Source organism: Rhinichthys klamathensis, unplaced genomic scaffold (assembly GCF_029890125.1).
Source record: "Rhinichthys klamathensis goyatoka isolate OS25496 unplaced genomic scaffold, OSU_Roscu_1.1 h1tg000223l_1, whole genome shotgun sequence".
NCBI lineage: Eukaryota > Metazoa > Chordata > Actinopteri > Cypriniformes > Leuciscidae > Rhinichthys > Rhinichthys klamathensis.
The window spans coordinates 4,688,613-4,760,701 of NW_026606747.1; the positions used below are offsets into that span (position 1 = coordinate 4,688,613).

The following is a 72,089-nucleotide window of genomic DNA, read 5'->3' on the forward strand; positions in this document are numbered from 1 at the left end:
TGCAAAAGACCAAAAATGTCCCTAATGCAGCACAAGGGTTAATGATTACATTACCAGATGGGTGAATGCTGCACATATTTAGTTAACCATGCACATTGTAAATTGCTATGAATAGTACAGTATGAATGCAGTTAATTTGTTATTTCTCATCCACTCAATAATAAAATGTTTGATTATTATATTGCACCTGTAATTCTGTCATAATGCATGCCTGTATTTGTTATGAACTCAAGAATTCCTGAGTATAAATGATGTTTGCTGTGTGTTCAAATTTTGCTCTGGTAGATAATTTAGGTCTGTGATGTATTACTGTGAATAAGTGATCACTTAAGGGAATCACTTATTCACAGAAAAAAATAAAAATACAAATCACAATTACATCTGCCTTCTAAAATTGATAGTTAAATTGTACTTTTAAATTAGTTCTGATGACACAGGGTCATTGAAAAAAATTATTCAACTTTATCTATATTTGCAAAAAATAATGTCTTTCTGACCTTGCACTAGCATGCTCACTTAATGGTACCACTGAATGTACTTCCTAGATAATATGGACAGTGTAATGTCATGTATGAAATTGTACGTACCATGATATTGGCTTCATCCTTGATGGATGCCATGTTGTGGTTTTTCTTGTGACCAATCACCCATTCCTCTCGCTTCTCATCAAACCTCTGAAGCTTTTTCTTGAGGCGCTGTTTCAGAGGCTGCTCCTTTTTATAATGTGAACATATTTTTTTAGCGCAAAATAAAATGCCCTGGCAAAAGGGGCAGATCTTTTTTGTAGACCCCCCTGGCATTATAACAGTCAGATATGGACAGACAGACAGACAAAGATGAATAAGACAGACAAAGACAGACAGAGAGAAAAGAACAAGCAACAAATAAAGACTGAGATAGACAGATATAGATTAGAGAGATGGAAATAAATATAGATATTGAGAACAGAGAGGATGTGAGATATAGAAAAAAAAAGAGATAGAGGTTGGCTCTTAAAAGTGCCTTTGTGTTTTAAGAATCAGGTTCAGGATAAGTTCGGACAGGTGGTGTGTTTAACAGGATCTGCAGGGAGAACAGAAAATGTTAATTATCTAACTTAGTGTTATGTTGATCTAAGATTTAAAAAGTGTACAATAATAGTGAGTGATTCCCATTTTCTTATAAATACAGATTCACGTTGTTCCTATTTCCTGTGCGACTGTTAAAAGGCGCGTAACATGTGCCAGGTGTTCGTCATCCCAGATTTAACCCTTGTGTGGTGTTCATATTTTTGTTATTCAGCCAGTGTTCGTGGGTCTGGTGGACCCGCTGCATTTTTGGGTTTTTAATTCAACATAATCAAACAATTTATGTTAAAATACTCAACAGATGTTTACTTCATCCCAATTACAAGCAATATAAACAGCATATATGGTTAATACTTTCCCTTTACCTTTGTTAGATCACATTTAAGAATTGCAACCTTGTGCGGGAACGGCAGGGGTAGAAACAAAACTCACTTTTGCACTCACACTCTCTCACACTTACACACAATCTCTCACATGCATGAACTCACACTACACTACACTACACTACACACACACACACACACAGGATGTTCGGGCTAATAAAAGTGTGGAAATGTTAGGTCCTATGTACCTTTACTCTGTCCTCCTCCTGTCAAGGCTTGCTGTTAGTGTGTGTGTGTGTTATTGTATATGGTTTTTGAGGACACAAATGTGTATAAATGACATGGGTATTACAACGTAAACATGGTTTATGAGGACGTCTGTGTCCTCATAAACCAAACGGCTTAAAAAAACATACTAAATGGTGTTTTTTGAAATTCAAAAAGGGCCAAAAGTTTTCTTTGATTGGTAGGTTTAGGGGTAGGATTAGTGTAGGGGATAGATTATACAGTTTGTACATTTGTAAAACCATTACACCTATGGAGAGTCCCCATAAACCACATATCCAAGTGTGTGTGTGTAGGGGGGGTGTACAGTGTGTAGTCTTTGAAAATGTGTTCGGATATATGTTCTTCACAGACAATGAGCCAAGGCCAATGAGTCTGAGGTTGAAAAAATTATTAATTGTATAATTTTTATTTTGATAAAAAATGAAAACGGGTCTGTAACACCATACAGGGTTAAAGGCAGCGTACAGTAGGCTATAACGTTAGATAAAGTGATAATATTTTTATTACTGACACATTACAGTGACCTTATGGGTGTACGATGATCGAGAGAAAATGACATCATCTAGATAAATAGAGTTAGCTGATGTTGAAGTTGGCTAACGTTAGCCATTTAGCAAGCCTAATTTCACAGTTTGTTTTTTCTTTCTGATATTGAGGATACCTTTAATTCGTCGGGTTTTAATTTGTTGCCCTACCCTGTAAACCATGTGAATAATACATTTTCATCAAAAGAAGTCATCGATTTTTATAGCATTTAAGCAAAACGTGATCGTTACGTATGACTCTATGAGCCTGCAACTTACCTGGAAAGTGGTTTGAGCGCAATGAGAAATCAAGCGGGCTGGCTCCGTCTCCATAGCAACGGAAGCTGATGATCATGGGTAATGCTGGAAACAAATAAAACTGATGGCCATAACATACTATTGTTGAATTATCAAGCACACTTTCGCGTTTGTGTTGAAAAAAGATGAGGATATAATTAAAAGACAATCGGTGGTGGAGGGTCCTCAGTTTTTTCTGTCGTCTTCACCATAACGGCCGATAAGGCTCGTGGGAAATGTAGTTACTGTTAGATTTAACACACCAAACCGATGGAAAACCGGTATTTCTCCGAAAAGAAAGGGCAACATTTAGCCGTAACTCTGCAGTCCCGTTCAGGAAGAATATATTTACGTTACTATATGTATTATAGGCCTATATTTGGGCTATTATAGCACTGACCATTGTTGACAATATTTGAGTAGCCTACCGATTATAAAGCAATAAAACAATGATTAAACTCTCCTGATTAAATTTTGAGTAATGCAACCCTTAAAGTTGGCAAAATAATTAAGTGAGGAAAAAACAATAGCCTACTGTGCTCTCGAAAGAAAAACGTGGTACAGACACGAAAAGTGTGTCCCATTGAAATACATTGGATTGAAAGTCGTGCTGAGTGACACGAAAAAAAGAAGGAAATTCGTTCATTTGATTCATGTTGCGTAGCCTACCGAATATAAAGCAATAAAAACAAGGATTAAAATATTCTTATTAATTGTTGGTAGGCGAGTGTATACCTTAAAGTTTGCAAAATTAATAAAAATTGAGGGGGGAAAATCCTCTCGAAAGAAAAACGTGGCACAGACACGAAAAGTATGTCCCATTGAAATACATTGGATTGAAAGTCGTGCTGAGTGACACGAAAAAAAAAAAGAAGGAAATTCGTGCCCCTAGACACGAATAATCATTTGATTCATGTTGCGTAGCCCACCGAATATAAAGCAATAAAAACAAGGATTAAAATCTTCTTATTAATTGTTGGTAGGGCTTAGTGTAGGCTACCCTTGAAGTTTGCAAAATGAATAAGAATTGAGAAAAAAAATACTGTGCTCTCGAAAGAAAAACGTGGTGTAGGCACGAAAAATATGTCCCATTGAAATACATAGGATTGAAAGTCGTGCTGAGTGACACGAAAAAAAGAAAGAAATTCGTGCCCATGGACACGAATCTTCATTTGATTAATGTTGCGTCGCCTACCGAATAAAGCAATAAAAACAAGGATTCAAATCTCCTGATTAAATGTTGGTAGTGTAGGGCTACCCATAAAGTTCGCAAAATTGAGAAAAAACAATACTCTGCTCTCGAGAAAAACATGGTAGCCTACAGGCACGAAAAATATGTCCCATATTGAAATACATTGGATTGAAAGTCGTGCTGAGTGACACGAACAAAAAGAAGAAAATTCGCGCTCATGGACACGAATCATCATTCATGTTGCGTAACTTAGCCTAGCGAAAATAAAGCAATAAAAACAAAGGATTAAAACCTCCTGAATAAATGTTGGTAGTGTACCCTTAAAGTTTGCAAAATGAATAAGAATTGAGAAAAAACAATACTGTGCTCTCGAAAGAAAAACGTGTTGCAGGCACGAAAATATATCCCATTGAAATACATTGGCTTGAAAGTCGTGCTGAGTGACACGAAAAAAAAGGGAAATTCGTGTCTATGAACACGAATCAATAGATTAAATTTCGTGACTATATCACGAACTGCCGTGAGACTGGGTTGCAATTTGACGTAAATTTACAGCAATTTTTAACAGTGCATGGTGTTCCTTAACCATGTATGAAGACGGCGCAAGGCACTGAAGGAGCGTTCACAGCTGCAGCTGCTTACTGGAATCGTCAGGGCAACTTGGAAGAGAGCCTTCAGGGTGGGAAACATGTCTTCATCAAGCAGTTGGAACACAGTGAAGGTGTCAGGGACTGTCTCTTTCTCCATCCTTCTATTGATGAAACTTTTAGCCACTAGGAGTTCTTCTGGCTTCAATTGAATCTTATAATGGGAAGCAAGGCTTTTGAGGGCTTTTTCAGAGAGAAAAGGTCTCAGTGGTTGGGTTGCAAGCATTAATACCTGACATAAGTGATTCTCCCAGACCTGAAAACCGATGGGTGAGTTCCTCTACCATCCTGTCCAGGCATGGATAAAAAAGCTGTTGTCTGAATTCATCTGAGGTGGTCAGATTGGAGGTTGACCCACAGGCTGACTCCACCACAAAACCATCATATCTTTTTTGTTTTTGCCTGGGACCAACAGGGAGCTGGATGTCATTTGCCTCACATAAGGCCATGGCCCTCCTGAACACATCTTCACCACCAGAGTATGTGCGGAGCTCTGTCAAAGTTTGAAGGACTGCCGTCTAGTACTGAACTGCTTTGCCCAAGTCCAAACTTTCCCCCTGCAGGTACCGGTGTAGACCTTTAGTTATGCCAAAGAGTTTGGAAAACATCACAATCATGTGATTGTCTTGAGTGTCTTTGTCTTGCAGAGCTTTGACCGGATCCCCAGGGCCATGGATGTGTTCATGTTGCTGAGACACGCTAAAATGGCAGAAAGGTTGTTCAAGACAGCATTGACAGACCTCACCTGGCATGCCCATCTTGTTGTGGAGAGCTGCACAAGTTCAGATGGCCTCAATCCAAGTTGTTTCTATGAACTTCTTGTGGTTCACAAGTGAGTTGCTGAAAAATGTGTACACATTCTCCAGCAGTTTAAAGAATGCGGTAGCTTCAGGTATAGCTTTACATGTGTAGCACAGAACAAGGTTGAGTTTGTGTGCATAGCAGTGCATATACACTGCTTCAGGGTGTCGGACTTGGACACCGCCCACTGCTCCACTCATGACAGATGCCCCATCATAGGCTTGTGCAACACACAGTAGGTCACACAAATTGTGCGACTGTAACATTGCCTCTATCTCATCTGCAGTGGACTTTGCATCAAAGCCCTGTAACTTCCAAAGCCCAAGAAAACACTCTCGCACTACGTCCGTTTGCGTAACAAAACGCACACAGACTGCAAGCTACTCTGTGCATCTGTCTCTGGCCTCGTCTGCCATCACAGAGTACATCTTTGCAATCTTCATTTGCTTGATGATGCTTTCTGTGATTTCTTGTGAAATGCTGGTTATCATTAACCTGGCTAACGTCAGACCACGTCTCATTGACATTGAGACGTGGTCTGGGAACCACATGTTCATTTTCTCGTATTTGAGGTGTGGTTTACGAATGCCCAGAGCCGTTTATTGGGTGCTACGAATGTCTATCAAATGCGCCTGTACGTAGTTCATAGCCAATCGTTTCAATTATACCAGATGACGTATGTAGAGAGCGAAAGAAATTAGACGAGGAAGAAGACGATGGGTCAGAGATTTATTTGCGTTCTAAACTACTTAGAACTATATCGCGTTTGCTGCCATGTTTGATCCATAGGTATAAACAAACTGCTACGGTGTGTCGCATAGACGTCATCATCGTCTTGCTGCTCCCTCCCCGTTCTGTGATTGGTCCCCTCGCTGAGGTGAAAATTTGGTCCATGGTATCCAGACTGCCTAGCAGCGTGAATAAAATAGTACTGCGCAAAGGCAGTATGGGGAAACCCAGGCTAGTTTATCATTTCATTTTGGGAAAAATGAGAGAGGTAAGTGGTATGAGAAGGGGGAGTATATTCTTGTAGAAATGGGTCAATTTGTTTAAGGAGCTTCATACATTCAATAAAGTTGCCTTGATTCTGGCTAGATTCCTGCTCATCATGCCCCCGGAATGGGATGGCTTGTTTTCCTAAAAAGGTGGTTACTGCCACAATACGGTGAAGGTACTGGCGCCTCCCTGAGATTTCTGCTGCACTAGCAGTTTTCACTTTAAGTGCGTGTAAAACTTATAACAGCCCTTTTAGACTGGGGCCAAAACACCACCATAACTCACTGATAATAATTTAAGTCTCACGTGTGCAATAAAAGTTCCAAAGACCTGTTTCTTATTATTAAATATGTATACTTTTTGTTCAGAATTGCTGCATTAAATATAGATTATATTGTGTAATATGTTACAGTAAAATAATGATGCGTTGTCCAAAAAGCTTACATATAAAATTGTGGACAGTGATATTCATTTAATTAGCAATACTCTGCTGCTACTATTTATTCATTATTACTGTTCACCATAACAATTCCTTTAATTTATGTAAATACTAATACGTTTATTACATTATCACAGGCGCATCTCAAAAATTTTGAATATTGTGGAAAGGGTTATTGTGCTGCACCACCAAAACAAGAATGACCTTTGCAGGTGTTTTGAGTTGATTAGCTGATTAGAGATCTTGTCAGGTCGTAAAAAAAAGTATTTGTTCTAAAATTCGAATACATTTTGAGATGGGCGTACTGGAGTTTTGATTTCCATGAGCTGTAAGCCCTTATCAAGATTAAAACAATAAAAGGCTTACTTTTATGTAATGAGAATATATTAGAGATTTATTTTTTAAATTAAAGTATGGGGGGGGGGATTCTTTTCCACGATATTGATGCATCTGTACTTGGAATTGTTGTCATCAGGAGGAAATATACTTTCTCATGTCTTTCCAATCTTCTTTATCACTATATTTCTCAATTAGTCTCTCTTCTTATCCCACTAATCTGCCGAGATTAAATATAGTGACTTTGTTATATTAAATATAAGCTCTCCGCAGATCTGGTTTGCGCTGAAAGTGGGGGGTGGGGTACATTCTGAGTTTGATGGCGACGTTGGGGGAGAGGAGGCGGAGTAAAGTGAAAAGTCACCGGTTGGCGGGGTGCAGGTTGTGCAGTTGTTCTCAGATGCAATCAGAGAAGATGTATTGGTGGTGCCAATGGGTACAGAAGCACAAACAGCAGAAGTACAAACTTGGCTATCAAAGCATCCCCACGGATGCAAGTGTAACAGATACGAGAGTACATTTCCTTTATTATTACAGTATATTAAGTACAATCAAAACATCATGCCCCTCTCATATATAGATCATTACATTTCAGGGACCCCATTACAACTAACAAGCAAGTGTCCATTAAGTCCCTGCTTGTCAGACCCAATGCCCGAATCCCTCTACCAGATGGGCCATACAGAAGACCTCTGCTTGATAATATAACTGGAAAATGTTGTATTGACCTGGATGAGGTAGTCCATTTTAGCAGAGCCGATGTATTAGTTGGAGAACCATATTTATCCACTTTCAGTCTCCACGACTCTTGCAATCTATTTCCATCCACCACTGATACATCCATAACAGTTAGTTTCCATCCGTCATTAATGACAATATCAGGCTTGATGAAGGATGTCACTGTCGGGATCATTGGCTCAATCCACACCCTCGATGTTCCTCTCCTTAACTTTTTCTCCTGGAATATCATTACACGATTTAGACGTGCACACCGTGCATCATGAGTGACTTCACACCTCTGTAATATGTGGTTGATTGTTTCCGGTGACTTACAAGCCCCTCTACAGGTCGTATCTGTTGTGTGGTCATGTATTCCCCTCGCTTTCCTTGTCTTTGTAGGGAGGCCCTCTCCACACAACTGAATCGGGAGGAGGGAAGGCCCGCGGCCCCGGGGAGTGTGGCAAATTCGGAGTGGGAGGGCGCTGTAAAGCTCGGGACCCGAGCCACCTTCACCCCCTGACCCTTCCTGGCCAAACCGGAACCGGTCGCGGTGCTCCACCGCGGAGGAAGTGTGCCCGACGGAGGGATCTGATCCCTTTTGAGGGATCCAATTGCGCCAGCCGGGCCGACCTGCCCGCCGGGTTGAATCCTCCAGGCGGCCTGTGTGGACCCCACCCGTTTACCACTTAATGGTTTCACGCCCTGTTGAACTCTCTCTTCAAAGTTCTTTTCAACTTTCCCTCACGGTACTTGTCCGCCATCTCGTGACGGTATTTAGCCTTGGATGGAGTTTACCACCAGCTTTGGGCTGCATTCCCAAGCAACCCAACTCCGAGAAGAACCGTACCCCGGCGGGGCGGGGGCCTTTACCGGCCTCACACCGTCCACAGGCTAAGCCTCCATCAGAAGGACTTAGACCCCCCGGTCCGTGCCAGGAGAGCGGTCTTCCATACACCACAATTCCCTCGCCCCGGCCTCGCCTCGCCTCGCTAGGCTCTTCCCTCTTCGTTCGCAGCTACTGAGGGAATCCTTGTTTGTTTTTTTCCCTCCGCTTAGTAATATGCTTAAATTCAGCGGGTCGTCTCGCCTGATCTGAGGTCGAAGCTGGGGTTTGGAAGCGGTCTAGGGGCGTCCCACGCCTGCCTGCATGGGCATCGTGAAACTGAAGAGGCACTGAATAAAGGCAACTTCTTAGAATTATTTCAACTGATCTCCAGCTATCACCCAGAAATAAAAAGACGACTGGACGAATTGCCTAGAAATGCAAAACTCACTAGCCCTGATATTCAAAATAAAATACAGATAATCGCTGAATCATTAGGATTTGCACGATGAGACATATACATATTATGCAATGTAAAGACTTATCAAAGAAAGAGATTGTGGCTCTCTGCATCCGATAGGGCTGTGGGGTTTTTAGAAACAGGGAACATGAGCGCAAGTGTTATATATCAGCACAAATCCTGGAAGAATTGGAGCCATTGCAGCTGGATCCAATTTTGTGCGTTGGGTTCGATGGGTACATGTGATTTTAAAGAAAACCTTTCCTCACGCAGTATATGTGCATTTTAATTTCCACTGCCTTAACCTCGTCCTGTGCACAGCATCAAAGGTGTCCCCTAGCATATCAACATTTTTTTGATGTCACTAACAAGATAAAAATTGAGGCAGACTCACTACTGCAACAAATGCAAACAAATTTATGTTTCAAGTTCAAGTTACTTTATTTGTACCTGAAGATAGATTTTGTTTGCAGTAGAGTCCTCATACAAACATATGGAAAAACAAAAGAGAACACACATCACACCTCATTCAAACTTAAGACAGCAAAAATTCGGAAATGGCAAAAATTTAAATCTAAACTAAAATTAAAATAAAAAGTTCTTATCGGTCCAGAATAGACCTAAACACACACAAAAGCAATAACAAAACAAACAAAACAAATAAAACACCTAAGCAAAGTATAGTTATGACTTATTCCTCAGTGTAATGGCTGCAAGGAAAAAACTGTTTTTGTGTATTTTTGTTCTACACCTAGGGATTATGAACCTATGCCCAGAGGGTAGAAGCTGAAACTCTGTGTGCAATGGATGGGAACTGTCATTTAAGATTAAACCAGTTATGCGCTGTAACTGTTTTCTGTACAAGGTCTCCACATTGAGCTGTGGCTCACCAATCAGCCTGCTAGACCACTTTACTATTTGGTTGAGTGAGTTTTTATTTTTCAAAGAGAGGTTCCCAAACCATGCTGCTAGCGCAAATGATAAAACTGATTCAATAAAAGCGTGGTAAAAGAGAGTCATGATGGATTTGTCAATATGAAAGCGACTTTTCTCAAACAGAACAGGCGCAGATGCCCTTTTTTGCACACAACTTCACAGTTAGTTTCAAATGTGAATTTTGAGTCTATTATTGTCCCCAGGTATTTATACGATTGCACAGATTTAACAGTTTGACCTTTGATTGATGTAATTTCTTGTGTTTGGATTTTTTTCCTAAAATCAATGACCATGTCCTTTGTTTTGGCTATATTTAGTTGAAGGTGAGATGCCTTCACACCATTCAACAAAGTAATTTATGACTGGACCATGGCCTGTTTCACTGTCTTGGAGCAGGCTAACGATTACTGAGTCATCTGCGTATTTAATTATGGTCCTGTTTTTCCACCTGCTCTGGCACATATTTGTGTACAGGATGTAAAGAAGAGCTGAGAGTACGCATCCTTGTGGGGAGCCGGTTGATGAACCGACTTTGTCGGAGAGACTGCCATTCACTCTCACTCTTTGCGTCCTGTTTGTTAAAAAGTTAAGGATCCGGCCTACCAGGTTATTGCTTAGGTCAAACTGTTCTAGCAGCCTTGTGATTAAAATATGGGGTTGAATTGTGTTAAAAGCAGAGGAAAAGTCAACAAATAAAAGTCTGGCATGGGAGCCACTGTTATCCAAATTCTTAAAAAGAAAATTAAGTAAAGTGACTGTGGCATCTTCTACCCCCCTGCGGGGTCTATAAGCAAACTGCAGAGGGTCAAGTGAATGCTCTGTTTTCCTTAAAATTTCAGACCTCACCAACTTTTCAAATACTTTCATTACAATTGATGTGAGTGCCACGGGTCTAAAATCATTAAGGATTTTTGGGGTGTTGGATTTTGGAACAGGGACAACCACAGCATCCTTCCAGACCTCAGGTACTAATTGTGCCTCTAAAGATTTGTTAAAAATAAGCCGCGTTTCCACCGCAATTGCCCGGAACAATTTGTCCCAGGAACTTTTTTCCCAGGAACTTTTTTTGCCCCAGACAAGTAGCTTTCTGCGTTTACATCGCGGTCTAAAGTACCGGGTAAACTGCGCGCGACTGCTCATTGCTTGCTTGTGACGGACAGTAGACTGTAAAAGACAGTAATCAGTTTTGAGCGCCACATTTATAATAAATATGGAAGAGATTCACACTGTGCTGCAGTTGTTTGAGATGTATTGGTTTACTAACCAGGTAATTAACAAAACGGCAGAAAAGAGACGAGCACTGATACTAAAGCGTGTTCAGAAAGCTCGTAATGCTAACGTTAGATCTAAAATTAGACAGCGTATGTTATCAGCTATTGCGGACATTGACCGTGAGAAGGCTGGGACGAACGCGCAGAAAATTTCTCTTCCGCAAATACGCTTAATAAAGCCTGAATCTCGTCGTCGGTCCAGCTGCCTTTTTTATTTTTATTAAATTCCATATTTGCAGACAGACAACTCTTACTGCATGGAACTTCATTACTGCATGAAGCCACGAACTGCAATAGATTCTAAAAATTCCGGTTAAAATAAAATGCTGCGCGGAGTTATCCAATCATAATGCGGCGTGAACACAACCAATCAGCATGTTCAGCGCACAAGCCCCACCCGCGAAAGTTCCTGAACTTTGAAAAAGTACTACCTCGCGAGCAGGGACTTTCAGAGGGGGAAATATCTACCCGGAACTTCATTTAGACCCTGGTTCCTGCGGTGTAAACACACCGAGTACCAGGCCAAAGTTCCTAGTTCCTGGGTAAAGTTCCTGCGGTGGAAACGCGGCTATAGAATGGAAAGGAGTACTCAATTGCTTTGCACAGGTTTTGAGTATGCGCCCACAGATGTTATCTGGACCATGGCTTTTGTTAACTCTTATAGAGAGGAAGGCTTCGTGCTCTTCTTTTTGTCTTATATGAAAGTGATGAACATCAATGAGCTGGTTACTCAAATTGTAGATCTCATTGCTAAAGTCAAAAGTATTAAAACGATTGTAAAATTGGTTAAGAGCACTTGCCAGCTCAGTGTCTGAGCTGAAACCATCCATGGTGACTGGGCTGCTGCTCTTTAGATTCTGGAGGCCTGCTATGGTTTTTATACTGTCCCAGGCTGATCCAAGATTATTTGTTGCCACCTTGTGCTGCAATTTATGTTTATAGTCTCGTTTTGCTTTGAAAGTTACTACTTTTAGATCCTTTTTTGCTATTTGTAGATCAGCACTATAACCCCCCTTAAAACATGACTTTTTTTCTGTAAGCTATCCTTAACAGTTTTAGTTATCCATGGTTTGTTGTTGGGATAGATTTTCACCAGTTTGCATGAAACAATCATGTCTCTACAAAAAGCAATATATGAGCATGTCACATCAGTCCACTCATGTAGGTCATCCCCACAAGACTGTTTAAACATTTCCCAGTCTGTGCAATCAAAGCAGTTGTAGCAAGGTGGAATAACTCCACCTATTGGGAGATCGTGCGCATGCGTGTGGCTTATTGGCTGCCCTTGTATGGAGTATAAAAGAAGTGGGCTTTGGCGACCGGATATGCGTCTTGGTATTGCCGTGATGTCACGTCATCTGTTGCCGCCGACGGTTCAAACTGTTCGTGTCTGCGGTGCGCTCGCTGCCTACTTGTCACATGTATGTTCAGCCGTGTCATAAATGAGTGTTGACCCTGTTTAGCTGCTATCCGTTTTATTCACAGTGAAATATTTATAGCATGTCATTTACAGTGATTGTTTCTAATGGAGTGGGTGCATTCCCGCATTGGTGTGCGACCATGAATGGTTTGGTTACATTGACCATCCCGCGGTATGTATAATTATAGCTTTGTTGATTTTAGTAATGTTACTCTCTTTAACATATTGCTATGCTCTGCAGGTTTATCTGCAGATCGGAGGGTTCTCCCTGCCTACTTAATGGGATTGAGCGTCAATATTAACTCGTGAAGTGGCTAAGTGTGACTATGTTGCTGTTTTGCCTCTTGTCTAGTTTTTATAGTAACGTTAAACTGTGTGGACGTTGGTGCGGTATCGTCATGCGCCTCGGTCGAGGCTGGTGCGGCATTGGTTGGCTGGTCTGTCTTCACCAGCTGCCGCCTGCTTGATCTTCTGATTGTGCATCAGTACATGGAGTTTCTTTATGAATGTTTGTTATTTTGTTATGGTGCATAATTCACTCTGGGCATGGTAATGTGTAACGGCTGAGTGAAATGTTTTTTTTTTTTTTTTTACTGTTCTCCCTTACGAGAACAGTTATTTGTATGTTTCTTTTTGTGGTTTCTTGTTACTGTTGTACATTTATATTGTGTTATTTTCTTTGCAGGAGCTGGAGGTTTCCGGAGAGGGAGGGCTAGCTGCTATCGTGTGTGGTGATTTACACCTAGGCCGTGTTTTCTTGCATCCAATCTTCACGTGTGTGTGTGGGGGCGCGTGTATGCGGCTCCTGTTAATTTGGCAGCTAGCCTGTACCTCCAGGTACCTCCACTGCTGGTTAACTAGCTAAACTCAAATATGGGTTTGTTGTTGTGTCTGATGCAGATTGTGCACGGTACTGTAAAATTGATCTTCAGAATCTTGTTGTGACTTTTTAACTATTTATTATGCGATGCTGAGAGAAATAAAAAGTCTATTTTTCTATATGTTGCCCCACGTCTCTTTACCCACGTCCTAGATGACGAACCTGTGCGCCCTAAGGGCGGTTAGCCCCCAGTATTCTGGGGTGGCGTAGTCGACCGTTGTTGCCATTATTGGAGCTTTTATTTTGCTCTTAAAGGAGACTGTGGCTCCCTCCACTCCCGCTTTGCCACACAGTCTTGCAAGCATAGTACAGATTCATCACTCCAGTCTTGAATTACTCTAGTTTGAGCTTTCTGTCTTTTTAGGACAGTTTTGAATGTTGGCAGCAAATGCACACAGTTATGGTCTGCTGAACCCAGCGGTGGTAATGGCAGTGATTTGTAGGCGTCCTTTATAGATCCAAAACAGAGGTCCAGGGTTTTATCACGTCTGGTAGGGCAGGAGACATACTGGGAAAAGTTTGTCAGTGTTTTCTTGAGACATGCATGGTTAAAATCACCCAGTATGAAGTTTGGCGCCTCGGGTGAGAATGATTGCATTTTGCAGCGTTCGCCCTTGGGTGAATGTAGACTGTTGTTATAAAAAGTTGTGGAAATTCACGGGGTAGGTAAAAAGGTCGTAGCAATACTGATAAGTGTACAGATACGTTCTCTTACAGTCACAGAAGTGCAGTATCGTTTATTGAAATATAAACATACCCCGCCACCTTGAGATTTCCCCGTTACCTCTCTCTCTCTCTCGGTCGAGTTGGTAAGGTGCCCCGAATCCATCAATTGACAAGTCGGTGTTCTGATCATTCTCCGTCAGCCAGGTCTCTGTGAAAGCCAGGACACAACAATCCCTGAAGTCCTTCAGAAAGCTGACATTTTCCTGGAGCTCATCCATTTTGTTCCTCAGGGACTGGACGTTCCCGAGGATCATGGAGGGTAGAGGAATACGAGAAGGCCGCTGTTTTCAGAAGCGTTGCCTGACGCCTCCCCGCTTGCCTCGCTTCCTCTTCGTTGCTGCTGTTTTCCCCCCTGGGTCTTTTAGGATAAAATCAGGCAGTTGTGGCTTGATGTCTGTCAGGCACGTTATCCCACAGTTCAGTTGCAGCAGTGTAGTTCTGGTGTACCGTAGCCTTCCATGGCTAACAGCTCCGTTGACAAAGTCGGAGATAATTAATCCATAACAGAGCGCCCAGACGGCAGAAAAGGTTATAATGTCCATTGTGTATATTAAGCGCATACATAAACGTCGCTATAAAAAAACGAGTGGACCCGTAAGAACTTTACCAAAATAAATAAGAAAGAAAAACACAAACACGAGGACTCTAAAACTTCCACTCACTCTCACTGCCGGTCGCAGCGTACACATGCGCCCAAAACTACTTGTACTTTCTACTTGTAATGTTCAACAAGTTGTTTGAAACGAGTGACTATGCCACTAAGGGCTTGCAGTCTGCCACTATATCAGTGTGGCGGGGCTGGTGCACAGGGGAGTCAAAAGTTAGTTACACTTCACATACGAAATTAAGAAATTAGAGAGCAGACTACGCCACCCCGTTACGTGAACGGGGAAATGTCCTAAGACACACAGGTTCGCTACCACAGAGGACAAGAGACGTGGATCTGAATACAAAATACTTTATTTTCGCAACAATAATTATCTTAAATATCTAAAAACACTGTTGACTCAGAGGGCACAGGTTTACACCACTTCGGTGTGCACCAGATAAAAAAAAAAAAAAAAAAAAAAACACTTTCAGGCTGAGGCTTACCAGTAGGGCAGCTAGCTGGGCAGTGAGTATCCTAAGACCACACCACTCACCAAATTCTACTCACACAAACACTCTCACTCTCATACTTGCTAAGTGAAGGAACGCAGGTGCCAACGGCAAAACACTCGGTGAAGGAAACACCACCACCAAAAATGGCAAATACAGCTAGCTTCCCTACACCGGGGGCCTTCAGCTCCTGAAAGAAACAAAAAAACACAATAATATACAGTATTTCACAATTAGCCACAGACACATGTATCACGTTATAGAAGAACAATTCAACCTATACAAGGAAGGTCAAAAACGGCCAATTACTGGTCACAGAAGTTAACCAAGCCGCGTAACCCAACGAGTTTAACGCTACATTACATTGTCATTCAAGCCTGGACACACAGTGGAGCAGCCAACTGCTATAAACAAAAACAGAACAAAACACATTTTGCAAATCAAACAATACAAACGGAAAACTACTGTTTTGACAGAGTAAACAGATGAAATCACAGGAAACAAAATAAAAAAGAACAGTTAACAGACTGCTGGTGGCAATATTACACAGGGTGGGGCTAATGTACATAATTACTGGCACGTCAAACTTTAAGTGACGACTCTGAGACTAGCCGCTCTTCACCTAAGTCACCAGCATTAACATGGAGCTACAAATATAAAAAACAGGAAACGGTCACATCGTAGGTTAAAATGGCAGCAGAACAAACAGTGCAGTCTAACAGCATTGTCTAGGGCGCATTTGCCCCGCAGTCCACAGAGACGAACCGCTCACGAGCGGATTGACGCACCAGTAGTGGATTGCTAGACCCACAAAATATTCAGTGACTCACAGCTTCGTTCACCATAGGCAAACCACAAATGCACAGGTGTTCCATCGGATCACACACCTCAGCTGTAGTAAAAGACAGCCTGCACCCAAATGCAAGGTCGCACTGATCCCAGCCATAACCTGGCTCCCGCAGAGCTGCGCGCACCCACACAGAAGCGATCGTGACGATGACGCCTACCCAGGTGGCCTGAACTCCACCTTAAATAGGCCAGGTACGGCTGCCAATAGGCTGTCACATACATCACTCACGTGACAACCACAAATAATAGGGCGGGGTCAAACCTACCCTGCCACATCTGCCCCTAGCTCTTGCATCGTCGCCGCGACGATGGACCGACTCCCACTACAGCCAGGAAATTACCTAGTGCCGGGGCCTAAAGAGGGCAGGGACAGAATTAGTCACAGGATCCACCGTAGCGACACCGTCACTCAAATAATCTATAGGGAACGATGGATATGCTTCACCGTACTTAAAATCTACAGAGAACAATGGATAGGCATCATCGCGCTCAAATCTACAGAGAAAAATGGATACAGAGAACAATGGATAGGCATCATCGTACTCAAATCTACAGAGAACAATGGATAGGCATCATCGCACTCAAATCTACAGAGAACGTACTTAAAATCTACAGAGAACAATGGATAGGCATCATCGTACTCAAATCTACAGAGAACAATGGATAGGCATCATCGTACTCAAATCTACAGAGAACAATGGATAGGCATCATCGCACTCAAATCTACAGAGAACAATGGATAGGCATCATCGTACTCAAATCTACACAGAACCTCATGCCTGTATAACGAAACTAGTGGTTTCACAGGTAAATGACAGACCGAAAAGAACAGACCCATATTGTCCAATCCCAAATAACCATTATAAGGAATTAAATGCCCATAAGCAGCCGGCAGCTACAACCACTAGCACGACTGAAATCTGTCCAGGCCCCATAGTAAAACAAATTATTTACAAATACAACTCTCAGTAACAATAGATACCATAGAGCCAGTGTCGACCACACCTGGTACTTGAAATCCACTCATCTATATGACAAGATGGGGACGTGACATCACTAAACGGGACATACTTAAAATACCCGAACCAATCACCTCCTAACCGCGCATTGGCTCGACTGGATTTGAAGACAATGCCAATGGGCCAGGCTGCACTACACAAAACGTGCACTGCTGTTCTGCTGCCACTCCTCACCAAAGAAAAGTCAATCCTACAACACTAAAAAACAAATAAGAAAAAAAACACAACAACCTGTATATACACCCACGTCTCTGTCTTAAATGTGGATACCCTGCCGACTACGCCAGAATGTGGCGGGGCTGGTGCACAGGGGGGTCAAAAGTTAGTTACACTTCACGTACGAAATGAAGAAATTGGAGAGCAGACTACGCCACCCCGTTACGTGAACGGGGAAATGTCCTAAGACACACAGGTTCGCTACCACAGAGGACAAGAGACGTGGATCTGAATGCAAAATACTTTATTTTCGCAACAATAATTATCTTAAATATCTAAAAACACTGTTGACTCAGGGGGCACAGGTTTACACCACTTCAGTGTGCACCAGATCAAAAATAAAGAAAAACAAAACAAAAAAACTTTCAGGCTGAGGCTTACCAGTAGGGCAGCTAGCTGGGCAGTGAGTATCCTAAGACCACACCACTCACCAAATTCTACTCACACAAACACTCTCACTCTCATACTTGCTAAGTGAAGGAACGCAGGTGCCAACGGCAAAACACTCTGTGAAGGAAACACCACCACCAAAAAGGGCAAATACAGCTAGCTTCCCTACACCGGGGGCCTTCAGCTCCTGAAAGAAACAAAAAAACACAATAATATACAGTATTTCACAATTAGCCACAGACACATTTACATTTAGTCATTTAGCAGACGCTTTTATCCAAAGCGACTTACAACTGAGGACTAAACCAAGCGAGTCATCGTGAAGAGGCAAAAGCAACGCAAGAAGTGCTCAAAATACAAAGTTCAGACATAGCTCAGAGTAGCATAAGCCAGGCAAGCGAGGATTTAGAGGAAAGGATTTTTTTTTATTTTATTTTTTTTATGTTAAGTGCTCCCGGAAGAGATGAGTTTTCAGTTGTCTTTTGAATGTTGTCAGGGATTCTGCATTCCGGATGAGGGTGGGGAGATCATTCCACCAGCATGGAACCGTGAATGAGAATGTTCTGGAGAGTGATTTTGTGCCCCGCTGTGATGGTACCACGAGCCGTCGCTCATTGACCGATCATAGGCTTCTGGTAGGGATGTAGACTTGTAGTAGTGAGTGGAAGTATGAGGGAGCTGAACCTGTGGTCAATCTGTAAGCAAGCGTCAAAGCCTTGAACTTGATGCGAGCAGCGAGTGGTAGCCAGTGCAGAGAGATGAACAGAGGAGTGACGTGGGCCCTTTTGGGCTCGTTGAAGACCAGACGAGCTGCAGCATTCTGGATCATTTGTAGAGGTTTAGTTCCACATGATGGAAGTCCAGCCAGAAGAGCATTGCAGTAATCAAGCCTAGAAATGACCAGGGCCTGGACGAGAAGTTGTGTTGAATGCTCAGTTAGGAAAGGCCTGATCTTCCTGATGTTGTGCATAGCAAACCTGCATGATCGAGCTGTCTTTGTAATGTGGTCTGTGAAGGTCAGCTGATCATCAAAGATTACTCCGAGATTTCTGACCGACCTTGATGGGGTGATTGAGGATGAATCTAGCTGGATAGTGAGGTCGTGCTGTAGAGACGGATTGGCAGGGAGGACGAGAAGCTCAGTCTTTGCCAGGTTGAGCTCCAGGTGATGTTCCTTCATCCATGCCGAGATGTCCGCCAGACAGCTTGAGATCCGTACAGCTACTGTGGGATCATCTGGTTGAAATGAGAGGTAGAGCTGGGTGTCATCAGCATAGCAATGGTAAGAGAAACCATGTGCCTGTATGATAGGTCCCAGTGATGTGGTGTAAATGGAGAAGAGGAGCGGTCCGAGAACTGAACCCTGAGGAACGCCTGTGGTCAGTTGATGTGCTTTGGATACCTCACCTCTCCATGTGACCTTGAAGGACCTACCTGTGAGATGAGATAGGACTCAAACCAGTTGAGGGAGGTTCCAGTGATGCCCAGTGATGAGAGGGCGGACAAGAGGATCTGATGATTCACAGTGTCGAAGGCAGCAGACAGGTCCAGTAGAATGAGAACTGATGATTTGGAAGCAGCTTTTGCGATCCGCAGGGCTTCCGTGACTGGCAGCAATGCAGTCTCAGTTGAATGTCCTTTCTTGAAGCCAGATTGGTTGACATCCAGCTGGTTGTTCAGAGACAGGAAGGATGATACTTGGTTAAAAGCAACTCGTTCAAGTGTTTTCGCAATGAATGGTAGGAGAGAGACAGGTCTGTAGTTCTCTAGAAGTGATGTGTTTAATGTTGATTTTTTAAGCAGAGGGGTTACCCGAGCCTGCTTAAATGCTGTAGGGAAAATGCCAGTGTGGAGGGATGAGTTGATAATGTGTGTGAGAGCTGGTAGAAGTGTGGGAGAGATGGCTTGTAGAAGGTGTGAGGGGATGGGGTCTAGAGGGCAGGTGGTAGGATGACTGGAGAGGAGAAGTTTAGATACTTCTTCCTCGGTTAGTGGAGTGAAGGAGGAGAGAAGGTTATTGGCTGTGGGAGAGGTTAGTCTGGGTTCCTGTGCTGAGAACTGAGAACTGACTGCTGATAGTGGTAGTTTTGTTAGTGAAGAAGTTAGCAACATCATCAGCAGTTAAAGAGGAGGTGGGTGGTGGTGGAGGTGGACAGAGGAGAGAATTGAATGTCTTGAACAGAGAACGTGTGTTAGAGGCGCTGTTGATCTTGTTGTGGAAATATGAAGATTTTGCGGCGTGAACATCAACAGAGAAGGCAGAGAGCAGAGATTGATACCTACTGAGGTCAGATGTGTCTTTTGATTTGCGCCATTTCCTCTCCGCTGCCCTGAGCTTGGTCCGGTGTTCACGAAGAACCTCAGATAACCAGGGGTTAGAGGGAGTGGTGCGTGCTGGCCTAGAGGAGAGAGGGCAGATATTGTCTAAAGAAGAGGTTAGGATGGAGCATAAAGTATCCGTTGCAGTATTCACATCCAGAGATGAGAAATGTGAGGGTGAGGGAAGAGAAGATGACACAGCAGAGGAAAGATGGGATGGAGAAAGTGAGCGCAGGTTTCGTCTGAAAGTAAATGGTGGGGAGGTTGGTGGAGCATGGGTAGTGAGTTGTAGATTGAAAGTAATGAGGAAATGATCTGAAACTTGGAGAGGTTTCACCAAAATGTTGTCTGTGATACAGTTGCGTGTGTAAACCAGGTCCAGTTGGTTGCCTGACTTGTGAGTACCGGTGGTGATGAGCCGTTTGAGATCGAAAGAGGCTAGGAGAGAGATGAAGTCTGTTGCATACGGCTTCGCTAGGTGAATGTTGAAATCGCCAAAGACTACAAGTGGGATGCCATCCTGAGGGAAAGAGGACAGCAACACATCCAGCTCTTCTACAAAGCTTCCCAGTTGACCTGGGGGGCGATAAATAACTACAATATGGATCTTCATGGGAGTTGTAAGTGTAATAGCATGATATTCAAATGAGTTGTTATTGCATAGAGAAGAGAGAGGTGAATATTTCCAATTGTTAGAAATGAGAAGACCAGTGCCCCCACCCCTCCCCGACTGGCGAGGTGTGTGAGAGAAAGAGAAGTTGTTAGAGAGAGCAGCAGGGGTTGCTGAGTCTTCTGGACGGATCCAGGTCTCAGTCAAGCCCAAGATATTAAGAGTAGAATGAGATGCAAAGGCTGGAATGAAGTCAGCTTTATTGACTGCTGATTGACAATTCCATAGACCCATAGAAAGAGTGAGAGGTGAGTGTGAGGATGAGAGAAAAGGGCGCAGATAAGCAGTATTGCGCTGCCTTCTGTGCGTGGTGAGAGAGCGTTGTCGAGAGACAACAGGAATGTGTTGAAAGCACATAATGATAATGGGAAATAAGATAAAGTATCTTCTACACCCTTCCCTTTCCTACCTCTAAGTGCCTTGCAGGTGTCCTTGCTCGGTGGAGTCGCGCAGGTAGAGTCGCAGGTCTTTACCCGAGTCGGTCTTCACACAAGGAGGCTGAACACGAGAGCTGAATGCTTCCGCTGACGCTTCCGCGACAGCGCGCACACTACATAGAAATAATGCTATCAATCGTCTGAGTGAGGACAGCTGTGGTAGTCCTTGCAATTAGCACAGCGAAAGCAAATATCCCGACAATGGCCAAATCGAAACTAGCTGTTATGAACAGCAATACTTAAGTGCTACAATAACAAACAGACTACAACCCTTAAGACGGCAGATATTCAAAATAGGAACGCGACTAATTAAAATAAAGATATTTAGTGAAGATAAAAATTACAAAGAAGCAAAGAATCGAAAATAGCCCTACTTACTTGACAAATGGTAAACAGAGCAACAGGAGAACTGGATATTAAGAAAAAACAACTTACGCGCTCTTGACGTTCTCGCCGAGTGACTGCTTGTCCTGGCTTTCACCTGAATTTACTTCTAATTTATATCTGCTTTAACAGCCCTTGCAATTAGCACAGCGAAAGCAAATATCCCGACAATGGCCCAAATCGAAACTAGCTGTTATGAACAGCAATACTTAAGTGCTACAATAACAAACAGACTACAACCCTTAAGACGGCAGATATTCAAAATAGGAACGCGACTAATTAAAATAAAGATATTTAGTGAAGATAAAAATTACAAAGAAGCAAAGAATCGAAAATAGCCCTACTTACTTGACAAATGGTAAACAGAGCAACAGGAGATTTGGATATTAAGAAAAAACAACTTACGCGCTCTTGACGTTCTCGCCGAGTGACTGCTTGTCCTGGCTTTCACCTGAATTTACTTCTAATTTATATCTGCTTTAACAGCCCTTGCAATTAGCACAGCGAAAGCAAATATCCCGACAATGGCCCAAATCGAAACTAGCTGTTATGAACAGCAATACTTAAGTGCTACAATAACAAACAGACTACAACCCTTAAGACGGCAGATATTCAAAATAGGAACGCGACTAATTAAAATAAAGATATTTAGTGAAGATAAAAATTACAAAGAAGCAAAGAATCGAAAATAGCCCTACTTACTTGACAAATGGTAAACAGAGCAACAGGAGACACATGTATCACGTTATAAAAGAACAATTCAACCTATACAAGGAAGGTCAAAAACGGCCAATTACTGACCACAGAAGTTAACCAAGCGGTGTAACCCAACGAGTTTAACGCTACATTACATTGTCATTCAAGCCTGGACACACCGTGGAGCAGCCAACTGCTATAAACAAAAACAGAACAAAACACATTTTGCAAATCAAACGAAAAACTACTGTTTTGACAGAGTAAACAGATGAAATCACAGGAAACAAAATAAAAAAGAACAGTTAACAGACTGCTGGTGGCAATATTCCACAGGGTGGGGCTAATGTACATAATTTCTGGCACGTCAAACTTTAAGTGACGACTCTGAGACTAGCCGCTCTTCACCTAAGCCACCAGCATTAACATGGAGCTACAAATATAAAAAACAGGAAACGGTCACATCGTAGGTTAAAATGGCAGCAGAACAAACAGTGCAGTCTAACAGCATTGTCTAGGGCGCATTTGCCCCGCAGTCCACAGAGACGAACCGCTCACGAGCGGATTGACGCACCAGTAGTGGATCGCTAGACCCACAAAATATTCAGTGACTCACAGCTTCGTTCACCATAGGCAAACCACAAATGCACAGGTGTTCCATCGGATCACACACCTCAGCTGTACTAAAAGACAGCCTGCACCCAAATGCAAGGTCGCACTGATCCCAGCCATAACCTGGCTCCCGCAGAGCTGCGCACGCACCCACACAGAAGCGATCGTGACAATGACGCATACCCAGGTGGCCTGAACTCCACCTTAAATAGGCCAGGTACGGCTGCCAATAGGCTGTCACATACATCACTCACGTGACAACCACAAATAATAGGGCGGGGTCAAACCCACCCTGCCACATCAGTTACAGATTGCATTGATCTAATCGAAGGGCTTAAGGAGAGCTACACTACATCCAGGAATGAAGAAAATGACCTTGATAAAGTTATGGCACTGACAGATGATTTGATGAAAAGGCATAACATTGTGAATTTGGACTACAACTGGGGCGCAAAAGAGGAAGTTGACAGCTAATTTGGGCGATACATCTACCGTGGGCAAATAATCACCTGCCAAGGACAACTCTGACCTGAAACAATTGTGGAATGATATACTAGACAGGCAGATCATGGAACTGAACACCCGTTTTAAGGCTGACACGTACGGATTAATGAGAGCAGCCGCTGCTTGCTAGCCTCAGTCAAACACCTTTGGCATAAAGACTTTGTTACAGCCTGCCGGTCCACACTTTAACATCACTGTTGATGATTCTGAACATGAGATGTTTGTTCAGCAGCTGGAAAGAAAAGTATCAAATAGCAGGACATTTCCATCACTTGTGGAGGTGCTCGATGCATGCCCATGCGATATCTTTCCAAGAAGGAACCATCTCCTACAAGTCCTCATCACCCTACCCATAACAAGCTGTACTGTCGAATGATTGTTTACTACTGTAAATCGGATAAAAACTAGTATCAGAGCAACAATGATGATGACACGTAGACTTAACTCTTTGTCCCTGCTCTCATTTGAAAGAGAATTGACTGAATCGTTGGACTATAATGAAATCATTTTAGTGTTCAACTCTAAGCCCCGTCGTCTCCTGTTATAGGCTAGTCATCAAGTCAGCCAATCTACGTTTTCCTACTATGTAGTTGCCTAGTCACTGTTGTTTATTTCATGTGGTTTATGTGGCTGCTGAGCCAGACTATATCCAAGCATTGTTTTTACACACTGTCCACTACTGTCCTGCTGATTTGATGGTGGTGTTGTTTTGTATCTGTCAGATGTGTGTGTGTGTGTGTGCGTGTAGTGTGGTCGCGCACAGTGCAAATGCTGTTCTTATCGTTATGTTCTTAGCACTGCTTATGATGACACACAGGCTTGTGCTCTGATTAAACGGTGGTGTATTCAAGCAGGTGTAGTTGTGTTGGCCTATTTTGAAAACAGATGCATTTTAGGCTAGGCCCACCTGATTTTCTCTGAGCCCACCTACATTGTAATTCCTGGCTACATCAGTGTGCAGGCCAGTCAAGTTCCTCCACAGCAAACTCTCTCATCCATGTCTTTATGGACCTTGCTTTGTGCACTTTTACGCAGTCATGTTGGAACCAGAAGGGGCCATCCCCAAACGGTTCCCACAAAGTTGGGAGCATGAAATTGTCCAAAATGTCTTGGTATGCTGAAGCAGTAAGAGTTGCATTCAATGGAACTAAGGGGCCAAGCCCAACCCCTGAAAAACAACCCCACACCATAATCCCCCCTCCACCAAACTTTATAGTTGGCACAATGCAGTCAGGCAAGTACAGTTCTCCTGGCAACCACCAAACTCAAGACTCTTCCATCGAATTGCCAGACAGGGAAGCGTAAAAAGTCACTCCAGAGAACACATCTCCACTGCTCTAGAGTCAAGTGGCGGCATGCTTTATACCACTGCATCCAACGCTTTGGATTGCTCTTGGTGATGTAAGGCTTGGATGCAGCTGCTCGGCCATGGAAACCCATTCCATGAAGCTCTCTACGCACTGTTCTTGAGCTAATCTGAAAGCAACACAAAGTTTGGAGGTCTGTAGCTATTGACTCTGCAGAAAGTTGGCAACTTCTGCACACTGTGAGCCTCAGTATGCGCTGACCCGCTCTGTGATTTTACGTGGCCTACCACTTCATGGCTGAGTTTCTGTTGTTCCCAATTGCTTCCACTTTGTAATAATACTACTTACAGTTGACTGTGGAATATTTAGTAGTGAGGATATTTCAAGAGTGGACTTATTGCACAGGTGGCAACCTATCACGGTACCACGCTTTAATTCACCGAGCTCCTGAGAGCGACCCATTCTTTCACAAATGTTTGTAGAAGTGTCTGCATGCTTAGATGCTTGTTTTATACAACTGTGGCCATGGAAGTGATTGGAACAACTGAATTTAATGATTTGGAGCGGAGTCCCAATACTTTTGGCAATATAGTGTAGCTGTATTTTCTGTTTTCTTCTTACCTCTCCGGCACTACTGTCCTCCGCTGCAGCAGCCAAATTTAAACCCTTTAAATTGAGTTAGGTTAATTTTACGAATTTTGGCAGGGTTGGACTTAAGAGCCTTTTTTTGCTTTCTCAAAATTTTTCTGCACCACCTTTTCCTTTTTACGCTCCATTATCTAGCTTTTACTGACAACTCTACCGGCGCATCCAAATAAGCGAACTAGGCAATTGCCTAGAGCGGCACTTTTGTAAGGGCAGCAAAATGTGTGCCAACCGGGAATGAACAATTCACAAAATAGGCTATATGATTTGCTGAGCTGCCGCTGCCCCGCCCCGCCCCCTGTTCGGATCATTTTACGGACTCTCTTGTTCGATCTCGTTCATCAAAATGAAAAATCTTTATTTGAGTCATTTCCTTAATTTAAGTGGCTTTAAATATTATACCTTTAAACAGCGAAATTCCTCGATCACATCCACCTACGCTATGTTGATCATATTCTGAATTAAGAAATCATTATAATGCAGTAAAAAATAATTTACAGGGAACATAATTACTTTACCTTCCGTGTCTTTCGTTCATTTGTCACGTGACATACGCAATGAATGGATCGTTCATGCAGCACGCAGGATGTCTAAACGCCGAAAATTATCTGGTTGCGAATCTAAAAAGAGGAGACTTTTGAAGGAGAAAGCACACCAACAACAGAGGGGTTCGTTGTTAAAATATATTGATCCAGGGAGTATTTGCAAGGATGACACGCCTTCAAGTCCACCACAGAACCAAGAGACCGCTAGCACAGCTAACGTTACCGGAATTTCTACAGAAGAAGAAACAGCAGGAGCTAGCAGCATCCTGAGAGCACATGCTAACATTAGCCTGCCTACAAATCTACCGTCAAGTCCACCATCACCAGGTCGGGAGATTGCTTACTCAGCCAGTGACATTGCTCCACAAGAAACAGAAAATATCAGGAGTATCATCGGACCTCAGACAGCTGAACAAATAAAGTGTACACAGTGAGGAAGATACTTTTAATGATCCCAGTAATTGGCCAACAACAGTAACCCAAGGACTTAGAGACATTTTAATTGAGAGAGGACCATATCAATGAAAGGAATTGATTTTCCCAGAGACAGTGCACACAGAAAGTTTTCTGTGTCATTATAGACGGACATTGACAAATGGAGAAAGGCTGGAAAGGCCCTGGCTAGTTTATTCAGTATTCAAGTTTTGCTTCTGCTGTAAACTTTTTTGTGGAAGCGAGAGAAAATCAGCTCTTGGAAGAGATGGTGTTAAAGACTGGAAGAATTTGTCAAGCATACTTAGCAACCATGAAAAATCAACTTAACATATTGAAAGTTTTCATAAAGGGATAGAGTTGGACACAAATTGGTCTCGCAAAACACCATAGATGCACAGAATCAGCGGAAACTTGCTGCCGAGGCAATACACTGGCAAAATGCGTTGCAGCGGTTGATTAGTCTCATCAGAGTAATGGCTATGCAAAACCTGCCATTCTGTGGTAGCACAGATAGATTATTTGAGCATAACAATGGCACTTTCCTGAAACTAGTGGAGATGATAGGTCTTTTTGACAGCGTTATGGCTGAACACATTAGGAGAGTGAGTTTAGTGGAGCAGCTCGACCCGCGACACATGACACATGCTGCCTGAACCCGTTTGTTTTGCAAATAGCTTAGTCTCATTTCAGGCAGGATCACGGTCCTCTTGAAGCCAGCACACACAAGTTTGTTTACAATTGAGTTATTTCATTCATCACTTCTGAATCAAAAAAAAAAAAAAAAAAAAAAAAAGTTCTACTGTATCCCTAACCCTAGGCAATACAGGTATACAGCATATAGGCAGGTTGTAATGGCCTCGTTTGGATGAGGATTAGCTTAATTACATTTTTCAGTTTTTTAACAGTTTAGTGGTATGTTTGTTTTGTTGTGAGCTTACATCCTCAAACCCCTCAATGAAATAAATAACTGAATATAAAAAACAGTAGACAGAAGGCATGTCTCCAGGGTCATAGTCGTCTGTAGTGAAGTGTTCGCTGCATATGACGGCCAGTGCCGTCACAGGTGGGGTGCGAGGCCCTGTGCGAACTTGAAATGCGAGGCCCCTCTCAGGCTCTGAACGTTAGAATAATTGGCTGCGCAGCCTACTTGTTAGCCTTGTCCGCTTAAATGAATTATAAATAAACATAAAAACTAATAGGCTATTTGCAGTATATTAAAGGTTGGGTAGGTCGTTTTTGGTCTAAAAAACTTTTTCCCAAATTTGTTTAAACTTTCTATATATATCAATGCATAATTAAAATGTAAGTACTCTGATAAAAAGAGTATAAAAATCGAGTGACTCTAGACCGTTTAATCTGCACTAAACACAGCTCATTATTTCCTTCCGGGACGAAACAAAGGATTGGCTTAGGCGACTGTCACTCTCTCGCAACCATGGCAACACCCCCGCTGCTACATGCGCTGCCCACATGCGCGCACTCGTTTGACTCGAGGAGGGTAAGAGACTAGTAAGAGACACAATTACATGCAAAACACGCCGTATATGTTATGAATCTTACACAAAATTCACCTTCATCACAGTGTAACTGATTGTAATGGGAAAACGTGTATCAATGCAACCTGTTTTTAGCTTTGCTTTATGTTACTAGCTCGTTAACGAATCAAACTCAATATATTTTAAACTTTAACAGTATCGATATGCTAGCTTGATAGTGAGTATTAACAGCCATGTTAGTTGTTTATATTCATAATGATAAAGTTAGGTATTTTATTACATGTGAGTCTGACATGATGTCACTACATGCACTGCTCCTCTCCGCTCGGCGCTAGTAAGCGCGTCCTCCAGCTGTGAGCTGTCGGCATCGCACGTTCATGTGTTTTGGGGGCGTGGTTTTGGAAGGAGCCCAGAATGGAGGGGGTGGAAGTGAATGGAGATAAGTAGCTGTGTTTATTACAGCCCTGAGAGGACTACAGACACTCGATTTTTATACTCTCTTTTCCAGAGTACTTACATTTTAATTATGCATTGTTATATATAGAAAGTTTAAACAAATTTGGCAAAAAGTTTTTAAAAAAAATTCTACCTACAATACCTTTAAATCGTTTTTGACCTAATTATTTGGTACTGAAATTACACACTCTGACGGCGTTGCATCACCTGCACCTGCGCAATAAAGCCTATGATTTCCGAAAATAGTACTATGTCAACTAGTGATATCAGCACAAGAACTGTTGAGGAATATGCAACATAATTTAGACAATAGTTTTTGTCATAATGTTATAATAACTGACAGACACTATCATTCCAGCCGCTCTGTGCATGTCCTCGCACAGAGCGAGGCTGAAGCTCAGCTTCGCGGCTGAGACACGAATATATTTTTCAACTGTTTAAAGGTATTACTTTGAAATCTGTTGAATAGAGTGTAAATTTAGTTCGTGGGTAGATTAAATAATGATAAGCGGATAATCACCCGTATGGAGATCATTAACTTAATTTTTTTTTACTGGCTCAAAACAAATACAGCACAATTACGCAATACCGTCGTTGCGTGCAGGTGCGCCTGCAGTTATAAACATGATTATTACTAATTGGCATATTTCAATGCCAATTCTTATATGTTCATTCATATAGCCTACTCAAAACAGACGGGGGAACCCAACGCAGACAAGTTAGCTCACCGTTTTTAGGTGATATGCCATGTTTGTAGTCGAGCTGTGATATGCAAGCTGTTGCTTGCAAACTTTGCATTAGACTTTTTTCCGTTATCTATTTTCGTAAAATGCTGCCACAGTCGATGTCTTTGACATGGTAAATGAGGACTGATAGTAAATTAAACACTCGCAATTAAATTAATATTCAGCAAACCTCCATACCAATGCCTTCTAGTACTTTCTTCAATCTGTCTCCAGTGGGTTGGGCTACTCCAAAAAAGTGAAAACAAGGGGGGTGTTCTGAAGACAGGCTGTTACCTGTGAAACAGGGGTGCTCTGAAAACACCCAATTAGCAATTAGTGCTTTCCACCTGATGAAATTAACACGTCAAAAAATTTTAAAAAATCCAGAACGTATCGACCAATAAATCGACTGGGAGATTACAGCCCTATGAAATACCCCCTTAATTTGTTGGGGGGAGAAAAAAAAACCCCAGCAGGATTGCGAGGCCCTCTAGTGGCGCGAGGCCCTGTGCGGTTGCACAGTTCGCACAGCCCTTGCGACGGCTCTGATGACGGCTGACTTAGCCACAGATGCAACAGTAAAATCTGCCCGCTTCGTAGCCACAAACCTCACCCAGGCACTAATCAGCCATTTGTCCTTGGGGAACTTGTGGAGCCTCTCCCCCGTTTTCGATGTATTCGTACATCCCGCACAAACACAATAAATAGTTCACCATTTTTGCTAGCTGTGATGGCTAAGGCCACATTTGAATGAATATTTCATTTGAATTGGTTCTAGTTTAATGTTATTTTTTGTATGCGGAAATTGATATTTCGTTTGGTCTAATGAATTAATGGGGTTTTTGGTCTATTAAATTTTATTTAGGTCCGATAAAAAAAGTTTTTTTCCAGCTTTGTACAAAGTTTGCTTCGTACATTTAGTTTAACTGTATAGTTAAAGAGGGCGAGCTTTACCATTCAATTGAACTGTGTCCATGTTTAAGACACTTACATTGTTCTTGCTCCGTCCATGCAATAATTGCGTCCATGTTATGAGCCGAGTTTTTGATTTACTTTAAATGCTCAGTGCTCTGGTATTATCAATGGGACGACCTATTTAAGGAGTTGCCATAATTAAAATGTAAAATCATATATGTGCATAGCTCACTTACATTCACTAAAATATTGAAACGTTAGCGATACTCAAAACCATAGACAGTAAACACGAGCGCCAGTGATTGAATGTCAATCTTTGAATGTTTGAAGTTCCCGCCCCCAGCCGAACTGGACAATTTGATTGGTTTTGCACCCGAGTCAGAAATGTCAGTTATTGGCCGAAGTGCTTCAGATCTGTCAGTTATTGGCTGAAGCGCTTCAGATCTGTCAGTTATTGGCTGAAGCGCTTCAGATCTGTCAGTTATTGGCTGAAGCGCTTCAGATCTGTCAGTTATTGGCCGAAGCGCTTCAGATCTGTCAGTTATTGGCCGAAGCGCTTCAGATCTGTCAGTTATTGGCCGAAGCGCTTCAGATCTGTCAGTTATTGGCCGAAGCGCTTCAGATCTATCAGTTATTGGCCGAAGCGCTTCAGATCTGTCAGTTATTGGCCGAAGCGCTTCAGATCTATCAGTTATTGGCCGAAGCGCTTCAGATCTATCAGTTATTGGCCGAAGCGCTTCAGATCTGTCAGTTATTGGCTGAAGCGCTTCAGATCTGTCAGTTATTGGCCGAAGCGCTTCAGATCTGTCAGTTATTGGCCGAAGCGCTTCAGATCTGTCAGTTATTGGCCGAAGCGCTTCAGATCTGTCAGTTATTGGCTGAAGCGCTTCAGATCTATCAGTTATTGGCCGAAGCGCTTCAGATCTGTCAGTTATTGGCCGAAGCGCTTCAGATCTATCAGTTATTGGCCGAAGCGCTTCAGATCTATCAGTTATTGGCCGAAGCGCTTCAGATCTGTCAGTTATTGGCCGAAGCGCTTCAGATCTATCAGTTATTGGCTGAAGCGCTTCAGATCTGTCAGTTATTGGCCGAAGCGCTTCAGATCTGTCAGTTATTGGCCGAAGCGCTTCAGATCGGTCAGTTATTGGCCGAAGCGCTTCAGATCTGTCAGTTATTGGCCGAAGCGCTTCAGATCTGTCTGTTATTGGCCGAAGCGCTTCAGATCGGTCAGTTATTGGCCGAAGCGCTTCAGATCGGTCAGTTATTGGCCGAAGCGCTTCAGATCTGTCAGTTATTGGCCGAAGCGCTTCAGATCTGTCAGTTATTGGCCGAAGCGCTTCAGATCTGTCAGTTATTGGCCGAAGCGCTTCAGATCTGTCAGTTATTGGCCGAAGCGCTTCAGATCTGTCAGTTATTGGCCGAAGCGCTTCAGATCTGTCTGTTATTGGCCGAAGCGCTTCAGATCTGTCAGTTATTGGCCGAAGCGCTTCAGATCGGTCAGTTATTGGCCGAAGCGCTTTAGATCTGTCAGTTATTGGCCGAAGCGCTTCAGATCTGTCTGTTATTGGCCGAAGCGCTTCAGATCGGTCAGTTATTGGCCGAAGCGCTTCAGATCTGTCAGTTATTGGCCGAAGCGCTTCAGATCTGTCAGTTATTGGCCGAAGCGCTTCAGATCTGTCAGTTATTGGCCGAAGCGCTTCAGATCTGTCAGTTATTGGCCGAAGCGCTTCAGATCTGTCAGTTATTGGCCGAAGCGCTTCAGATCTATCAGTTATTGGCCGAAGCGCTTCAGATCTGTCAGTTATTGGCCGAAGCGCTTCAGATCTATCAGTTATTGGCTGAAGCGCTTCAGATCTATCAGTTATTGGCCGAAGCGCTTCAGATCTGTCAGTTATTGGCCGAAGCGCTTCAGATCTATCAGTTATTGGCTGAAGCGCTTCAGATCTGTCAGTTATTGGCCGAAGCGCTTCAGATCTGTCAGTTATTGGCCGAAGCGCTTCAGATCGGTCAGTTATTGGCCGAAGCGCTTCAGATCTGTCAGTTATTGGCCGAAGCGCTTCAGATCTGTCTGTTATTGGCCGAAGCGCTTCAGATCGGTCAGTTATTGGCCGAAGCGCTTCAGATCGGTCAGTTATTGGCCGAAGCGCTTCAGATCTGTCAGTTATTGGCCGAAGCGCTTCAGATCTGTCAGTTATTGGCCGAAGCGCTTCAGATCTGTCAGTTATTGGCCGAAGCGCTTCAGATCTGTCAGTTATTGGCCGAAGCGCTTCAGATCTGTCAGTTATTGGCCGAAGCGCTTCAGATCTGTCTGTTATTGGCCGAAGCGCTTCAGATCTGTCAGTTATTGGCCGAAGCGCTTCAGATCGGTCAGTTATTGGCCGAAGCGCTTTAGATCTGTCAGTTATTGGCCGAAGCGCTTCAGATCTGTCAGTTATTGGCCGAAGCGCAGGGCTCCACCGCAGTAGTTTGAAAAGTGTCTGTCAAATGTCAGCTTGTCCGGTTGCTCCATCCGCACCTTTGTCGAAGTACTTTGAACTTTTGGTGAAAAATAAATGTAACGAAGTTGAATACAATATTTTTATTCTACTCAAGTAAAAAAAAAATTCATAAAATCTACTCAAGTAGTGTAACGAAAGTATTTGTAATTAGTTACTTTCCACCTCTGGGCATATATAAATAAAATTGGTTTAGAGACACTTGTTTCCAAGGCCATTGGGATTAATGGATCAGGCACACAGGACAACAGTGGTAACTGCCACAATTATACTGTGCAATTCCTTCTGTATTGGGTTATCAAAACCCATCAGAGCACTAGGAAAGTTGGAAATAGGAAGTCTCGTGAGAAGCAAGAACGAGCGAGAAACACAAACTGCTTTACGGCAATTGTAAATAATCCTATGATACTGTGTATGATGTATTACCCACTCAGTAGACATAGCTCCACACGATAAAGTTTGCCGGCTCCGATAATAACAAATGCACATAAAAAGCAGGAGGAGGGTGCCGCAAGTGATGCAATGTTTCAGCCACCTGTCATATAGACACAGCCACGGGGTTAAGATGTTTTATTGACTGTGGAACTTCTCAACTGCGCCAGTTTATTAGGAAATACAATTCTCTTGAAGACACTGAGAACTCGTCCTCCACAAGCGTCTGACACCGGCCCTGATGTGTGGTGACGCTAGCTCATGAATCCGTCATCATGTCGGCCCCCTCTCCACCGGTGGCGTCACTCAGGCTCAGCTCCTCCAACATCTCGGCCAGAGAGATCCTGGGAGCGCCGTCATCCTCCGTGTCGCTTTCCACAGGGATCTTTGAAGCATCTGTACAGGGAACATGCCTGATATGAGTACAGTGAGAACATTACTTCAGGAGACGTAGGGTTAGGGCTGACGGGTCTCATCACCTCTGAAGATGTTGACGTTCTTCCTCAGGACCTCATCTTCCTCCAGGTCCTCCAGGAATTCATTGTATTGTCTGTGAGAAACAATCATCATCAGACAGGAAACAAAAGAATAATGGTTGATTTCCATTCTGAATCAAACGTGACGTTTAGAGTATATTTGGAGTTGTGTTGTAGCTCAGATGTATTTCTATACACTTGATCATTTCAACACCACAGGAAAAACTAATTTGCTACTGAACAGACTCCTTTATTTTACTGAATTATATATAAGGTTTAATTAAAATATAACTAGAGAATTTTATTCAATACTTTAAGGCTACATGCCAGTAAATAATTAAGTAAACTAAATGAATTAAATGAAAAACAAAGCAACAGAAGAGAGAGCGCTTCCCGTTTGTCAGCATCTTAAAGTTACTGAAGTTATCAAGACAAGTGATTTTCTCTATTTCCTGTCAATACTGCAGATTCATTTTTAGGCAACACTTTATCATAAGGTAATATAGGTGAATGCATGATCTAACAGTGAACACTCTTAAGCTGACGTGTGGTCGTGTAAATGTGTTAAGGAGCGTGGCGTCTCTGACCTCTCGTCGTCGGTGTCGGCCTCGTCTCTCTCGCGCTCCAGCTCCCTCAGTCGCCACACTCGGTTCCTCGCTCTCCTCATGCGGTCGTAGCTCTTCTTTATCAGCACCTGAACACCACAGCACATGGTCACGCTCACGGGTAATGCACACAGCGGAGCGCTAGCAACGTCACGCTCAGGGAACACAAGAGCTCATGTACATCTTCAATGCAATGCAACTCACTTTGGGTAAAGCATGATAGAGTGACTGAAAACATACGTCATGGTCAGATTTCAAGTGGGTTTTTTTAATATTTTACAGCACATAGTGGAGGTTTCCCTTCTGCTCACAAAAATAAAGTAAAAACAGTTAAATATTACTCCAGTGTAAATCAGCTGTTTTCTGTGTGAGTATATAGTAAAGTGTAATTTATTCCTGTGATCAAAGCTGAATTAGCATCATTACTCCAGTCTTCAGTGTCAGATGATCCTTCAGAAATCACTCTGATAATAATTATGAATGTTTCTTGATCATCAAATCATCATATTAGTGTTGAAAACAGTTGTGCTGCTTCTTACTTCTGTGGAAACCGTCATTTACTTAATTTTTCAGGATCTTTTATGAACAGAACGTTCAATAGAACAGCATTTGTTTGAAATTGAATCTTTTGTACTAACATTATAAATGTTAAGAGTTTGGTTCCAAAACGCAATAGATCCATTTAGATTAATTTGAGTAAAAATGTGTTTTCTTTACCAAGAAAGTGGAAAGATGAAAACAACTATTTTCTGTTTCAAACTTTCACATAGCATTTGTAGGTCATAACAAAAAAATTAAAATCCAGGTTTTGATATTCAAAGATTTATTATAAAAACGGATAATTTTTTCCCCCCAAAATGCAATACATCCATTTAAAAAAAAAAAAAAAAAAAAAAAAAATGCAATTAATCCATTGAATCAATATAAAAGTTTTTTTTTTTCATATTGAAACTGTTGAAAATACACAACAACGTAAGTTTATTAGTATAATATTTTTATTAAGAACTGTAAAGAAGATTGAAAACATTTGTCCTCCTCCCGAGTGCCTCATCTTCTTAATCTCCTCACGTAAATGATTCGATTTCGATGCCTTACGTTTCTTACCCACCGCAGAAACAACCACAGGTTCATCAATGCCGGCAAAATTATTCATTTTTTTGTTTGTTTGTTGATCGAAAAGTACAAAATAGTTAAGAAGAACTAGGAAGCCGGGTGTATTTAAGGCGCTGCCGTTACTGTTTACAGTGCGTGGAATGGTGCGTTGTGATTGGTTGAGAGCGGATATATCGCATTCTGCAGAGAAGGGAGACTGGCGTTTGTCGCGGTTTGGAAAGAAAGGGAGAAAACATGACAGAATAACACGGCGGATATCGCATTTTACTTAAAATTAAAAATTGACTTTTCAATACCAACCAGATACAATACTGATTTTTGCAGTAACTAATTTTTTTTTTTAAATGGCGTTTATCGCGTTTTGGAACCAAACTCTTCATGTCTTTACTGTCACTTTTGATACATTTAATGCATCCTTGATGAATAAAAGTATTAATTTCTTTCTTTTCACATTCTGAGTAGAGTTGTGATGACTCTTACCACATCAGGAACATGGTGAGGGTTCATTTTGTTGAGGAACTCATCGTTGATATTGGCATTGGCAAAATCAAAGCTGAGGTATAAGAGCAAAAGCGTGTTACAGTCCATGTGTCGGCTGTTTTGTGTCTGAAATCAGTGAGGCGCACATGTGAACGCACCCCAGTGCCAGGTCTCCGATGTTCAGCAGGTGACCCAGGAAAGTCCTGCAGTGGTACTGACGACCCGAGTCCATCTCTGACGTCTTCTGGACCCAGACCTCAGCCAGCGTGTGCTGCAAACACACACACACCACTGCATCTTCATGCATTTTTTATTCTATTTACTAACCAAGTCCCTAAATCTTAGTCGTTTTTATATGTGAAATACTCTGTTCACTTCAGTAAGACAACATGCTATAAGCTGAATGGACAGCAGCTTCTTAACACAGGTGTGTGTAGGAGCTTTAACTCCTCAATCGCACCTTATTGGAGGTGAGGCCGGCGCCAGCTCCGAGCCGCTGGTCTCTGATGATGTCGATGTCCATGATGAGGAACTCCTCTAGCTGACGAGGGCTACACAGGCTGTTGAACGGGTGCCGCCAGTACGTGCCTCCGTCCACCTCAGCGACTGGAAACACACATTACACACACATAAATACAGCGCATGTTACTCCAGCCTCAACAGAACTGGCCATAATGCTTAACCACATAGCCATATTTCTGTCATGATCATAACTTAAACTGTGTTTGTTTAGGGGCGGCAGTGGCTCAGTGGTTCATGTGGGTTGTCTACAAACCGGAAGGTTGGTGGTTCAATCACCGGTTCCACCTGACCAAGTGTCGAGGTGTCCTTGAGCAAGACACCTAACCCCGGCTGCTCCCGACGAGCTGGATGGCGCCTTGCATGGCTGCCGTCGCCCGTCGGTGTATGAATGAGTGAGTGAATGGGTGAATGTGAGGCAAATGTAAAGCGCTTTGGTGGCCATTGGGTCTGTGAAAGCGCTATATAAATGCAGTCCATTTACCATTTAACGCATTTGGTCTAGATTAGATGCAAAGCGAGCTCACACACACTTGAATATGTGTGTTTTTAGGCACTCTCCATAGGCGTAATGTTTTTTATACAGTACAAACTGTATATTCTCTCTCTTACACTAACCCTACCCATCACAAAAAAAATAAAAAATTCATATTCATTAATGCATCCTTGCTAAAATAAAGCTTATCTTTTCAAAAGAAGAACATTTTATTGACCCCAAACTGTTGACCGATACTGTACGGATGCATCACTGCTGCATAAATATGGACACATTCATATTTTTAACATAAATACTATAATGGGTCAAACAGAAATGCTCCCATTTAAAGTATAATTTATTAACTTTACAGATTTATCAAGTTCAAATATTTTTTCCCATATAATTCATTTTCAAATTATTTGTTTCCAAATGAGTATAGATGACGTAAAAATAAATATTAATTTAATTTCAGAAATTTTTAGGAATGCGATTTATTATCTTTCAGAAAAAAAAAATCTGCTTTATATCGGCCATTCTGTTTTCTAAGATATTGGCATTGGCTATCAAATTTTTTTTTTTAAATCAAAATCAGTCGACCGCTAGTCTTGTGAATGGAACGAGTATTTTCTAACACTAAGCATTGCTTATGTGCTCAATCCTGGTGAAGTAATGAACAGGCCAGAAGACTGGAGTGACACGCAATACGATCAACAGCGGATTCATTTACATCCGCATTTACTGTACAATGAGCATTTTAATGAGACCAAATGTATTAATATTGGCAACTATAATTGGTATGTATTTGGCTTATTTGTAAAGTACAATAACACTATTATTAGTAGCATCTGTCCTCACAGAAGCCCGGCTGGGTGAACGCATCATAAGAGGAGGAATGGTGTGGTGGTGTAGTGGGGCTGTAGTGGTGGTGGTGTAGTGGGGCTGTATTGGTGGCTGTAGTGGTGGTGGTGTAGTGGTGCTGTAGTAGGGCTGTAGTGGGGCTGTAGTAGGGCTGTAGTGGTGGTGGTGTAGTGGGGCTGTAGTGGGGCTGTAGTGGTGGTGTAGTGGGGCTGTATTGGTGGCTGTAGTGGTGGTGGTGTGGTGGTGGTGTAGTGGTGCTGTAGTGGGGCTGTAGTGGTGCTGTAGTAGGGCTGTAGTGGTGGTGGTGTAGTGGGGCTGTAGTGGTGGTGGTGTAGTGGGGCTGTAGTGGTGGCTGTAGTGGTGGTGGTGTAGTGGTGCTGTAGTAGGGCTGTAGTGGTGCTGTAGTAGGGCTGTAGTGGTGCTGTAGTAGGGCTGTAGTGGTGGTGGTGTAGTGGGGCTGTAGTGGTGGTGGTGTAGTGGGGCTGTAGTGGTGGCTGTAGTGGTGGTGGTGTAGTGGTGCTGTAGTGGTGCTGTAGTAGGGCTGTAGTGGTGCTGTAGTAGGGCTGTAGTGGTGGTGGTGTAGTGGTGCTGTAGTGGGGCTGTAGTGGTGCTGTAGTAGGGCTGTAGTGGTGGTGGTGTAGTGGTGCTGTATTGGTGGCTGTAGTGGTGGTGGTGTAGTGGTGCTGTAGTGGTGCTGTAGTAGGGCTGTAGTGGTGCTGTAGTAGGGCTGTAGTGGTGGTGGTGTAGTGGTGCTGTAGTGGGGCTGTAGTGGTGCTGTAGTAGGGCTGTAGTGGTGGTGGTGTAGTGGGGCTGTAGTGGTGGTGTAGTGGGGCTGTAGTGGTGCTGTAGCGGTGATGTAGTGGGGCTGTAGTGGGGCTGTAGTGGTGCTGTAGTAGGGCTGTAGTGGTGCTGTAGTAGGGCTGTAGTGGTGGTGGTGTAGTGGTGCTGTAGTGGTGCTGTAGTGGTGCTGTAGTAGGGCTGTAGTGGTGGTGGTGTAGTGGGGCTGTAGTGGTGGTGTAGTGGGGCTGTAGTGGGGCTGTAGTGGTGCTGTAGCGGTGGTGTAGTGGGGCTGTAGCGGTGCTGTAGTAGGGCTGTAGTGGTGCTGTAGTAGGGCTGTAGTGGTGGTGGTGTAGTGGGGCTGTATTGGTGGCTGTAGTGGTGGTGGTGTAGTGGTGCTGTAGTGGGGCTGTAGTGGTGCTGTAGTAGGGCTGTAGTGGTGGTGTAGTAGGGCTGTAGTGGTGGTGTAGTGGGGCTGTATTGGTGGCTGTAGTGGTGGTGGTGTAGTGGTGCTGTAGTGGTGCTGTAGTAGGGCTGTAGTGGTGGTGGTGTAGTGGTGCTGTAGTAGGGCTGTAGTGGTGCTGTAGTAGGGCTGTAGTGGTGGTGTAGTGGGGCTGTAGTGGTGGTGGTGTAGTGGTGCTGTAGTAGGGCTGTAGTAGTGCTGTAGTAGGGCTGTAGTGGGGGTGTAGTGGGGCTGTAGTGGTGGTGTAGTGGGGCTGTATTGGTGGTGGTGTAGTGGTGCTGTAGTAGGGCTGTAGTAGTGCTGTAGTAGGGCTGTAGTGGTGGTGGTGTAGTGGTGCTGTAGTGGTGGTGTAGTGGGGCTGTATTGGTGGCTGTAGTGGTGGTGGTGTAGTGGGGCTGTAGTGGTGGTGTAGTGGTGCTGTAGTGGGGGTGTAGTGGGGCTGTATTGGTGGCTGTAGTGGTGGTGGTGTAGTGGGGCTGTAGTGGTGGTGTAGTGGGGCTGTAGTGGTGGTGTAGTGGGGCTGTAGTGGTGGCGGTGTAGTGGTGGTGTAGTGGGGGTGTAGTGGGGCTGTAGTGGTGCTGTAGTGGTGGTGGTGTAGTGGGGCTGTAGTAGGGCTGTAGTGGGGCTGTAGTGGTGGTGGTGTAGTGGGGGTGTAGTGGTGCTGTAGTAGGGCTGTAGTGGTGGTGGTGTAGTGGGGGTGTAGGGCTGTAGTGGTGGTGGTGTAGTGGTGCTGTAGTAGGGCTGTAGTGGGGCTGTAGTGGGGCTGTAGTGGGGCTGTAGTGGGGGTGTAGTGGGGCTGTAGTGGTGCTGTAGTGGTGGTGGTGTAGTGGTGGTGGTGTAGTGGGGCTGTAGTAGGGCTGTAGTGGGGCTGTAGTGGTGGTGGTGTAGTGGGGGTGTAGTGGTGCTGTAGTAGGGCTGTAGTGGTGGTGGTGTAGTGGGGGTGTAGTGGTGCTGTAGTAGGGCTGTAGTGGTGGTGTAGTGGGGGTGTAGTGGGGCTGTAGTGGTGCTGTAGTGGTGCTGTAGTGGTGGTGGTGTAGTGGGGCTGTAGTAGGGCTGTAGTGGGGCTGTAGTGGTGGTGGTGTAGTGGGGGTGTAGTGGTGCTGTAGTAGGGCTGTAGTGGTGGTGGTGTAGTGGGGGTGTAGTGGTGCTGTAGTGGTGCTGTAGTGGTGGTGGTGTAGTGGGGCTGTAGTAGGGCTGTAGTGGGGCTGTAGTGGTGGTGGTGTAGTGGGGGTGTAGTGGTGCTGTAGTAGGGCTGTAGTGGTGGTGGTGTAGTGGGGGTGTAGTGGTGCTGTAGTGGTGCTGTAGTAGGGCTGTAGTGGTGGTGGTGTAGTGGTGCTGTAGTAGGGCTGTAGTGGTGCTGTAGTAGGGCTGTAGTGGTGGTGGTGTAGTGGGGCTGTAGTGGTGCTGTCACTCACCCTGCAGGGTGTTGGGGTCCAGCAGGTGTATGGAGCTGGAGACCCGGATGCACACACACACCTGACCCATGTTACCCAGACTCTGGGCGAGCCGTGGAGACAGACACACCACATTGTCCTGCAACACACACCAAACATACGGGACTCAAGTTATGCACATGTGAAAACCAGTGTGTGTGTGTAGAGCTGGACCTACAGGACAGAAAGACTGGACTGTGAAATATATATACACAGTATATACATGCATGTGTGTGTATTTACAGTATCTCACAAAAGTGAGTACACCCCTCGCATTTCAGCAAACATTTTAATATATCTTCTCAAGGGACAATACTATAGAAATAAAACATCAATGTGCTGCTTGTATAGCAGTATATATATATATATATATTAGTGCTGTCAAACGATTAAAATATTTAATCGCGATAAATCGAATTAATGTCATAGTTAACTCGCGAATTAATCACACATTTTTATCTATTCTAAATGTCTCTTGATTTCTTTTTGTCCCATTATTTTTTCTCATTTTAATGCTCTTATCAACATGGAAAAGTGGATTGGCTTGCTTTGTGCAAATGTTTTTTATTGAAAACAACATTGACAATACTGTGTTCAATTTCACACTAACATTCTCACTTGGAGCAAATAATCTCTCACACAATGTAACACTGTCCATCAATAAAGGGGTGAAAAATACCTGATAAGGTCCTGATATTGACGAGGGGGCGGAGAATTCGCATCAGCTGTGTGTGTGTGTGTGTGTGTGTGTGTGTGTGCTTGGCCATCAAGTGGTGTTTCAGACTGGACGTGCTGCGATGATGATAGCTCAGTTCACAAAGACAAAACACACAGATCACTTTGGTCTCGTCAATGGAACCATTTGGCAACTTTTTAAAAGTAAACTTTCCATTCAGAATCTTATTGGCATCCGTTTCGGCGTCTCGCGCTCGTCATCCACTCAAAACGTAACGTTAACCTACTATTTGGCCGGTTCGCAAACCCAAACTAGTGTGTGCGCGAGCCTGTTGTTTTGTTTCCGGTCTAGCTAGATCTGCTTGCGCTTTCAAAACATCCTCGCGCGGCGCAAGCCATTGAAATGAATGGGTTTCACAGCGCAGCGCCGCACCCTGTTGCAAAAGCATGTGAAAAAAAAACCACAAAGTTTGCTAGGCCAAAAAGACCGTTAATCGCACAATAAAAAAATTAACGCCGTTAAAATGGGTTTGCGTTAACGCCGTTAATAACGCGTTTAACTGACAGCCCTAATACATATATATATATATATATATCAGGGTTCCTGCACACTTTTGAAAGTCAAATTTAAGGCTTTTTAAGACCTTTTTAAGACCTTAAGAAATCAAAATTAATACCATACATTAGGGCTGTGCAGTATTGACAAAAATATATCTTGATATTTTCAACGTTTTGTTGATAATAATTAGATGATATTTTACTGATTGTGTTTTTGTGCTGGTGCCATGGCTGGTTTAGGTCTGTTGTTGACAGCTGACTCACGAAGATATTCATATTTTTCATATTCTATGCAGTGGTCAGTTCACAGCAGTGACAGAAATTAATATTTTAATTAAGGGGCAATATTTGCCACCTTAAATTGATTTTTTCAGGGGCATTTTCACCTATATATGGACATCTTATTTAGAGTTATGCATCACCTTTAATGTCAAATACTATCATTCAAATTAAATTATACAGTAATTATACAATAATACTTAATTATTTAATAATCATACAGTACCACTGTTACAGTCAAATTAAATCATTAAATCAAAATCCATCTTTGCAGTGCAGAGGCGACAGAAGCGGCATCAGAAGTGGCATTAATATATTTACACTCCATTTACAACTGCATAAATAAAGCTGAGATATATATTTTTAAATCAATATTCAATATTTAAATATGAAATGATTTCTAATTTTAACATTTTATTTAAAGGGTACTTTAAATATGAAACCGCAGCGGCAAATCAGTCTTAATAAGTGAGTTGAGGGAGTCATTCATTCAACCGATTCGTTCAAACGGCTGATTCATTCGGGAAAGAAGCAAGTGATTCGTTCAAAACGCGGATTTCAGTCAAGAAATCATCGCTGTGTTGCATTGAGACTCTGCTATGGTTTCATTTTGAAATTATAGTCGGCGAAATAAAGGGAAAACAAACAATATTGTGTCTAAAAAGTAACTCAATGTTAACTTATTGTTAATTTAAGTGTTGTATAACATAAATATCACACTTGGAATTGTGCACGGGAAAACGGCACTCTTTCTGATGTGATATTCTAATATAAGAACATAATATGATATAAATATAAGACAAAAACTAACTTGGGGACATTGCACACATCACGTTACACTGCACACATCACGCAGTGAAAGCACGAGAGACAAATGCGATGTCAGCTCACAGTGCCTCGTACATTGTTAAAACAATGATTACAATATCATAAAAGACAATACACATCGCACACCATACGCACATAAAGAATGAACTTACAACTGAACTGACATTTACGACCTTTCTTCTCCTTCTCTCCTCTCGCGTGCAGGAGACAGACTCGCGAGTGACGCGAAATGTCACGTGAACTAGCAAATCCACAAAGATAGAATAATAAATAAATAAAAATACGTACGCTAATTAGATGGTTTTAATTTGGAAAGCTTTTAGATATGTCTAAGTCAAAGTGTCATCTAAAATTTAAGACCTTTCATAAGTAAAAATAAGACTTTATAAGACTTTTTATGGCCTTAAATTTTAAAAATCTAATTTAAGACTTTTTAAGGATCCGCGGGAACCCTGTATATATATATATATATATATATATACATATACTGTCCTCTGAAAATAACTCAACACAGCCATTATTGAAACTCACAGATTTGATATGGTTAAATTACAGAGGGTGTAGAAAAACTGGCAAAATCTAAAAATGAAGTGCAATATGTTTGTGTAGACAACAGTGTGATTCACAGAACCAGTTGCCATCCCTGCAGACTCATTAAACCAACAGTGGTGTCCATGGATCCAGTGTGATCTCACCTTACACACAGGAACGATCTCCACTGAGAAGGTGCTTTTGTAGTTGTAGGTGTTGGAGTGAACATCATGAGAGATCAGCCGCTGAGACGCCTTCGCCCTGCAGAGACAGCATTACCCGTCAGTTCAGCACACAAGCAGATACAAGCCATCAGCTCTCGCTCAACTCCCAGAATGCTCCACTTCTATCCTGACACACTGAATCTTAGATTTTCAGTGTCAACCACTCATTTGGAATTTAAATCATTGTGCATTTAAAAGGATTAGTTCACTTCAGAATGAAAATGTCCTGACAATTTACTCTCGCCCACGTCATCCAAGATGTTCATGTCTTTCTTTCTTCAGTGGAAAAGAAATGAAGGTTTTTGAGGAACACACTCCAGGGTTTCTCCATATAGTGACTTCAATGGCGTCCAACGGGTCGAAGGTCCAGATGTGAGTTTCAGTGCAGCTTCAAAGTCTCGACACGATCCAGCCGAGGAATAAGAGTCTCATCTAGACAAACCAGCGGACATTTATAACAAAATAAACATTTATATACTTTATAACCACTAATGCTGGTCTTGCACGAGCTGTGATGCGACACACATTACATAATCAGGGTGAAAAGTCAAGCGTGTTTCGGTTCAGAAATGTAGGGTGAAAAACTCCATCTCATTTTGTCCTCCAACTTCAAAATCATCCAACATTGTTTAACTGTTATTTATTTTTTGTAAATGGCGTTTACGCCAATGTACTTACGCCTACGTCACGCTTGACCTTTCAGCGTGATTACGTAATGTGTGTCGCATCACGGCTAATGCAAGACCAGCATTTGTGGTTAAAAGTATATAAATGTGTATTTTGTTATAAATGTCGGCTGATTTGTCTAGATCAGACTCTTATTGCTCGGCTGGATCGTGTCGAGACTTTGAAGCTGCACTGAAACTCACATCTGGACCTTCGACCCGTTGGACCCCATTGAAGTCACTATATGGAGAAAACCCTGGAGTGTGTTCCTCAAAAACCTTCATTTCTTTTCGACTGTAGAAAGAAAGACATGAACATCTTGGATGACGTTGGTGTGAGTAAATTATCAGGCCATTTTAATTCTGAAGTGAACTAATCCGTTAAATTTCATGTGCATTTGCTCATGCTTTTTCAATTATGTGTATCGTGTTTAAACAGCAGACTCAGTAGACTCAAATGCTTATGAACAGAAAACAGTACATGTATTGATTGCATATGACTGAGCTGTGGTGTGTGTGTCCGACCTGCAGGGAACGGTGCACTGAAGGAAGTCCACCATCTTCTGGCCGTGCTGCTTCGAGCCGTAGTAGAAGTCAATGCCCTCTGAAAACATGAAGAAGAGATGAACACAGACGGCCCAGTGACTCATCACGATGCAGCACTGAGGATGATGGGAAACGCACCATGAATCTCCTTGATGCGCACGGTGTTCTGGTGCAGCTTGTGCTTCAAAATCAGCTGCTCCAGGTAGTAGAACGTCTTCTTGTGGACCGTCTGGAGGACAAAAACAAAGGTAAACAGTTTAATAACGAAGACATAGAGATACTTTAACAAAACAAAAAAATGATACTGTCTGAAAGCAGTAGTTAATGGTTCAATGCAGGAAGTCCAGAATGGCATGTAGAGCAGATATCAGACTTCACATCACTGAAGGAGACTACACATGTTCGCAGACTGCGGTCACAATTCAGTTTGCATGTGCTCTTCCTAGCTGTGCACACTAGTTGACTTCATTGGCTGTTTGTGTTTTACACAACGCTCCCTCTCTTTCTTCATGACACCCTACTTTCCATGTGGAAACATTTAACCTAACCACCAATCCTGCTACCGATTTTAATACTACAGATGGGCATTTTTCTAAAATAATATATTCTAATATGCGGGCTCATAAAAATCGAATATTCGTTTTTTATTTAAATGACGTTTAACAAGAAATATGGTATATTTTAAGTTTACGTCACCTTTTCAGAACAAGCTTATGGTTAGGCATAGCTTACGATATATCTTAAGGTTTTATTTTAGTTGAAAACAAACAATATGTTTTTAAACACAAATATATAAAGAACAGAAGCATCTAAGCTCAAGCAGCGCGAACGGGAAAAAAAGAGCTAATAAAGCAGATTACGACAGTTATCGTACAGAACGCACACTCGAGTCAGCATGATTACTGGCATGAGGTTGGTATGACGTTCGATATTCGCGTATTTAGGGACCGTCTCTACAGGTACATACGACATTGGTATAAACGTTTCTAACTTCAATACCATTTGAAGACAATAACTTGGTCATAACACCAACTGTAAAGTGTTCAGGTGTCAGGTATGATGCACACCTTTCAGATGTTTGATATGCATGACAATAAACTCATGAAGGAGTGCAGTGGGAAGACTCACTCCCAGTCACACTGCATCTAGATGCTACAGGCAGCGTCACGTCACGCATCGCCAACCAAACCAAAAGGATCCTCTACTGTGCCCTTGTTCTCCCTGGAAAGGGGAAGGATAAGCCACCCAATCCTGTCTCTGAGTTCATATCAAATGAGCCCTCCACACCAACTCTCACGTTCTGGCAGATGGAGACACTGGGACAACCGGGCCAGACAACGACACCGAGGGTCCACCCGGTCGAGGCCGATTTTATCTGGGCACTCATTGGTAGTGTCCTCCTGGCCTTCAATAAAGAAAGTCTCATCCTGTAAAGGAATATGCCACCTTTCACACAGCGCACTGATCCCGGGAAATTGACGTTTTGCTAGAGTGCCTTCTGTGTGGACGCAAACACGTCCCGGGATCGATGGCGGGATGGGGACCTAGTAACACTGCCGGGATCAGTCCCGGAACTGATGTTCCTGTGTGAACAAAAGCCAGGACCAATGCCGTAAGGGGCGTGTCGTAGTGATGATACACGTGCCATCGCACCGAGAATGGACTCGTCTTCATGCAGTAATGACGAAGAGGAGTTATCACATCCTAACTTCACAGGACGTGTGTGAACCATAGACTGTAAAAAATATGGACAAAGCGTCTGTGACGTCACCCATAGACTTTCTGAAGAACGGTTTTGAGGCTGTTTATGGGGGGTATGGGCCTCGCCATCTTGGAAAATCTTACGATATTTCAAATACAAATGTTCAGAAAGGATACAGAGGTGTTATGATGTGTTGTGTCAGATCATGGCCGAGACGTCAAATTTCAGGAATTCCACTCGGCGCAGCCCGTTATCAGCTGTCAATCACGCGCTTATTTGTCATACATTTTATATATAAATACGATCTAAACTACCGAGTTAGAAAAAAACTCACCCCCCTCACAGTTGTCAGGCACTCGGGACCTATCCAAAAATACAATAAAAGTCCATGGGACCAACATGTAAACATATAAATTTATGCTGTGAAAATAGACATTTTAACATGCGGTCTATGGATATTTGCTCCCTTTTGGGACCTCCCTCTAGCGGATTCTCGATGTATTGCAGTTTTTCGCACTTCCGGGTGGGCTTCATTTTTCAGATTAGAATGTTGCAGCTTGGTGTGAACGAACGCACTCACAGATTCTGGAAAATAAAGAGGCGTACCGACAGATAAAATAAAAACATGATTGTGATAGCCTATATGATTTGTCTGATGTCTTCAAGCTGTCATGTTTACCAGGTTTACTCTGGTAATGGATAGCAATGTCTGCCTTATACCGTGATCAGATTCAACAAGTTATTTCAAACACTCGCTGCTGTCTGAAAGTGAGTTGAGCTAAAAGGAGTGTAAAGTCTTCAGTGCTGATGTTAGCTGGTACACCGACAGTGGAAACACGGCGAATGATTCAGAGTTTGGACAGTTGGTGGATCTCCTCCTGATATTAAAAACGAGTGTCATCCTGGAACGGCCTATTCTGCAGTATTAACGATCGGGGCCCATGGGTTTGAGAGTTGATGTGAACCTCACGCACCTTCTGCCTGACTTGCACCACAGCCTTCCAGAAGTCCTTGGCCTCGACTCGATGGCAGTCCTCGCACATCTGATGCAGGATGACGAACTCCACCACGAACACCTGCTGCAGGATGGCCCCGTTCAGGACCTGCGGGACACGCACTCGCTGAAACACGGCTCTGGCTGAGTTATTCGGGATATTCACACAGATACTGTACCTCTTTCTGGATGGTCAGCTTCAACTTGATGCGTTTAGAGTGGGGTTCTGTCCACAAGAAGCCAGCGTCAATGAGCCTCACCTGGGTGGGAATGAAACACAAGGTGAACTCGGCATCAACTGCAGCTGTTCCTGCCGTGGTGAACGTGTAAGTCCCCAACCTTAGTCATGGAGGCCTTCAGCTTCTTCAGGCAGAGAGCCAGCAGCTCCCTGGACTCCAGCGCGCACTGCATCCAGGTGCCCGGAGGCTGCAGGTACCTGCAAACACAGGAAAACACTACTTACACACACACAGGGCCCAAAAACATAGTTTTGTCACACCTGCCAATAGTCGGTGACCATAAATATTTTTTACCGGCCATGAAACCAACATTTTCGATACCACTGAAAATCCACAATTCTCTATTTCAATTTCCGATACCACAGCTAAAACCTCTAGCCTAACTAACATAAATGTAACACATTTTTAAAGACTAGTAGACATTCAGTAATTAAATAAGAACAAATAATCAAATTACAAGCAAAAGCACAAATAACTAAAATATAACAAAGACACAAATGAAATGAAATGCTTTTCAGGGTTTTTAGGGAGGTCTGACAGTAGTTCTCAAGTACAGAAATGTAATAAAGTAAGCAAATGTAAAATAACACTGCATAGTCCTCACTGTACAAGTTAAACATCCTTATCAATTAATCCTTATTAAAGTTTAAAAAGTTGTTCAGTCAACAGCAGTGTGATTTGTCCTTTGATGAACATTAAAAACAGACACAGACAGTAGCAGGAATATTAGGATGCTGTCACTTTAAGAGTGAATGCACTGATCCAATATGCTGATACACATGCGTTTACTTTCACAACTGTTCACGTTCACTTAAGACGAAACCTACTATGTTTACTGGGATACTCACTATTTTTGGACAATTTTATGTGAATTTGTCCGCTTAAGTCCAAGACGACGTGAAAGAGAGCTCAGTTTATTATCATTAGATGTGCGCACACACAAAACTCAGCGCACAAGGATCGGTTTTTAATTGAATTGAGACCCCAAGAATTTATTTGAAATGTGGGATTCCAAAAAAATTCCCCTAATATTTATTTACACACATTTACATTTCTGATGATGATTTTTAATTTTATTTAAGTATGTGTAACATTGTCTTAATGTTTAAAAGGAATATGTGATTTCAGTGTTTTATTTTTGTTAAATTTAGAATAAATGTTAACACAAAAGTTATAGATTGGACATCATGATTTGTCCTCAGATATCAGGCACAAATGTCTGTCATGTAATTCACGTGCTGATGCGCTGTTCTGACGTGTGCTTTCTGAGCGCATACACCCGAAGCACACGGGCACTAAAAGCCGTCTAACAGCGTCTGTTTACTGGACTACATTATAAGTTATCTTTCGAGTCTTATTGCGCTACTATTGTCAAATACACACAAGGTTTACATAAACAAAGTTGGTTATGTCTAAAGTGAAAGCAAACAGAAAAAAAAAGAGAGAAAATCTGCTTGTCAAATGCGTGTATATTAGACGCGTCGCGTGCAGCTCTTAAAGCGACAGTAGCCAGTTAGTAAACAAGCTGCCTCTTGTCCTTAAAGAGATAGTTCACCCAAAAATAAAATTCTGTCATTATTTACTCACTCTAATGTTGTTCCAAACCTGTATTAATTTCTTTCTTCTGTTGAAAATAAAAGTTATTTGGAAGAATGTGGCTAACCAAACAGTTGCTGGTCCCCATTGACTTCCATAGTAGGAAAACATATATACTATGGAAGTCACTGGAGTACAGCAACTGTTTGGTTAGCCACATTCTTCCAAATAACTTTTATTTTCAACAGAAGAAAGAAACTTATTCGGGTTTAAAACAACTTGAGAGAGTAAATGATGACAATTAAAATGTTTGGGAGAACTATCCCTTTAATGTTAATAAAACAACAAAACACAAAGAGGAAATCACTCACTGCTCTTGACTGAGAACTTTAGTAGTAGCTTTAATAATAATCAATGTATAATTTATACAGTGAAGTCTATGTTGTGTTTTATTTTCGTATTTGTTCATTTAGCCTAATTACTTTCTTCAATGCTACTGTTAAATACCCCTAGCTGAAAAAATAAAGCACTGTTTATTTCATTTGTATATTAAGTTGTGTATGCTTAATGTGTATCTTTGTTCCTAATTCTTAATAACAAATAAAATAATGATAAAGATTTTTATCTTCGCCACTTTGGCCTAAATGTCTGCCATTCTTTTTTCTTTTGTTACCTATAAGGCTTTTTTTTTAAATAGGGACATTAGTTTGGCTGTAATGCTCAGTCACTTGCAAAATAGTAAAACCAACATGAAAAAGAATCGTGATAAAATCGTGATTTTCCTGAAAAAAAATCGTGATATGATATTTTTGCCATATCGCCCACCCCTAATCTAAAGGAATGGTTCACCCAAAAACTTAAACTCTGCCATCATTTACGCCTAATGTCATCCCATTTCTCCGTCGGGAGTTTATTTCTCCGCTGTGAAGGCAAAGCCTGGTGTCGTACCGTTCACACTGCCTGCAGAAGTGGACTGAGACCTGTTTGGGAATGCCCTCGGAGATGTCCACTTGAGTCCTCAGGCAGGACACACACATGTTGGCAGGGTTTGGAGGAATGGGAACACCACATGTACAGCAGAGACTGCAGAGAAGAGAGAGAACTTCTCAAACAGGCTTGACGTTGGACAGTCCCAATTTAAGGAGCGTCTCTAAAGTTACACACATTTGTACACACGTTTCTCACTTCAACACTATTATAAGGTGTCGATATCACAGCACTATTCATGACATGTGAAGAATGACACGTGTAATACTCACATATTGCCGTGGCTGCTCGATGGCGGGGCCTGCATGTACTCCATGACTACAACAACAGAGAAATCACTTTAATAGACCAAAACTCTGCTCGGCTCTGCTGTCATGCATACAGCTTAAAATATAGATGACAGTATTATCTTCCCTATTGCGTCTCCGTGTCCGTCACTGTACCATGGTACTACCACAGTGCTGTTTAGAAGGGCGACTATCAGTATAAACCGCTAACTAGCACACAAACACTAAGTCAATACTCACTGTGTTGGAGAATCAGCGCTAAACAATTCAATAAATTACATCAATATTTCCTCGCGAACATCACATGAACATACACATGTGTCGGCGACTGCTGATGACGTCACTCAGAAGGACAGGACCCAGAGAGCTGCCCGTCATAGGCCTGAATGTAAATCTTTCTTTTACTGTCTATGATGGTAAATGCGAGTAACACTGGCACCGCGTTTTTTGAGCTGGAAGTGGAAAATGTCATTAGAAGGAAAACAAATGTTATAATTAAATTAGGGGAAGTTTCATATACACAAGAAGAAATGCTCAGGATCCAAGCCAAATTCTATTCATTTTCTTCGGAGACTAAGGATTATTGCGCCAAACTGGAGAACATTGTCAATAAGAAAGCAAAAAAGTGTTTGTATTTGGATGTATTAAGATGTGAATTCTGTATAATATATTGTAAACTACTAAAGTTCGTTGGATAACATGGGTGGGGGGGGGGGGGGGGGTGGGGGGGGGGGGGGGGTGGGTGGGGGGGGGGGGGGGGGGGGGGACTGGAGGTGGCCAATACCAAAATAAAACAAAAACTGGCCCCGCTGCATGATCAAATTAATCATGTGTCAAAGAACTTGATGAAATGAACACATAGAGCTCACATCAAACCCCAGTATTCTCCCAGTATCAGCACTGGAACCGCTTAAGTTTCATAACTTTACATTTAACTGAACCTGTAGACTAGGCCTACTATAGCGCTGCTTTTGTACTTTTGACTGAACTGTTTGTTTGTGTTTATTTTATGTTGTACAAACCTCTTATACTTTTATAATGGCTTATATTGTTTATCTAAATATTATTTTTTCAATAAATAATATTATATATAAATACCCAGCTAACACAGTACGTTGTGACGACGTTGTCAGTTAGTCGTCATTTGGTCAGTGTGACATTACTTTATGGCAACGTTGTGAGGACGTCGTGGAAAAGTTCAATTTTTTATAATCTTGGCTAACGTTCCAGAAACGTCGTGGGCACGTCCTCAAAAGACGTCGCTAGTTTATCCCATGTAAAACGTTGTAAAGACGTGGTCAACTGGTCACCAGATAATTTAATAAAATCTTTGATGAATTAATTACATGTCCCATATAATATCCACATGGCATGTATCACTAGGATAATACTTTGAGACGTACTCATCATGCTCTTGCGACGTACCACAATAACGTCGCCACGACGATTATGGGAATCACAAAGTTACGTTGCTGGAACATTATGTGGTACGTCGCTACGACGAATATGGGCCGGTCCTGTTACGTCTTCACAACGTAACTGTGTTAGCTGGGTAACGTGCTGTATTTGGTATTGAGAAAGGGCCCGTTGTAATTGTGATTTCAACATCAGTGAACATTACATTACACCGTTAGATGGCAGCACAGAGTCAGGATCAGACCTTTATATTGAAAGGGGCTGAATAAAAGGAAACAAGGCCATTTTTCTTACTTCAAACAACACCTTATAAGACGCGCTCACATTGACTAGCGCTGAGAAATCCCCTTAACTGTTAAAAGGACAAAGATAACCTCAGTGGACATTCAAACATGATCTTGTGATTATAAATATAAGATTGACCTGAAGAGCATCAGCTAGACGCAGGTAAAGCACTCGTTTAATTGACCTCTCTCTCATAATCATCCACATAGTGCAATAATCTTCAATGAAACGACTCAGTGTTCCTTCATTACTAGGCAAGGCAAGGCAAGTTTATTTATATAGCACATTTCATACACAATGGCAATTCAAAGTGCTTTACATAGAAGAAATTAAAATAATCAAAACAAATAAGAATAATTAAAACAGTTTAGAATAAAAAAATCAAATAAAGTTGTACTGGTCCACCCCTATCTGAGATGGAAGAGATTGAGCCGGTTTACGGTGCTTTACTAGTTATAAAGTGATGTTTTATAGTTAGTAACGGAGGCTTGGGCTCAACTGTGAACTGTTAATAGGCGGCTGCATTTATGGGAAAAAAACACCTAACCCTAAAAAAATTCTAACAAAAGGTTTCTCAGCTGTTTTTTGTTGTATTAGTTGTCCCTAATAACATACTAAAAGTTTACCAAAGTTTGACCACTAGAAAGGTGTAATTTTCAAGATGGCGTCCAAGATGGTCAGGAAGCCCTTAAAATATCCTAACTCCTTCATTATTTGACCTAGCCAAGTAATATTGGTGTCTAACCCCATGTTTTCTGGGTCTATGAATCCATTGGACTTGTTTAAATTGCACTGACATGATTACAAACTTATGGAATACATGATTTTGTGAGATTACTGTAAGGTTTTTATCTGGGGTGAACCTGAGATGTAGGCCGATTTAGCCTATGTCATGTAACTCCTACTCAGTACGTGTTTTTAGACACATACCCTTTTTTGCTAAAACACAGACTTGGCATTCAGTGTAAAAGTTATTGCACCCAAAAGTTACTTAAATTGGATTTGTATAACTTTGATCATAAAAAACTCTGAATTAGCCCGAACAGAGGCCTGTGTGTGAACCCTCTAAAATGGTCACTCATTTCAATTTGAATAAGGTAATAGATATGTAATGCATCCTCTATAGATGTTTTTGAGTATAAAGGTGGCATTATACTAAACCCAACAAAACTAAATTCACAATTTTCAGCAATTGACATTGTTGAATTCGAGTATTATGGCCGGGATCTACATGCTGCTGACTGTGTTTACCACCACTTATGCAGTAGTAGTTTTCGTAACGGATATAACATACCGGTACAGTTCCAGAAAGACCTAGAGGCAAAGCGCAGAAAGTCTGGCCGGCCCAAAAATGAAGATCAGGAGCAGGCATTCATTAAAGTTTGCTCTTCCCTCGAGAGTAATGATGAGGAACAGTTAACAATTACACATCTTTGAGACAAAATGAAGGAATCTCTGACAAACCCAGATTCTGAACCATATGGAAATCAATACCTCAAGAGATAATTGAGGGAACAGTACCAGGACAATGTACATTTCACTGCAAGGGAAGGCCTCCATGACGTAGTGACAATGAGAGAGAAGACATCACAAATACTATGATCTTATTTCAGTGAACAAGAAAAGGATGAGGAATCCCAGAAACATGCTATCATTCAAACAGCTGCGCGATTGATAATAAGTGATATCAAGTCCAATGTCCCATCCGTTACGGATCAGTATCCGAGCACAAAGTCACTTGAGCTTGACTCTGCCCTTTCGTTTGTTCCTGAGACTCTCCGTACACTTTTGAATGGTCTTTTTGTGGGTAAGGAGATGTTGTGAACTTTTTCTTCTAAAGTGTAGGAAACTCAGAAGCGAAGATCAGGAGACTTGGTGGTATCTTCAGCAGGATTCTTTATTGAGAAACACGAGCTGTTGGTAGCTGCAATCATTCGTCATATCTATACTAAGGCATTATATATTGTAGTTTATATACCTTTCAAGGGGGAAGGATTACATAGTGGTGGAGACACTCTGAAACAAAGCATGTAAATAAAGTACAGGATTCAGCTTGTTACCGGAAATTCCCCAGCCCTGATCTCATCAGCATAACAGTGTCATGTATAGATGGTGATCCAATCAGCCTGATTAGATCACTCAAACCTTAACATTATCATAGAGACAAAGGCCCAGCTGTACTTTGAGAAGTGACAAAAGGTTAAAAGTTAATTCTTGTAACCTGTGATGGTTACAGAGACAAGCCGAAAAGTTGCAGGAATTGGACAGGCAATTGTCCAGGCAGCACGACCACGTGCTGTGGTAGCTCCATTACAACTTGGCCTTGCAGTGCAGGCACATCATATGTATCGGTCACAATTCCTGGTGGATACCCTTAATGGAATGGGATTTGCTTCATCATACAAGGAAGTTTTGCGTTTTGAAAAGAATGCAGCAGATTCAGTTGCCCCAGATATGTTAGCGGATGACATAGATTTGCTGGACATGGCACTTCTTTTTGCTGGGGACAATGTTGACCACAACATCCTTACAATTGATGGTAAGGGGACCTTCCACGGAATGGGAACCATAGCAGCAATCACTCCAGGGCGAAAAAAGGACTGTATCATTCCAAGGAGACACATTACCAACCTAGATTTTGCAGTGCAAAGTAAAATCCCAGTCATCGAATATAGCTTTGCGAAACATGTGCGCCAAACCATTGTGTTCAATGACTTCCCAGCACTGATCAACTGTGACAGAACAGTTGATGTCCTGTGGGTGTTCTCACTGAACTTCAAACAACAAACCCCAGGGTGGCATGGAATGATGCATATCATTCATCAAGGGATGTGATACAACTTCACGCATTTTTAGTGTTGGCAAACAGACAGCATTCCAGAAACTTGTGAATGGTGAATCAACCATCCAGTCCTGTGCAAATGTGTTTCTGCTCCCACATCAAGCAAGGAATGTCATAGAGGACTATGGGACCAAGGCAACGGCAGTGTTGTTTGGCGGAAAGAGTACTGATTCACTTGCCTCTTTGCGCTACAACCTTTTTAGCAAGAAAATCGTTACGGCCAAATAATTTGTTACCCCAGAACGTCTGCCTCCAACTGAGTCCTCAACCAAATACCACTGCCAAAGAGTTTACTTCCAGATCATGGTGTGGATTGAAAAGGAAGGTGACATGAACACAGTGGATCGGGGATGGAAACTGGTGGACAACCGGTTCCTGACAGTTATGACCAGTAAGACTGCTGCCCCAGAAAGCCTCGTGCAGATGATCCACTGTAATTGCACAACTGCCTGCCGAACACAACGGTCCAGTTGCAGGGCATATGGACTCTCATGCATGCCTGCTTGTCGACCATGTCAAGTTGGGAATTGTGAGAATCACTATAATCAACCTCTAGAGAAAACTAGAATGCAGGTTTAAAATAAACATCATCATCACATTTCCTTTTAATGTGCCATTATTCTATTAGCTTATAAAACTCTCCAATTATCATCAACGAATGCTTCTGGCTGGGGGACTTATTTACAAGCATCATTTCTCGCCACACAATTGTTTTCTTTGAATAACTGTGATATTCTAGCCTGGCTAACGTCAGACCAAGTCTCATTGAGATTGAGACGTGGTCTGGGAACCACATGTTCATTTTCTCGTATTTGAGGCGTGGTTTACGAATGCCCAGAGCCGTTTATTGGGTGCTACGAATGTCTATCAAATGCGCCTGTACGTAGTTCATAGCCAATCGTTTCAATTATACCAGATGACGTATGTAGAGCGACAGAAATTAGACGAGGAAGAAGACGATGGGTCAGAGATTTATTTGCGTTCTAAACTACTTAGAACAATATCCAAAGCTGCATCGAAAGATAACTTCGCGTTTGCTGCTATGTTTGATCCATAGGTATAAACAAACTGCTTCGGTGTGCCGCATAGACGTCATCATCGTCTTGCTGCTCCCTCCCCGTTCTGTGATTGGTCCAAAGGCAGTATGGGGAAACCCAGGCTAGTAATATTCTACATAAGAGGAAATCCTTGTTTCTTGAACACTGGTTCAGTAATGGAGTGATGTTAGTGAACCAGATGTTTGACAATGATGGTCATTTATTTAACGACTCTGTTTTTATTTCAATATACCAATTTCCAGTATCTAGGAAATAATTTAATCTAGTTTTCAAGGCCATCTCTTTGGAAATGTGCTTTTCAGAAACAATAATAGTGGCTCAATGATTTCTGTTGGTCCCCCTAGACCAGAATCCACTGTGATTGGTTCTGCTAGTTTCTCTGTAAGTCCAATTACAAAATTAGGTCTTTATTTTTTTATACCTTGTTACCTCTTTTCCATCCATCTATCTTATAGGAACAACATTTTTGATGATATTAAGTGGTCGTTTGTCTGTTCACTCCCTCAGATATTTTTCTTAACAAATAAAATCAAAGAAATATCTTATAAAATTATTTACAGGTGTTTTTTTTTTGCAGAAATGTAGAAGCAACATTGATACACCCTGCTCTTTTTGTGAAGTCTCTTCTGACACTGTGAGCCATTTGTTTTGGGACTGTCCTTTTGCTCCGTCTTTCTGGAATATCAAAGTTCTTTACATGCACCCTGATAAATAAAAACAAAAAATATAGTCAAGTTTTCCCAAGAGACCATCGATATAGCATATTTGTTTTTTTATGAATTTAATTAAAATCATATTTTTAAAAAGATCCATTTCAAACTTTTAATGCTTATACACTATGAAATAAATTTAGCAAAACATTCACAGTCTCATTCTGATCACTGAACACACCTGTCAAACGCTGGTGTGTGAGAGAGAGAAAGAGAGAAATACTCTGGGTTCTTTTCAACTTTAAATGGTCAATATGGACATCTATGTGATAGGAGCTACTTCAACCCTGGTGAAAATGTAAGATGATTTTATTTTTATCTAAATCTAACATAATTGGTACAGTAAATTTGTCAAATATTTATTTTAAATGAACAGAATGCTTTTCAACTTCAGTAATTTAGTAAGATTTTAAATGAACAACATGCTTTTCAACTTTAGTTAAATTAGGAGACTATTTATATATTTTAATTTATACACTTTTAAAGGAACACAATGCTTTTCAACTGTTGTGTAAGATATTTCTCAATGGGCTCAGGAACGTGTCACAAAAACAGATACCAGGCCAGCCACACGCTGGTGTGACAGAGAGAAAAGACTTCAAGGGAAAACACTTGTGGTTTTTTTTCAACCATGGTGAAACAGTAAGATGATTTTATTTTTGTTTAATTTATATACTTTTAATTGAACAGCATGGTTTTTCAACTTGAGTCAGTGTCAAATATTTGCGAATGACTAAATGTAAATTTTATAACCATTTCATTTAAATTTAAATGAACAACATGCTTTTTCAACTTCTGTGTGAGATAAAACACACACACGCTCCCTATGTTTTTTGAGACAGTGCAAGGTCATTCATACATTTTTAACTGTTTGCAATTTTTTTGTGGCTTCATTTTATTTAAACTTTTTGTGTGAGATTTTATTTTATATTCTTTTAAAGAACAGAATACTTGTGACTGATAAACTTTTACAGTTTTTTCTTATCACTTTCTCACACACACACACACACACACCTGCTATGATAAGCTTAGGCATAGCGAGGGGATGCGCTGAAAAAATAACTATCACATCACTTTGTAACTGTAACATAAAAGGCCAATACATCTCAAACTAACTTCAAACGATTAAACAAACTGTCATCATCCATCATTTTGACAGAAAGTTTAACAGTAAAAACAGTAAAACCATGTTTGTGAACCAAACTTACTTTATAACGCAAGTCGAGTGTTTTAAATAATCTTCTGTGATCTGATTTGGCTTCAGATAAAAAAAAATCCGACAGAAAATTTATTATTTATAGTGTTCTGCACGATGATGAAAGCACTATATCGATTAGCATTACATTTTAAATATAATCTATTATTATGAAATACCTGGCATGGCTTGAAGAACACAGGTAACTCAAATATCATTCAGTCATGTTTACTGTCTTCAAAACATCTTTATCTGCATGTTACAGTGATCTCTGTCAGCTCCTTTCTGTATCAGTGACGTCCTGGAATGTCACATGACTATGGGTCTTCTTCATGATCCATATATGGACTATTATTGTGCGTACAGCGCCCCCAGGCTATTGGTATGAATTCAAAACACAGCACATCTCAATAAGAAGCGATCATAATGATTACATCGACGCATTTGGGTATAAATTCAATAAATATTATTCCTGTCTATAGAAATATGATGTGAATCTATGAGAATATATCAATATTTCTCCAAGTCTGCATATTTTTGAGCTAAAGCCCTGAGGGACGTTGTTTTGTGAATCGCTTTCATTACGACAGTGTTTTTTCCTGAATGGACCAGCTGACGCTCATAATTCATATTAAAGGTATCGACTCATTTTTCATTTAATAACTCCTGACACAAATTAAGACATAACTGTCACTATTTTATTCTGTTTCTCAGAATACAATAGTGGTCAAATACTGAAACTTGAGTCTTATATCTGTTTAATGATGTATAGTTTGTTAAGGTATAACATAAAATCTGATAGTAAATTTGAACTAAATAAAAAAAAAAAACGCTTCAGTGCGCCGACGCACTGGCGAACGTTAAGAGGTTAAAACGGATTTCCTAAAATTGGTATCAAAAAAGGTATCATTCAGGAACCGGTATCTAAGTCAAGGTATCGGTATCGAAAATGTTGTTACGATACCCAGCCCTAGGTGGAGTCACTCTGAAACAAAGCCTGTAAATGCGGCTCATTACCGGAAATTCCCCAGCCCTGATCTCATCAGCATAACAGTGTCAGGTTAGATGGTGATCAAATCAGCCTGATTGTATCCCTCATACCTCCACATTATCATAGTGACAAAGGCCCAGCTAGGGGACGTGACAAAAGGTTAATGTCCAACACCTAGAATGCTTGACTTAATCTTCTTGGCCTTAAAATGGTAAACACTGTGTGCACTTTCTCAGTTAATATACTGTTGAAACTAAATTAAACATTTAATAAATTTGTCATTCTTCAGTTCACACCGAACGCGGATAAAGTGTCTGTAGCGGGTGATTTCCATGTTAAGTCAATAAAGACGGGTTGACGCGGGTCTGGAGGTCCTGCGGTGCGATAGACGCGATTTCGCCTCATTCGCGCGTAAAACGAAAAAATTAACGGTTGTTGTATTTTTAAAACGCAAGTTGAACACCAATATTTTAATTTGAACTGTATGCACACCAAAAGCTGCGCAAAAAAATTAATATTGACGCAAGTTATTTTCTGTATGCCCAGTATGCTGTATGCAGTTTTCTGTATGCGTGCGTGCGTGAGTGAGACAGACTAACGTTACTGCCTGCTGAACAGAGGGTCGCCGAAAGAAGGATCTGAAGTGCCGGTGTTTCGGCTACAAAAACCCGCCGAACTGATCCGAAACCAGCCCAATTTTTATCCACCCGCCCAAACCCATTTTTTGCCCGCAAAATAGATTGCAAAACCGCCCAATATGCGCCGCTTAATTGGATGTCGCAGCAAGGGAAATGCTATATTCAAGCATTGTTGGATAGGTATCGGATCATATATTTTCTCCCCTCCGATCTCCGATCTAGCGTTCTGGGCCAGTATCGGCACGATACCGATGCTGTGGATCGGATCGGGACATCCCTAGCCTTTTTCTTTCTTTTTCTTTTTGACCAAAAATGTGTTTTAGGTGGACAGGTCAATACAGTACACAGAACTGAACAGAAGTGAACTTAGCCCGAATTGTTTCTTTGGTAATTTACGTCCGAGACGTTAAACCTTCGTTTGAATGTGCGCGCTCCGGACCCATCCGCAGGCCACGTGACTCTCCCACGGAACACATCCACATGCCTTCGAAGCAGCCACACAACGAGCAACTTTGCAAGTATATATTCGTATCGAGCTTTCAGAGTATTAAGATTGTGTTTTTCCGTGTTGTCTATTAAAGGTTTTAAGGTCTGTAATTTGCCACCGATCCGTCCAGATTCTCTCTCTCTCTCTTTATTTATGCATTCTCTTTCATTGTGGTTGTATTTTGTTGTAAATACATTTTATTCCTTGTAACGTTAGTAACCGTATACGTAGTCTTCCTTTATTAAATTCATTATATTCATTTATTGATTCTGTCTCTTGCTCATATACAAGTCCCTTTAATGCACGATCTAAAGCTACGTCCTTTACAAATGTATTGATACTTACAGAGGTATCGTTATAGAACAGGAAAGTTATTCCTTGTGGCCAGAGGAATAGCTTCTCTTGAAGGTCTATAAAGTAGGATAATTTTGTGAGGTTTGATGAGATCGAATGATCAGGTTTGCTGGACAAGCAGATGATTCGATCATAAATTAATCCCCTTAAAGATTATCCTGACGATCGATCTATGATAGACATAATTGATATAGTAAATATTTAATTATAATCCGTTTTGATTAAGTATTGATATATAATTGAGCTGATAATAACCTGTCTGTAAAATATCGTCTACATATGCAATTAATTATAATCCTTTGTGGTTAATTGTCTAGGTACATATATGAATGCAGATGCAGGGAACATATTATCCCTTTTTGGGAGATTTAACATGTATGATTATCTGGGTCAAGCCCGTATGAATAATTAATTGTGAATTACTAATTTTTTAATACATATCCCCAAAGCCTGACCCAGGTTCATTACAGCCATGACTTTATGACCTTCTATATTATGGAAAGGTAAATTAATACTTTTTAAGACCCACAAAAACTCTCTCTCACACACTTTGAATTCTTACTCTTTTATAATGCAAACTCCTTTGTAGTGCAGTCTCGGTGTAATTGCGTGCCTCAAAGGCCACTCTTAAAGTATTGTATAACCCAGGTCATTAACTCGGGTCATGATGTTAATAATTAGTATTTATATCGATATAAAACTAATATTAAGAAAAGAACATGAAGTAAAATGTATTTATTCTATTATAAATAATCCCTAGGAAAGAAAAAGTTCCTAAACTGATTTCTGATTGGTGAGGTGAAAGGTTAGCTCCGCCTCTCTGAAATAGTTTTCAGAAGATCGCGTACAAGCAGAAATTAATGAGACACGAGAGATTACGAACAACACGAGTGAGTGCAGATGCGATTTGAGTGAGAACAAACTGTTTAATATTCCAGCAATAGACTATTAACAAGCGAGAAATAGATTTATGAGGTATTAATTCTTTAGAAAGCTAACGTTTTAAGAGTGCGTTGTGAATCTGAACGCGACGTGAAGAAAACACACTGACGTGATAGGATCAACCTTCAAATATTTTTCCTTGAGAAACTATTTTGTTTTTGTTTTTGGTTCTCTGATTTATATTTCTCCTTGGTGATTACCAATTTCTTTATAAGGAATGTTTTTAGGTAATGTGCATACTGTTTTTGGAATATTAATGTGAAAAATACATTTGAAAAAGTGATGTGATGTATAAAATGTTTGAAAATGCTTTACGTGTTTTCTAATACAATCTGTGAGTGCATATAGTTATGTTCAAATGTTTGAAAGACGTAATTTGTTGAGATTATATTTTTTCCTATTGTGAAGTGTGTGCCATGCGGTGCTAGCTCTGTACATAGACTCAAGTGTGTCAGTCAAGCACATGGTGACTGACTAGCATGTATGTGTGTCTATATCTAAATAATTGAAACACATTTTGGTAATTTGAAACTGTTTATTGGAATGAGTTACTGATGATTGTTTTGGCTTTGTTTTTGCAAGGCCGGGTTTTTTTTGTTTCTTGTGTTTTATTTTTCTCTTTGGTGAGTGTCGGAAAAAATTGTTGCTGAGATTCTGATTTCTGTCCTGCTGTGGAGTTCCTATTCCTGGTTGGACTGGCGAGCCATCCCATCTTCTTGTACCTGGAAACGAAGTAAAAAGAGTTGTGAAAGTTGTGAGAAAAGAGTTTTCTGATTGGGTAGGAAAGAACTGCATACATTTTGTTTTTCTCAAGTTTTCCTGGATTTCCCTGAAGACTTTTTTTCTCTTCATGGACTGAACTGTGATCATTTTCGTGAACATTCCTACTTAGTATTTTTTTTCGGGGAATCTGGAAGAAAAAGACATTGAACTTGAAATTGAGACACTGTGGTTGAATTTCATAAATTGACATTGGTAATTTTTGACTGTGTTATTGTCATCTATTTGTCTTTTTATTTTGTTTGTCTTTCATTCTCTCAATCCTTCCTTTAAAAAAAAAAAAGGGATACAACTCACAGGGAAAAAATACACTTACCTTTTAATTAGCTGCATTCCAGTGGTCTGAGTGGTTCATTTGTTTTATTTTTTCTTATCATCTTTGCAAATTTTTGCTTCAGCGAGTCGATCTAACTCTTCTGTTTCTGGTCCATAGTTTTGATTTTATAGGATCTAGTAACTGAGCCGTGTGCTACAATTGTCAGCCTCATAAAAGGCCTCAGCCGTTTTCTGGCTGTAGCACATTTGGCGGCGAACAGACAACATCTGATGTTCTGACAATTGCCATCCCACCTAGGAAAAATAATAATATTACATTAAAGGGGTCATGAAAATAAGAATGATCTTGTTATTTACACATAACAGTCTCAAAACTAACTATCCAGTTTAAAATATGAATTTTTATTTTCTACACTTCTGAAACAGCTGGATATGAAATCGGGATAATCATGATGGTTCAATGGTCTCCAAAAAAACTCCAACATAATCCAAGAGCAGTAGTTAAAAGTAACTAAAAAGTCTTAATTTGTCTTACTATCTGGGATGCGATTAAAAATAAACCTCTATTTTTTTTTCTCATTTTTGAATCTGAAGGCTGAGAGATGAGACTCAAACGAGCTGTTTAAACTGGAATTTACATATAAATGTAAATTTGTAAAGACAAAATTAGTCAATTACAGTAAAAAAACTTAGTCAGTGAACTATGGGTGCTTAATAATAGTCATTTAAAAAAATTATAATTCTGTCAGGACCACTATCGTCAAATACGATTGACAATTAGCATACAGTATGGATTGGCGGTATGGTTCCGTTCTGGGCGAGAACTCGCCGCGCATCTATGCAGTCTAGCACAGATAAGAGCAGGGAGAGCAGCAATAACCCCACTTGGGGTAAACAGAACAGAACATTGAAAATATATTTAATTTTAGATTTTAAAGTACAACATAATTTGAGAATTTATTCTGATTCAAGGGGAATCAGAATGGCAAATCCTGACTGACGAGAGGAAGAGCTGGGGAAGGAGGAGGGTAATTAGCTCCTGAGAAACGCGATAGCTGCTGATAATACTGAAGGAGCTTATGTATCATCGTCCCCTTGGAATTATAAGGTTCTATCTGCCATTTTTGTCAAAATTGAGTTATTCACATATTCTTATTCTGTGACAACTTATTTACATTATGTGATGTGTTTTTTTAAATTGTGTCCATTGTGGGACTTTTTATTGAAAAAACAAAAAGGTTCTATCTACAAAATCGAACTCTAACTTGGCTCTATAAGGTTCTATCTGCGTGAGCCAATCAGCACTTCGAATGCACAGAAGAGGACCAATCAGAATAAACTTTATATGTCATGTCGCAGGCTTTTTCCTTGAAGACAAAAAGAAACCCCATAAAGGCATAATGCTATACATTTACAGTAAATTAAATATTCACTAAATTGTGTAGTGTTATGAAGTGGCTTCAATTTGACCATTTTCTTTATAGTGTATTGGTTATTATTATTAATTATCAATGAGGTTATTATTAGTAACTATTATTATTATAGTTCTTATTATCTGAATTATACAAATATGCAGTGGGTAAATTGAATATTTAAAAAAAACATTTAACATGCAAGTGTGTGTGTGTGTGCGCGAGTGTGTGAAAATGTGTGTGTGTGCGAAAGTGTGTGTGTGACTGTGTGTGCGAAAGTGTGTGTGTGTGTGTGCGCGTGTGTGTGACTGTGTGTGTGTGAGTGAGAGAGAGTGTGTGTGTGTGTGATTAAAAAATTAGTCTGACATTTTTTGTGATCATAATAGTCAGTGAATAATTTTTCAATGATTATTAAACTTTATGAATTAATTTGCTGAAGCATGTCGATTTTCTTGTAGTTTTTAAAGTCTTGAAATGTCTTAATTTTTACAATTTTAAGCCTTAAAGGTCAAATAGTTAACAATTTCATTGATGGGGTCTTAATTACAACAATAAACGTTAGCATGTTATTTCAGCCATACTGATGTCTAGAGAGAAAGCCATTTCACCTGGCCCACTTTAGCTGGAATAAAGTCCTGCTCAGATGTATTACAGTAGCTGCTTTCTGTCTAAACAAAAGAAAGATTAAAGTAACAATTTCTGCAATAATGTGTTTAATTACCCACCAAATTGGTAACGAAAATTAAGATTCTGCACTGGACAAAATATTTAGACCTACCTTGCTTAATTTGAAATGTCCTAAATACATGGAAGTGCTAAAAAATATGAAATAAATGTCATAGAAAGGATAAAATTTTACTTTCTAACACATGTTGAGACATTGTTACAACATTCATTTTATATTTAATGTTCAAATAATGTTTTGGCAGATAGAACCTTATAATTCTAAGCGAAAAGTGTTTTTTTAGAATTAGAAGGTTCTATCTGCGTTTGACCCATTCCAAAAAAAACCATTTACAAATTTGAGAGGATTTTGATATTGTATATTTAGAATACATTTAGGGTCCCTGTTATTTTCATGTTTGAAAGAAACTTGTTCCCCATATATGTAATGCAATAACTTTGAAGCTCAATATCTCAAAACTGCTCAGAACGCAGATAGAACCTTATAATTCCAAGGGGACGATATGGTGATAGGCATCGTATTCCTATAGGTAGATGTGGAGCTTGACCAATGTGACCTGCCAGAACTCACGCTATGCTTGATTTCATTAATCGTAATCAAGGCCAAGTTTAGATTTTAGGTCATATCGTCCAGCTATATTGTGATTATCAAAGAGTTTTAAGAGATAAAATTAGCAACTGCAGGAGGTCTTTTATATATAGAAAAAAATATTCTTCATAACATATCCTTTTGTTTTGTGCTTTACAGTTTAAATATTTAAAGTGTTAGTTCACCCAAAAATGAAAATTCTGTCAGTAATTACTCGCCCTCATGTTGATCCAACCCCGTAAGACCTCCGTTCATCTTCGGAACACGAATCAAGATATTTTTGATGAAATCTGAGAGATGGATCACTCCTCCATACCTCTAGTCAGTTAACTTAGTATGATTGCGTAGAGCTACGTCACACGTAGGCTTACTATTGACCGACGCTGGTCATGTGTGTGATGCGTGTGACGTAATAATAATAATAATAATAATAATACATTTTATTTATATTGCGCTTTTCTTGTACCCAAAGCGCTAAAAGTACAGTACAAAAATAAATGCATAAAAAAAAAAAAAAATAATAAGATACATTAACATACACCAATTAAGAAACAAACACCTTCTTAAAAAAGATGAGTTTTTAACAGTTTCTTAAAACTCGTTAATGTAGTAGCATTCCTAACCGTTAAAGGAAGTGCATTCCACAACCTGGGGGCTGCCACAGAAAAAGCTCTTTCACCCATCGTTTTCAGTCTGCAGGAAGGCTGTTTAAGTAGAAAAGAGTGGGCGGAGCGGAGAGATCGAGAGGGCATATATGGCGTAATTAAATCACATATATATGATGGTGCAGTTCCATGTACAGCTTCATATGTTAAAATAAGAGTTTTAAAATCAATACGGGCATGTACCGGAAGCCAATGCAGGTTCCTAAGCACACCAGAGATATGCTGACGAAAAGGAGTATGTGTAAGAACACGTGCAGCTGAGTTCTGTATGTGTTGCAGTCGCTTAATGGACTTTGCAGGTAGGCCAAGATAAAGGGCATTACAATAATCAAGCCTAGAGGTCACAAGTGCATGGACAAGCCTCTCAGCATCAGGTAATGAAAGAAAAGGCCTGATCCTGGCAATATTCCTTAAATGGAAGAATGCAGATTTTGAAATGCTCTTGATATGTGCTTCAAGTGTTAAGTGAGAATCAAAAATTACACCAAGGTTGCGAACTTGAGGTGATGGAGACAGTACATTATTTTCAATGTCTAAATTAAAATTTTTGCCATTACAGGTAGCTGCCGGGGTACCAACTAGAAGAACCTCTGACTTAGTACCATTTAGTTTAAGAAAATTGTGGTACATCCATAATCTAATTTCGTGCAGACAGTCAGAAAGGGTTGCTGATGTACCTGTGATATTAGTTTTTGTGCTAATATAAATCTGAGTATCATCAGCATAGAAGTGGAACCCCAAACCATGCCTTCTAATAATCTGCCCCAAAGGAAGCATGTAAATATTAAAAAGTATTGGGCCAAGGACAGACCCCTGAGGGACACCATGACATACCTGTCCAACGTTAGATTTATTATTTTCCACGTACAACAACAGAAGCTTACACTATTACACTAGTGAACTCACTCGAGGCCCAGAGAGAAGGAAATTAATAGTTGAAATAAAGTCGTTATTTTATTTTTCTTTGCGCACAAAAAGTATTCTCGTCGCTTGATAAACTTAAGATTGAGCCACTGTAGTCACTTGGACTATTTTAACGATGTCTTTAATGACTTTTCGGGGACAAGTTCAATCCCTGAAGAAGCCTATGGAGGAGTATGGAGGAGTGATCCAGCTCTCAGGTTTCATCAAAAATATCTTAATTCGTGTTCCGAAGCTGAACGAAGGTCTTACGGGGTTGGAACAACATGAGGGAGAGTAAATACTGACAGAATTTTCATTTTTGGGTGAACTAACCCTTTAAAGACAGTTTAAATACTGTGGAAATATTATTTTACTTATGTACATGCATGTAGTCTGTTTACATTTTTTTCCCTCTAGTGGCCTATCCCTCCCCCCTGCCCCAGAGGAGGTCTGTGCACACCACTTCCCCACATCCCAACAACAACACTTACGAATGTACTCATGCTCGTTCTTTTATATATATATATATATATATATAACTTTCATTTTTATTAAATTTTCACATGTATATCAACAAAATAAAATAATACAGTAAATGATACATAAATCAAAATAACAATAGTAATAACACTAACAATCTGTCTGGAGATGATGTGCTATACAGTCCACTGTTCTATTTGGCATTTGTTCAGTCTGTGTTACGTGTCATATAAATGTTCCATTTTTCCCAGTTCTTTTCAAAGACATTCTGTTTGACTCTCAAAAGGTATGTCAATTTTTCCATCTCAAAGATTTCCTGGACAATTTCCAACCACTGTTCCTGTTTTGGGATATTGATATTGAGCCAATTTCTTGTGACCGCTTTCTTACTGGATGCAAGTAATACTTTAGTCAAATACAGATCTTCTTTCCTTACAACCTCCTCAATATTCCCTAGGTACATCACTAGACAAGTGTTTGGGATTTCATATCCCAAAACATTTTTAACAACTAGGTTAACATTTTGCCAGTATGTCCCCATTTTTGTACAGTTCCAGAAGATGTGTGCATGGTCTGATTCCACATTCCCGCACAATCTCCAGCATTTTTGTTGTTTAGGGAGTTGTCTCGATTTTATTTTCGGTGTTATGAAATAGCGAGCCAAGTTTTTCCAGCAGAACTCTCTCCATATTAAGGAACTTGTAGAAGTACATTGTGTCTCGCACATGCGATACCATGCCTCCTCTTGTATCTGAATTTGTAGTTCTGCTTCCCATTTTGCTTTTATATAGAGTGTCGTATCCCCCCTACTCTCACCCAGGGCTTGATAGAAAGCAGAGATGAGCCAAGACCCCTTCTGTTTGTACGAGTCCACAATGACTCTAATCACCTTATTTGTCATTTCAAGTGGCTTTATCTCTTTTGTGAAATAGTCTCTTAACTGCATGTATCTATAAAAATCTTTGTTCTCTAGGTCGTATTTTGCCTTAAGATCTTGGAAGGTTGGAAATTCTCTACCTTTCGAAACTGTACATATTGCTGTCATACCTCTTTGTGCCCATTCTTTGAATACTGGATCATACATCCCCGGCTTAAAATTTGAGTCATACGCAAACCAACGCAATGTGCACATATCCCTCTTAAGTTTGTATTTTCTTACTACAGCACTCCATATTTCTAATGTAAATGCTATTATTGGGTTCATAGCGTGCCTTAAAGCACCTATCAAATGTTCATCCCCGACCAGTATCTGGGTCGGATAGCCCTGTATGCCCTTTTATATTTCTTTCCATTTAGACTCATAGTCAGGACTACACCAACAGGCCAGAGGTCTGAGCTGAGCTGCATAAAAATATTCTATAAGATTAGGTAAAGCCATTCCACCCTTACTTCTAGGTAGTCGGAGTGTCTTAAGTTTTATTCTTGGTTTTTTACCATTCCAAATGAATCTAGAGATCATCTTGTCCCAAGCAATACATTTGTTTTGGGGAATATTAATTGGAAGAGCTTGAAATAAATATAACAGTTTAGGTAGAATATTCATTTTGACAGTTTGTATTCTAGCACTAAAGTCTAACGGAAGGGTAGACCACCTTTCAATATCTTTTTGGAAGTTTTTCTCAATTTCACTATAGTTGTTTTCGTACATATCACTAAGGGTTTTAGTAAGAGTTACTCCAAGCTACTTCATTGTTTTAGAATTCCATTTCAAATTATATGCCTCTCTTATTTGGCGGGCTGGAGAATAATTTAGAGAGAGAATCTGTGTTTTTGATATATTCAGTTTATATCCTGAATAATATTCATACGGTTCATACGAGATTTACTAGCCTTTAGCCTAGTTACTGCAGCTCCCAGCTCCTTAACTGTGAGTTGTGACATAATAGTGTCATTCTGTGTCTTACCAATAGACGGCAGATCAAGTGAGTCAAGAAAGCCCCTTATTGTTTTTTCATCTGCTGATAGAGGTTTAGAATAGAGCTTCTTGTAGTAATCTTCAAATATTCTTTCAATTTCATCTGGGTCATGTGATATTTGGTTGGTTTGAGGGTTACTAATTTTATGAATCGTGTTAACTGCCTGCTGTTTCCGTAAGCGTCTAGCTAAAAGTCTTGTTGCTTTTGTGCCTGATTCGTAGTAGGTCTGCTTTACAAATCTTGCCCTCTTTTCTATATCTGTCCTGAGTATCTCATTTATCTCTTCTCTTGTCTTCTTTATTTTTTGTAATACAGACTTGTTTTTTGTATTTTTGTGTTCCTGCTCGAGTTCTTGCAGTTCATCTACTTTGTATTTATACATAGCCAGCCGAGCCTTTTTTAGTGATGCTGTCAAAGCGATTAGTTTCCCACGAATGACTGCCTTCATACTTTCCCACAGTATTGCTGGGTTTACCTCCCCGTATCATTCTCTTCTATATATCTTTTTATTTCTTCTCTTATCTGTTCCACATACCCCTTATTATTCAAAATACCCACATTTAGCCTCCAGACAGTGTTTATTTTCCTATTATTGAGGTGTATTGTCAAGCTGATCCCACTGTGGTCTGATACATCAGCCACCCCAATTTTACTCTCTGTTACCCTGTGGCATTCACTTGCATTGATTAAAAAGTAGTCGATTCGGGAGTAGACAGAATGAGGTGCAGAGTAGTGTGTATAATCCCTTTCTACTCATGCTCGTTCTTATGAGGGAGAATGTTGGCGTCCCTGGAAGGCCAAACATTCTCCATGTCTCCTGGAACGATTCTAAAAGGTGGCCATAGGGCCCACCGTTTGAATTAAAAATAAAATAAACTGACGCACATCCAGGGAGCTTTTGTCGAAGATTCAGCATCTGCTGAAAAAACTTGTACTCCTCGGGAAACAGGGCGATTTGTCCCTGACCAAAGGTTGATACCAAAAACACCAGCAAAAAAAAAGGTAAAAGACTACTTTTTTTAGTGGTGTGTGTGTGTGAAAAATCTTACCTTGATCAGGCACTGTCCCTTTTTATTATTTACTGGATTTTTCACTGCCTTGACGAGAAGATTTTCCAGAACTCCTCTCCGGTGGCCAGTTTGACAGATAATGTATCCAGCCAGGAGGCCCAACACTTTTTTTATGTTGTCAGGATTTTGGCTGGACTTTAGAACTTCTGCAAAACAAAGGAAAATTGTTGGTTACACTTTAGTTTGGGGACCACTTCTAACTATTAATTATGACTTTTGCCTCAAACTCCAAATTTGCTGCATATTAATGTTAGTAAGGTAGAGTAAAAAAAGGCATTAATATGTGCTTTATAAGTAAGCAATAAGGTACGAGAGGCTGTGCTATATCGTGAATAAGTCACGGCTGAAGGGCGTTGTTAGGCACGACGTGAAGCGGAGAAGAAAGATGCAACTGACAGACGACTACAGGAACGGAAAACCCCTTAACTGTTAAAAGGACAAGATATCGCAGTGGACATTCAAACAGATTTTTGTATTACGAATATAAGACTGACCTGAAGGAAAATGCCTTCAAGTGTACCTGCATTTACAGTAGACATATGCCTGCTTACTCAATCTCTCACAATTTTCTACTAGCTTAAATGAACAATATCAATGAGATCAAACAAGTGTTTAAGTAGCTAAGGGTGGTTGCTAGGGGTGTTGTGTAGTGATACATAGAACTGTTGGGTGAAGCGGTCATGGCCGTGTTTTATTGTGAATCCAATCAGAATCAAGGATTGGAACTAAGTATTTTATAAGTACTAATAAATAGCCAATATGGTAATAGTAATATGCATGCTAATAAGCAACTAGATAGAATTGGTCTAAAGAATAAACTAAAGTGTTACCATCTTGACGTTGTACTGTGTATTGCACTATGTTTGTGTGTAACAATACTTCACTCATTCTCATTTTCCACATGCGGGTGTCTTACCAAGCTCTTGAGGCAGGTAATTTCTTGCCATTTCAAGGAACTTTTTAATCTTTTCCGGATCGATTATATTGGCTGTTGTGGAAAACAAAGCTGTCACAATGATATTTGGCTAATGGCAAATTCATTAACTGACACAGTATCGGTATAAAAAATATAACATACCAGATTTTGCAGCACGGACCTTCTGCCGGTGCGGAGTAAGCTTGCGTCCATAAGATTTTAAAAGCAATTCAAGATGGAAAATCCCACTTTTTATAACTTTCTTGGTTGCAGTGACATCTTTTAGATTCGCTTTTTTTTTTAATTTTAAAAAGGTTAGAACGCTTGACAGCCACATACATTTTGTAGAAACTGCTAGCCTGGAGAGGTTTTCAGCCCATCTACAAAAAGAAAGCAATTTGAAAATGATTATCACTGTACAAGTGGTTACTGGATAATAACTATAAACTGGGCTGTCAATAAACATTACAAACAATGTTAATTTACTGCATGTATTCAAAAGGAAATAACTAGTTTAAAAAAAACCTAAACTAATTGCACACAGCCTCTTTCTACCAGACAGACCCCTGTAATGGTTATGTTTCGTTTGTGGACACTTATGTTGAGTTTCCTTTGGTTCCTATGTTCCTTTCCTGGGTTTAGTTCATGTTCCATTGTAATCAGTTAACCAATGAGTAAACATTCACTTGTGTCGTGTTGTGCTGCTCACATCTCCACTGTACCGTTTTTTTAAAAGTTTTTTTTAAAAGCCATGTCTAATAAGTGTTGTTACAGATTTGAATTTTATTGCACTCAAGTATTGGGCTGGCAAACAGCTAGTTTTGATTTATCACAGTTTCGGGACATTCATGTCTGCTGTGCTAATTGCTGGACCAGAGGCAGCTGTCCTAACTCAAATGATTGAAAGCATTATATCTATGTCGTGAACGCGCTGTCGTGGAAGCTTCCAGCTCTCGTGTTCAGCCTCATATGAAGACCGACTCGGGTAAAGACAATAGACTCAAACTTCACCGAGCAAGGACACCTGCAAGGCACTTAAGTAACTTTTTATAAACAAAACAAAAAGTCTATATTTCCCCCCTTTCCTTTCACACTTCTATCTTACATACTCAACATGTGCTTCCAATAGATTCCTGTTGTCTCCCAACAACGCTCTTTCATCCCACACAAATGGTAGCGCAATACTGCTTATCTTCATCCCATTTTCTCATCCTCACACACACACCTCTTTCTCTTTCTTTGGGTCTATGGAATTATCAGTCAGCAGTCAATAAAGCTGACTTCATTCCAGCCTTTGCATTTCATTCTAACCTTAGTATCTTGGGCTTGACTGAGACCTGGATTCATCCAGAGGACTCAGTAACTCCCGCTGCTCTATCTAACAGCTTCTCCTTCTCTCACGGCCCTCGCCAGGCTGGGAGGGGTGGGGGTACATGTCT

The 72,089-nt window shown here is 41.0% G+C and overlaps 2 protein-coding genes across 5 annotated transcripts in view; both read right to left on the bottom strand.

Annotated features, from left to right (window-relative positions):
* Positions 1-827, bottom strand: part of LOC130097748 (uncharacterized) — a 10,741-nt gene extending 9,914 nt beyond the window's left edge. For all 4 annotated transcript variants that reach the window (XM_056264694.1, XM_056264695.1, XM_056264692.1 and 1 more), the window contains exon 1: positions 588-827. In XM_056264694.1, the coding sequence (XP_056120669.1) occupies positions 588-800 (213 nt within the window). In that variant the 5' untranslated portion in view covers positions 801-827. The remainder of the gene's footprint in view (positions 1-587) is intronic.
* Positions 828-32,905: 32,078 nt separating this feature from the next.
* On the bottom strand, positions 32,906-50,385 carry nmd3 (NMD3 ribosome export adaptor). Its single transcript, XM_056264699.1, has 16 exons — positions 50,282-50,385; positions 50,027-50,072; positions 49,716-49,850; positions 47,332-47,428; positions 47,172-47,252; positions 46,973-47,101; positions 44,435-44,525; positions 44,276-44,354; positions 43,026-43,122; positions 39,973-40,090; positions 35,923-36,068; positions 35,621-35,733; positions 35,463-35,535; positions 33,852-33,958; positions 33,268-33,338; positions 32,906-33,184 (listed from the first exon to the last, which is right to left on the bottom strand). The coding sequence occupies exons 2-16, from the start codon at positions 50,068-50,070 to the stop codon at positions 33,048-33,050; spliced, it is 1,518 nt and encodes a 505-aa protein (XP_056120674.1). The 5' UTR covers positions 50,071-50,072; positions 50,282-50,385; the 3' UTR covers positions 32,906-33,047.
* Between the last annotated feature and the right edge of the window lie 21,704 nt (positions 50,386-72,089).

What these genes read in the sequence shown, in the direction of transcription:
- nmd3 (XM_056264699.1), bottom strand. Translation starts at nt 50,070, where the DNA reads ATGGAGTACATGCAGGCCCCGCCATCGAGCAGCCACGGCAATAT. An exon ending in CTCACCATGTTCCTGATGTG is followed by an intron (nt 33,959 to 35,462) that starts GTAAGAGTCATC and finishes TGTGGTGTTCAG; the next exon opens with GTGCTGATAAAGAAGAGCTA. An exon ending in GCCGACACCGACGACGAGAG is followed by an intron (nt 33,339 to 33,851) that starts GTCAGAGACGCC and finishes TGTTTCTCACAG; the next exon opens with ACAATACAATGAATTCCTGG.